General features: G+C 42.5%; 4 protein-coding genes across 9 annotated transcripts; all 4 read left to right on the top strand.

Annotated features, from left to right (window-relative positions):
- The first annotated feature begins 22807 nt into the window (after nucleotides 1-22807).
- On the top strand, nucleotides 22808-51271 carry LOC106580007 (collagen alpha-1(XIII) chain). Its single transcript, XM_045703022.1, has 30 exons — nucleotides 22808-23040; nucleotides 31938-32133; nucleotides 32743-32787; nucleotides 33007-33117; nucleotides 33890-33958; nucleotides 36151-36189; nucleotides 36293-36346; nucleotides 36480-36533; nucleotides 36721-36829; nucleotides 38551-38604; nucleotides 41252-41296; nucleotides 41422-41475; nucleotides 41611-41655; nucleotides 41846-41899; nucleotides 42020-42065; nucleotides 42179-42232; nucleotides 43023-43067; nucleotides 43288-43341; nucleotides 44744-44788; nucleotides 44900-44953; nucleotides 45107-45214; nucleotides 45324-45370; nucleotides 45702-45755; nucleotides 47909-47953; nucleotides 48281-48325; nucleotides 48791-48844; nucleotides 48967-49020; nucleotides 49108-49161; nucleotides 51041-51094; nucleotides 51199-51271. Exons 17-29 carry the CDS (start codon nucleotides 43035-43037, stop codon nucleotides 51063-51065), a joined length of 672 nt encoding a protein of 223 aa, XP_045558978.1. The 5' UTR covers nucleotides 22808-23040; nucleotides 31938-32133; nucleotides 32743-32787; nucleotides 33007-33117; nucleotides 33890-33958; nucleotides 36151-36189; nucleotides 36293-36346; nucleotides 36480-36533; nucleotides 36721-36829; nucleotides 38551-38604; nucleotides 41252-41296; nucleotides 41422-41475; nucleotides 41611-41655; nucleotides 41846-41899; nucleotides 42020-42065; nucleotides 42179-42232; nucleotides 43023-43034; the 3' UTR covers nucleotides 51066-51094; nucleotides 51199-51271.
- A 238-nt stretch (nucleotides 51272-51509) lies between these two features.
- Nucleotides 51510-55455, top strand: LOC106580003 (collectin-12). 3 transcript variants are annotated; one of them, XM_045703023.1, is made up of 16 exons: nucleotides 51510-51560; nucleotides 51876-51983; nucleotides 52199-52251; nucleotides 52374-52427; nucleotides 52762-52886; nucleotides 52978-53031; nucleotides 53177-53284; nucleotides 53403-53456; nucleotides 53587-53676; nucleotides 53837-53888; nucleotides 54005-54058; nucleotides 54248-54301; nucleotides 54437-54490; nucleotides 54611-54628; nucleotides 54769-54822; nucleotides 55258-55455. In XM_045703023.1, the coding sequence occupies exons 9-16, from the start codon at nucleotides 53621-53623 to the stop codon at nucleotides 55333-55335; spliced, it is 420 nt and encodes a 139-aa protein (XP_045558979.1). In that variant the 5' UTR covers nucleotides 51510-51560; nucleotides 51876-51983; nucleotides 52199-52251; nucleotides 52374-52427; nucleotides 52762-52886; nucleotides 52978-53031; nucleotides 53177-53284; nucleotides 53403-53456; nucleotides 53587-53620; the 3' UTR covers nucleotides 55336-55455. The 3 variants fall into 3 exon arrangements, with proteins under 3 accessions (XP_045558979.1, XP_045558981.1, XP_045558980.1); XM_045703025.1 differs by having other exon boundaries at nucleotides 53587-53640; nucleotides 55258-55434; XM_045703024.1 differs by lacking the exons at nucleotides 51510-51560; nucleotides 51876-51983; nucleotides 52199-52251; nucleotides 52374-52427 and adding an exon at nucleotides 52434-52649 and having other exon boundaries at nucleotides 55258-55434.
- Nucleotides 55456-55460: 5 nt separating this feature from the next.
- LOC123729137 (collagen alpha-1(III) chain-like) lies at nucleotides 55461-60673 on the top strand. 2 transcript variants are annotated; one of them, XM_045703020.1, is made up of 6 exons: nucleotides 55461-55692; nucleotides 57315-57428; nucleotides 59002-59108; nucleotides 59215-59295; nucleotides 59393-59575; nucleotides 59797-60673. In XM_045703020.1, exons 2-6 carry the CDS (start codon nucleotides 57392-57394, stop codon nucleotides 59953-59955), a joined length of 567 nt encoding a protein of 188 aa, XP_045558976.1. In that variant the 5' UTR covers nucleotides 55461-55692; nucleotides 57315-57391; the 3' UTR covers nucleotides 59956-60673. The 2 variants fall into 2 exon arrangements, with proteins under 2 accessions (XP_045558976.1, XP_045558977.1); XM_045703021.1 differs by lacking the exon at nucleotides 57315-57428.
- Nucleotides 60611-69157, top strand: LOC106579997 (endoplasmic reticulum mannosyl-oligosaccharide 1,2-alpha-mannosidase). 3 transcript variants are annotated; one of them, XM_045703019.1, is made up of 14 exons: nucleotides 60611-60987; nucleotides 62385-62539; nucleotides 63078-63186; nucleotides 63284-63399; nucleotides 63536-63654; nucleotides 63847-63959; nucleotides 64182-64358; nucleotides 64459-64607; nucleotides 64857-65045; nucleotides 65218-65408; nucleotides 66199-66319; nucleotides 66459-66653; nucleotides 66837-66968; nucleotides 67220-69157. In XM_045703019.1, the coding sequence occupies exons 1-14, from the start codon at nucleotides 60894-60896 to the stop codon at nucleotides 67424-67426; spliced, it is 2067 nt and encodes a 688-aa protein (XP_045558975.1). In that variant the 5' UTR covers nucleotides 60611-60893; the 3' UTR covers nucleotides 67427-69157. The 3 variants fall into 3 exon arrangements, with proteins under 3 accessions (XP_045558975.1, XP_045558974.1, XP_014015999.1); XM_045703018.1 differs by having other exon boundaries at nucleotides 64179-64358; nucleotides 67220-69156; XM_014160524.2 differs by lacking the exon at nucleotides 60611-60987 and adding an exon at nucleotides 61202-61659 and having other exon boundaries at nucleotides 64179-64358; nucleotides 67220-69155.
- The last annotated feature ends 1008 nt before the right edge of the window (nucleotides 69158-70165 follow it).

Genomic DNA, 70165 nt, shown 5'->3' with positions numbered 1-70165 from the left:
TCTGTCCCCCAAGTGTGACGACGTTTATGAAAATAATATGCCAGTTTGCATTTATTAATCTCAGAGCATTTATGCACAGCATGGCTTTGCTCTGTCAGTTATCTAACATAGGATTCAGCAGGGGATTCATTCTGGCTGACATAAATGAGAACAAATTAATGTTCAAAGTGACTAAAATAGAACATCACTGGAATTCAAAAGATCCCCGTAATACACTCAGTGGACAGTTTATTAGGTACACCCATCTGGTACCGGGTCGGACCCCCCTGTCTCCAGAACAGCCTGAATTCTTTGGCGCATGGAAATGTTGCTGAATTTGAATCAAGGGACCTAATGTGTGCCAGAAAAACATTCCCCACACCATTACACCACCAGCCTGTACTGCTGACACCAGGCAGGATGGGACCATGGACTCATGCTGCTTACGCCAAAGCCTGACTCTGCCATCAGCATGACTCAACAGGAACAGGGATTCGACAGATCAGGTAATGCTTTTCCACTCTTCAATTGTCCGGTGTTTGTGATCAACTGCCCACTGGAGCCACTGCTCCTTATTTTTAGCTGATAGGAGTGGAACACCATGTGGTCGTGAAATAACTCATCCGTGACAAACACTGACGAGTTGTGCGTTCCGAGATGGCATTCTGCACACCCTTGTTCTACTGCACCGTTATTTGCCTGTTTGTGGCCCGCCTGTTAGCTTGCACGATTCTTGCCATTCTCTTTCTGCCTCTCGTCAACGAGCTGCCCACAGGACCGCCGCTGACTGGATGTTTTTTGTTTGTCGCACCATTCTCAGTAAACCCTAGACACTGTTGTGTGTGAAAATCCCAAGAGGCCGGCCGTTTCTGAGATACTGGAACCGGCACGCCTGGCACCGACGATCATACCACGCTCAAAGTCGCTTAGGTCACTCCATTTGCTCATTCGAACGTTCAATGGAACAGTAACTGAATGCTGCGATGCTTGTCTGCCTGCTTTTATATAGCAAGCCACGGCCATGTGACTCACTATATGTAGGAGTGAACCATTTCCGTGAACTTTAGTGGACTGAGTTCTTGAAAGGATCCCCCTCTTTAACCTCTACGGATTGGTCTTGGTTACTGGGCTGTATGTGTGTGTCCTACTTTATGTGACAGACTGGTCCGAGTCAGAATCAGTGAGGAGAATAAAAAGCTGTGGGAGCCCATAGCAGACAGACAGCTGATGAACGGGCTGCAGAGCAAAGCCCTCCTTTAAACCAACTTGAACCCAGATCCTGTCATACTCGTCGTTTTGAACAGACCAAGGCACAGCTTGTATAGTGCACTTCTTCATTTATTTTAAGAGAACACTAAAACAAAATAACCAAACGACAAAACAGTTCCGTCAGGTACAATAACTAAACGGAAAATAACCACCCACGAAACCCAAAGGAAAACAGGCTGCCTAAGTATGGCTTCCAATCAGAGACAAAGACTCCTGCCTCTGATTGGAAACCATACTCGGCCAAACAGAAAAACGAAACATAGAAATAGAAAACTAGAACAAAATCCCTAGGAACCAAAAACCCCAAGACACACAAAACAACCCCCCTGCCACGCCCTGACCATTCTACTATGGCAAATGACCCTTTTCACTGGTCAGGACGTGACAGACCCAGGTAGCCTTGGAGCCCTAAACCCATCACTGCACTGCACGCCCTGTTCAGGGCTCTGCTCAGGTCCTATTAGGGCAAAGCTCAGTGCTACCCTTCATTCATTCCCCATTTGTCACAGATTGGTTGTTATTGCATGCTATTGATGACTGATGTAGTCAGCTGCAAGTCTAGTGATTTTGTGGATTTACAAGCGGTTTAGTAATGGGTCAGTTTTGGGAAATGAACAGTTTCTTGTCATAATTACTTTTCTAAGAAACCAGGCATGGTCATTTCTAAACACACAATGCCCAGAAGTGTTGGTTTACTTTCTGGGTACTTGGGTCACCCTTTCGTATTTCAATATTTTTCTTCAGGATAAGGTAAAATGGGAAAATATTTGAGGGGTCTACTTCATATAGGAAGAGAATGTTGTGAATCTGAAATAAGAATGGCCCTTTGTGCTGACAATGGGTGCAAAGTTATGGTCAAATCAGAGAGAAGAGAGTTCTACAGTATTCGGGAACATGCTCATAATAGTATGGCAGATGCCATTCCAACAAGTCATTGAAGAATTTGAAGATCTGATCATCTGCAAGGAGGTCAAAAGTTATGGGAGCCAAATTAGGACCATTTTCCCCCCGTTGGGACCTCACCCCATTACTAATCATATAAAATGTGAAGAGATACAAAATAGGTTTAATGTTAGTGTTGCATGACCATACATTTATATCACTGTCTTCCTTATAGGCTGTTTGAGTTAAATGATGCCATGTAACCCTGCAATCCCATAAGAAAGTGCCCTAGTCAGTCAGTGCACTTAATCCATCTTTGACTACATTTAAGAGCACACTTAAGGGAAAGAAACACAGCTGAGGAAACAGACTTTTATTCCCCTTTAACATAATGTCTCCCACAAGACTGAACTTCAGTTAACCGTCCATCTAAATGAAACACACACCAGTACAGGGGGAGCTAATTGTCCATTAAATGGCAGTTGCAGCCAGACTTTACACCCAAAGGCTTTCCTGAACTGTAACAGCTCAATGGACTGAGATTACTATTTGGCAGTCAACATCGAGTCCCTGTCTATGTATTTCTAACAATTTACTAGTAATTCAAGAAGAACCGGCCAGAGTATACATCCCTGGCAGCGATTCCCTGTTTTGTTTGCCAGACAGACATGACAACTGAAGCATGTTCTGTACAAGGCATTTTTCCCAATAGCTTCAATCTCTCAGTCTGTCTACACAAGAGGATTGTGGTCAAATAAACTGCTTAGGTAATAGATACTATCCCCTTCCTCCACTGATAATGCAGCCTGCTCGCTCTCTCTTGCTCTCTCCACGCTCCACACTTGGCCCTGGGCCTGCCATTGGGCCTCTCAGTCAGCACTTTGAGATCAAGCCAAACACAACTCCAATAGTGGAAGAGTGGAGACAAGATAGGGTTTGTTTGCCCTGCAGAAGCTGACATTTTTAATTAAACACATTGTTCAGCTGAGATTATTATATATAATCAATTTAGCATACATTTTTATCTAAAGCAACGTAAAGTCATGCATGCATTTTAAGCACAGGTGGCCCCAGGAATCAAAACCACTATTCTGGCATTACAAGCACAATGCTCTACCAATTGAGCTACAGTTCTCCTCCAGTTTCCCACCCTAGATGTTTCACTTTGTACAAAAGCCCACTCCACTCTGCTGTGGTTTTGTTAGTTTGTCAGGTCTTTTGTGCAGTACCTCATGGTGTAAGGATGTATTGTACGGTAGTGGTAGCACTGGCAAGGACCTCTAATCTCCTCTCTACTTTGTTCCTCTCCTCTAAATCTCATTTTCCAGCTCCTCTCTCAGCACATGGGCTCAAGATACTTTTTTCCGCTCCCAAATCAAATCAAATTTATTGGTCACATACACGTGTTTAGCAGATATTATTGCTGGTGTACCGAAATGCTTGTGCTTCTAGCTCCGACAGTGTAGTAATATCTAATAGTTTCACAACATATACCCAAAATACACATAAATCTAAGTAAGAAATGGATTAAGAATATATATACACATGTCAGAGCGGCATTGGACTAAGATACAGTGGCATAGTATAGAGTACGGTATATACATATGAGATGGGTGATGCAATATTTACAAACAATTAAAGTGACTAAGATACCGTAGAATAGTATAGAGTACAGTTTACACATATGAGATGAGTAATGCAAGATACGGAGACATTATTTAAATGGCTTGTTGTGTTTCATTTCCTTACAGTGGTCAGTGATTCCTAATCTATGTCTATACGCAGCAGCCTCTGATGTGCTGGAGATGGCTGTTTAACAGTCAGTGGTGTAGTATAGAATACATATGAAATGGGTGATGTAATATGTAAACACAATATGGCCTTCCTGTGACATCGGGTGCTATAGGTGTCCTGGAGGGCAGGTAGTTTGCCCCCGGTAATGCGTTGGGCAGACCGCACCACCCTCTGGAGAGCTTTGAGGTTGTGGGCGGTGCAGTTGCCGTACCAGCCGGTGATACAGCCAGACAGGATGCTCTCAGTTGTGCATCTGTAAAAGTTTATGAGGGTTTTAGGTGTTAAGCCACATTTCTTTAGCCTCCTGAGGTTGAAGAGGCACTGTTTTGCACTTTCTTCACCACGCTGTCTGTGTGGGTGGACCATTTCAGTTTGTCAGTGGTGTGTACGCCGAAGAACTTGAAGTGTTCCACCTTCTCCACTGCGTTCCCATCGATGTGGATAGAGGCGTGCTCCCTCTGCTGTTTCCTAAAATCCACAATCATCTCCTTTGTTTGTTGACATTGAGTGAGAGGTTATTTTCCTGGCATCACACTCCCAGAGCCCTCACCTCTTCCCTGTAGGCTGTCTCATCATTGTTGGTAATCAAGCCTACTACTGTTGTGTCGTCTGCAAACTTGATGATTTAGTTGGAGGCGTGCTTGGCCATGCAGTTATGGGTGAACAGGGAGTACAGGAGGGGGCTGAGCATGCACCCTTGTGGGGCCCCAGAGTTGAGGATCAGCGAAGAGGAGCTGTTGTTTCCTACCTTCACCACCTGGGGGTTACTCGTCAGGAAGTCCAGGACCCAGTTGCACAGGGCGGGGTTCAGACCCAGGGCCTCGAGCTTGATGATGAGCTTGGAGTGTGCTATGGTGTTAAATGCTATAGTCAAGCTATAGTCAATGAACAGCATTCTTACATAAGTATGCCTCTTGTCCAGATGGGACAGGGCAGTGTGCAGTGTGGTGGCGATTGCATCGTCGGTGGATCTACTGGGGCGTTAAGCAAATTGAAGTGGGTCTAGGGTGGCAGGTAAGGTGGAGGTGATATGATCCTTGACTACTCTCTCAAGGCACTTCATGATGACAGAGGTGAGTGCTACGGGGCGATAGTCATTTAGTTCAATTACCTTTGCTATCTTAGGTACAGGGACAATTGTGTCCATCTTGAAGCATGTGGGGACAACAGACTGGGATAGGGAGAGATTGAATATATCTGTGAACACACCAGCCAGCTGGTCTGCGCATGCTCTGAGGACACGGTTAGGGATACCATCTGGGCCAGCAGCCTTGCGAGGGTTAACACGCTTAAATGTCTTACTCACGTTGGCCACGGAGAAGGAGAGCCCACAGTCCTTGATAGCGGGCCACGTCAGTGGCACTGTATTATCCTCAAAGCGAGCGAAGAAGCTGTTCAGCCTGTCTGGAAGGAAGACATCAGTGTCTGCGACGTGGCTGGTTTTTCTTTCATAATCCGTGAATGTCTGTAAACCCTGCCACGTACGTCTTGTGTCTGAGCCATTGACCTGGGACTCAACTTTGTCCCTATACTGACATTTAGCCTGCTTGATTGCTTTGCAGAGGGAATAACTACACTGTTTGTATTCTTCCATATTCCCAGTCTTCTTGCCCTGGTTAAATGCGGTGGTTCGCGCTTTCAGTTTCTATCCACTGTTTCTGGTTGGGGTAGGTTTTAATAGTCACAGTGGGTACAACATCTCCTATGCACTTCCTGATAAACTGATTCACTGTATCGGTATATGTGTTGATATTATTTTCTAAAGCTACTCTGAACATATCCCAGTCCGCATGATCAAAAAATCTTGAAGCATGGATTCCGATTGCATTGAATAGACCTCACCACGGGTGCTTCCTGTTTGAGTTTATGCCTATAGGAGGGGAGGAGCAAAATGGAATCGTGGTCCGATTTGCCAAATGGAGGGATTTATATGCATTCTGGAAGGTAGTATAGCACCAGGATGCAAGTCATTCAGTCTACTTTGAAATGCCCTTCACCCTCTCTACAGGTCTGGCTGTGTTTCCTACTGTTTGCCTCAACATGTCATACTGAGCTGTTTAAAAAGAGATGCTGCCCTCTTTTCACCACTGTCTGGACCATTCATGCTACCTGTTTTCTCTGAGCATTGGGTTCAACAGAGAATATGGACTTCTAGATATTGTTACAAAACCCAACTAGCATGATCTACATATATCAAATAGCTTTCATTTGAACTTTCTAGTGGGAGGGACATGTTTTCAGGTAAATTGTATTTTCCTGTAATCTCAGATTCAGGATTTACTTTCATACATTCATTAGATGATTTGTACAGTATAATACTTTTCTATTACAAAAGTACATAGGCCACATCAGAATAGTTATGGAACATAACAATATAGTAATCAATGGATTAGGCTTAATACAGGCATGCAGGAATGTTCAACCATGAGCACCTTGTTTTCAGCACCTTGCACTGTTCCGTAGACTATACGCACTGGTGAGTTATGGAATGCTGAATGTGGCTCACAGCAGGCTTTTCATCACGTTATCAGAGATTAGTCATGTGTGACTGGAGTCCCCCAGGTCTGGTGGGACATAGCTATGCTGCAGGCTGGCAGTGTGAGAGACATGGGACTGAAAGATGAATATGTTCAGAAGGTTACATGGGATTGTATTCACCACACATACACACACACAAACACATGCACACACACACACACACACACACACACACACACGCTTGTTTTACTATCCTTGTGGGGACCAAACAATTGATTCTCATTCAAAATCCTATTTTACCTAACCCCTAAACCTAAACCCAACCCTTAATCTAACCTAAACCCCTAAACCTAACCCTAACCCTCTAATCCTAATTGTAACCCTGAACCTAAAATAGCCCTTCACCTTGTGGGGACCAGCGAAATGTGCCCAGGACTTCTGGTCCCCACAAGGATAGTAAAACCAAAACGCACACACACACACACACACACACACACACACACAGTCACACATGCATGCACATACACTTAGAAAACCATGCCAAAATGAAGCATGATAGAACATGAGGAGCTCACAGGCTCGGTCATCACAATGATTAGTACGCATGGAAAGTTAGTGGGGAGTGCTCCTCTTGATCTCTTCTTCCCGGGGTGCTTAGCAGGAGAAAATGTATTCTGCCATGGGTATTTCCAGGGGTACCTCCAAATCATCCATTAGGGTCCCTGTGGGAGCTGCAGGAAGGGAGGCGGGGCTGTGCTGGAGCACGCTGGACTGGGCTGGGTGGTCAGAAGGACAAAATACTGGGGGAGCCTCTGCCAGGCTTCTCCTACATAGATTATCATGGAATGGATGATGTACCAACTCCACATAACACCCAGACTGTGGTGTAAAACTGACCTGTAGGATAACTAAGATAGATACCCTGCAAACAACAATGAGTTGTTAGGACGTCACGAAATGGTTTCCTAAAGTCGTCAGGACGTTGTGTCATGGTCCCCTAAAGGTTTTGTCTAGTTCTCAGTTGGTCCCGGCGACGTCACCTAGGACGTTTTTAGGATGTTCTTGGGATGGTGTCATGGTCCCTTGGAGGTTTTTGTCACAAAAAACATTCTCCCAAAAAACAGCATAATATGTTTTACCCAGGGCACACACACACCCTAGTTTCATTACACATCACCAAGCCCCTGATTGGTGAACCACTGATCCAGTCCCAGCTCTTTGTCATTTGTCAATGCTAGGGACACCCACACACATTTCTTTTAACATAGTGTTTTCAACATACATGCACTACATGACCAAAAGTATGTGGACACCAGCTCATCGAACATCTCATTTCAAAATCATTGTCCCCCCTTTGATGCTATAACAGACTCCACTCTTCTGGGAAGGCTTTCCACTAGATGTTGAAATATTGCTGCAGGGACTTGCTTCCATTCAGCCACAAGACCATTAGTGATGTCAAGGCACTGATATTGGCCAATTAGACCTGGCTCTCAGTCGGCATTCCAATTCAACCCCACAGTGTTTGATGGAGTTGAGGTAAGGGCTCTGTGCAGGCCAGTCAAATTCTTCCACACCAATCTCGACAAACAATTTCTGTATGGACCTTGCTTTGTGCACAGGGGCATTGTCATGTTGAAACAGGAAAGGGCCTTCCGCAAACTGTTGCCTAAAAAGTCGGAAGCACAGAATCGTCTAGAATGTCATTGAATGCTGTAGTGTTAAGATTTCCCTTCCCTAGCCCAAACCATGACAAACAGCCCCGGACCATTATTCCTCCTCCACCAAAATGTACAGTTGGCACTATGCATTGGGGCAGGTAGCGTTCTCCTGGCATCCGGCAAACACAGATTAGTCCGTCAAACTGCCAGATGGTGAAGCATAATTCATCACTCCAAAGAACGCGTTTCTACTGCTCCAGAGTCCAATGGCGGCAAGCTTTACACTACTCCTGCCGACGCTTGGCATTGAGCATGGGGATCTTAGGCTTGTGTGCTGCTGCTTGGCCATGGAAACCCATTTCATGAAGCTCCCGACGAACAGCTATTGTGCTGACGTTGCTTCTAGAGTCAGTTTGGAACTCGGTAGTGAGTGTTACAACCAAGGACAGACGATTTTTACGCGCTACGCGCTTCAGCAGTCCCGTTGTGTGGGCTTGCATGGCCTACCACTTCACAGCTGAGCCGTTGTTGTTCCTAGACATTTCCACTTCACAATAACAGCACTTACCCTTGACTGGGGCAGCTCTAGCAGGGCAGAAAGTTTACAAATTGACTTGTTGGAAAGGTGGCATCCTATGACGGTGCCACGCCAAATGTCACTTCAGTAAGGCCATTCTACTGCCGATGTTTGTCTATGGAGATTGCATGGCTGTTTTCTCTATTTTATACACCTGTCAGCAACAGGTGTGGCTGAAATAGCCAAATCCAATAATTTGAAGGGGTGTCCACATACTTTTCTATATATAGTGTATTTGACACACTGAGTATGTTTATTTATACAGTGATTTTTATTTAACATTTCCTCCCCTAGGATTTGAACTCACAACTTCTTGGTTTATGGCATTCTGATCATCCTGCTACACCACTATGTCTGTATCAATGACTGATTTCACCTGTAGGCCTATTCCTACACTTTGCACTTCAAAGCAATCTCAGCTCTGTTAAAAATACTGAAGAAAAACTAATATATTTATCTTAGTGATTCAGAAGTAACATTAAAACAGAATAATTCTGGTTCAGAGGGGTGGGGTTAAATGCGGAAGACACAATTCAGTTGAATGCATTCAGTTGTGCAACTGACTAGGTATCCCTTTTCCTTCATAGGTAATGACTGCGAACGGGACATCAGAAATTCTACAGACTTTCTGGCGCAGCAGAAATATAAGCATACCCCAAATCCAGATTTTGTGAGGTCCACTCCCAGGTGGGATCATATTGAAAAGCCAGTACTAAGTGATCATGCCAAATGTAATCATATTGTAATTAATTAAAGATTTTCACTCAATTTTAGCTGAACAGCATCTCACTTACCTTAAAACCCCCGCACAATTGAATTACTTTACTTATAATGGTTTGGAACACCTGGGACCATCAAGTGACACAAACCTCCAAGGGAACATGACACAACATCCTAATAACATGTCTTGTCATGTCATGTCACGCCTACTCCTGCTCCCTCCCTCTGGTGCTCAACACCGCCAGTCCACTAACCACCGGTCCACTAACCACCAGGTCCACTAACCACCAGGTCCACTAACCACCGGTCCACTAACCACCGGTCCACTAACCACCAGGTCCACTAACCACCTGTCCACTAACCACCTGTCCACTAACCACCGGTCCACTAACCACCGGTCCACTAACCACCAGGTCCACTAACCACCTGTCCACTAACCACCAGGTCCACTAACCACCTGTCCACTAACCACCAGGTCCACTAACCACCAGGTCCACTAACTGCCGGTCCACTAACCACCGGTCCACTAACCACCAGGTCCACTAACCACCAGGTCCACTAACCACCTGTCCACTAACCACCAGGTCCACTAACCGCCGGTCCACTAACCGCCGGTCCACTAACCGCCGGTCCACTAACCACCTGTCCACTAACCACCAGGTCCACTAACCACCGGTCCACTAACCACCAGGTCCACTAACCACCTGTGCACTAACCACCGGTCATGGCAACCCACATTACGCACACCTGGTAACCATCATTGTGCACACCTGCTCCCCATCGTTATGCACACCTGGACTTCATCATCACCCTGATTGCTCTCCCTTTATTTAGCCTTCAGTAGTATCAGTCATTAAGTAATATTGTTTCTCTTATGTTCTGTATGCTGCTCATGTTTGTGCATCTGTATCGGTTCATTATTATACTCACCTTCTGCACCTGTGTCCTGACTCCCGGCGTATACGTTACAGATCATCCTAAAAACATCCTCAGGGATGTCCTCGGGACAAACCCGGTACTAGACAAAACAACCCGGGAGTCATGAAACAACATCCTAAAAACGTCCACTGGACAAACCAGGAACTATAAAAAGGTCCCCCAGAGAACATTCCCTTGGGATCATCATGCGACGACCAGAGGACTAGTAAAATTAAAGTCCTGAGAACTTCTTAAAATGTTCCAGACATGGTCCTCAGTGAGGTCCTGGGAACTTACAGGGAACTAGACAAAGGTCCCCCAGAGAACGTACCCTTGGGACCATCACACAACATTCTCAGGACTATATCAGAACGTTAGTGGGATAACATTGTGCCGAATCCCTTAAGGGAACTAATGAAAATATCGCTGAATGTCCTCAGAACATCCCCTATTTGCTGGGTAGTGTTTAAAGACATTATCTGAGCGAAAGAGACTGAGTCCCAGAACAGTATATGCCACTTTCCAGCACCATTTTGTCTGTGATCCATTACTAGTAACTTCTTGACTGCCGGAGATCCTCACTCCTCAGTGGTGATGAAGTGTCTATTTGTTCATCATAGTTCATTCAAGAATGTTACTGTCCTGTGCTGCTGCCCCAATCATCCCTGAGAAATGAATTAGCACCATTAGGGCATAATTTCTCACCCACTGTGTGCTCTGAGAGAAAAATACTCCTCTCTGTGCCTCTGCTCTGCTAAATGATCACGCTAGCTCTACTGTGGCTACATGTGGAGAAGTGCAGGCTTCAGGTGAGATGTCAATGGAGCAGAACTGAGAATGAGACCGGATGGAAACTCTGTTCAATCTGTCATGTTAGCCAGGGGAGTACTCCGTACTGTAAGAGGTGTAGAGAATGGCTGCTGCCGTGTCCTTCCTACAGAGAAGGTGAACGTGTTGCAGTACAGTACCTGTCCCAGCTGGCCGTCAACACCACTAATATATCCCTATCTGTGGTGTCCGACTCTTCACATTGGCCTGTACGCCACACTGACAATGCCCACACACCAGGCATTTGGACCAAGGTACTATTTTATATAACATACTATCGTCTTATATTGACATAATTGATCATTTTGTTTAAGTTATTTGTATTGTGTTACTTCACATACAGTCATGACCGAAATGACTGGCAACCTTGATAAAGATGAGCAAAAAAGATTGGATAAAATAATACAAATACTGAGCTACAGTTCCTTTCAGAGAGTACACATTTTGTTAGGTTATAGCCTTGCTCTAGAATTGATTCAATTGATTTTTTCCCTCACCAATCTACACACAATACCCCATATTTTTTTTACATTTAGGCTAATTCATAAAAAATTAAAACTGATATCAAATTTACGTAAGTATTCAGACCCTTTACTCACTACTTTGTTGAAGCACCTTTGGGAGTGATTACAGCCTGGAGTCTTCTTGGGTATGACGCTACAAGCTTGGCACACCTGCATTTGGGGAGTTCCCCCAATCTTCTCTGCAGATGCTTTCAAACTCTGTCAGGTTTGATGGGGAGTGTTGCTGAACAGCTATTTTCACCTCTCTCCAGAGATGTTTGATCGGGTTCAAGTCCGGGCTCTGGCTGGGCCACTCAAGAACATTCAGAGACCTGTCCCGAATCCACTCCTGCTCTTGGCTGTGTGCTTAGAGTCATTGTCCTGTTGGAAGGTGAAACCTTGCCCCAGTCAGAGTTCCTGCTCAGTGGAGCAGGTATTTTATCAAGGATCTCTCTGTACTTTGCTCTGTTCATCTTTGGCTTGACCCTGATTAGTCTCCCAGTCCCTGCCGCTGAAAAACATCCCCACAGCATGATGCTGCCACCACCATACTTCACCGTAGGGATGGTGCCAGGTTTCCTCCAGACATGATGCTTGGCTTTCAGGCCAAAGAGTTCAATCTTACCAGAGAATGTTGTTTCTCATGGTCTGAGTGTCTTTAGGTGACTTTTGGCAAACTCCAAGCGTGCTGTCGTGTGCCTTTTACTGAGGAGTGGCTTCCGTCTGGCCACTCTACCATAAAGGCTTGATTGGTGGAGTGCTGCAGAGATGGTTGTCCTTCTGGAAGGTTCTCCCAGGAACCATCGGGATCTTGGTCACCTCCCTGAGCAAGAAACCTCTCCTCCGATTACTCTAGGAAGAGTCTTGATGGTTTCAAACTTCTTCCATTTAAGAGTGATGGAGGCCGCTGTGTTCTTGGGGACCTTCAATGCTGCAGAAATGTTTTGGTACTCTTCCCCAGATCTGTGCCTCAACACAATCTTGTCTCTGAGCTCTACGGACAATTCCTTCAACCTCATGGCTTGGTTTTTGCTCCGACATGCACTGTCAACTGGGGGACCTTATATAGACAGGTGTGTGCCTTTCCAAATCATGCCCAATCAATTGAATTTACCACAGGTGGACTCTAGTGAAGTTGTAGAAACATCTCAAGGATGATCAATGCAAACAGGATGCACCTGAGCTCAATTTCGAGTCTCATAGCAAAGGGTCTGAATACTTATGTAAATAAGGTATTTCTGTTTTTTATTTTTAAGAAATTTGCAGAAACTGTTTTTGCTTTGTCATTGTGATGGTATTGTGTGTAGATTGCTGAGTATTTTTTTTAGATTTTAGATTTTTTTTAGGCTGTAACATAACAAAATGGGGAAAAATACTTTCCGAAGGTACTGTATATTGAATGCAACAAAAAAATATTTAATATAATTTTATACTAATACAATTTCTCAGAGAAAGATATTTTGTTTAACAATAAACCTTTTTTCTCTCAAAAAGATAGAAGTCAAAATTATTGGCACCCCTGTTTTTAATACTCCGGTACCCTCCCCTTGCAAGGAGGCTTTTTCTAAAATGTTTTATGAGATTGGAGAACACATTGGGAGGGATCTTAGACCATTCCTTCATACAGAATCTTTCCACATCTTTAATATCCTTTGTCTGCGCTTATGGACTGCCCTCTTCAATTAAAACCAAACGTTTTCAAAGGGGTTCAAGTCCGGAGACTGAGCTGGCCATTGCAAAATCTTTATTTTGTGCTCAATTAACCATTTCTATGTGGAATTTAATGTGTGCTTGGGGTTATTGTCTTCCTGGAAGATCCACTTGCGGCCAAAGATGACTTGTTAAACAAGATCTATTTTTTGAGCAATTGCATTAGTGTAAAATAATATCATAAAAATGCAATTAAATAGCATACACTATATCTCAGTATTTATATTATTTCTTTTCCACAATCTTTATCAAGTGAGCCAATAATTTGGACCATTACTGTATATTGTGTTCCCTCCCAGGTTTGCCAATGAGTTCAGTGTGCTGATGGATCTGCGTAGTGTTCAGCAGGAGGAGAGTAGCCTGGTCATCGTGCTCAGTCCGTACAGCCACATCCAGCTGCAGCTCTGTCTCGGCCCACACACTCTCCCCTTCGTCTCCACTCACCACAGACACTATGAGTATGTTTGTTTCAAGTCCTAGCTCATTCCTTTGTAGAGTATATCTTGTAAATGAAGCTGAGATCCTTTGCTCTGAGAGCTAAAAAATCGTAAGTCATGCAATATAAGTCAACTAATAGAAGTTTGTGAGTCCAGTAACCTCCCCTCCCCCTCAGCGGCACCATGTCTCTGCAGGTGTGTCCTCCAGCTGGCTGGCTCTTTATGTGGACTGTGAGCTGGTGGAGAGGGTGAACTGGACTTTCCCTGGACAGGGCATTACCACTGATGGTCTGCTGATGCTGGGAGACATCATTGAGGGCTTTGAGACACCATTTGAAGTAAGGGCTTATTGGATGCTCAAATGTTACTCTCACTTTTATCTACAGTGTTTACTAGTACAGTCACAGTATATCAAATCATCTAAACATTTATGTTCCTCATTATGATTTGAGAGGTGTCTGCCACTCAGTGGCAGTAGAGAGCAGTTAATATCCCATTTGACCAATTTCTAGGCTGTTGTCAGCTTGATTTACGTATTGAAGGATTTCACTTCATTTATTTTATGTTTTTCTGCAGTTGTAATACTACAGTATATGTCTACATTCTGGATTTAGCTTTAATCATGCAATTACTTTATCTTGAGCGATGTAACAAAATGAAACAGACATAGTTATAGGGAATCTTGTCATTCTCTCTGCCTGCTCATTAATCCTCGGAGGCATTACTGATTCTCCTAAAAACCAGCTCCTCTTCACTTTAATTCAATCCAGAGCCGTTGCTCTTGGTGCCAATTCATCACAGGACGGACACAGGCAGGGTCTGGTTGCCATATCATATTGGCTCTAGTCAGTTCCTATATTACTATCACTGTACTGCCCAAGTAAGTATCTGGATGATCTCAGCCTACTGTATTGCAAAGTCTCAAGGTTAGGGTCAGAACAGCTGGGCTGGTTGGAAGACATGGGAATGTCATGGTCAGGGTAGGAATTTCCATGGGTATTTACTATTTATACCTGACTGCCTCTCCAATGGCTCTGTCCTAAAGAAACCTCACATTGAGCATGAGTTAATCCAGTATTTTAGACTCTGACTGTGGTAAGTAATGAGGCTGGGTGGAAGGTTCCTTGGTTTCCATGGCACGGTGATGTAACCTAGGCAGAGAACTCTGTAAATATTGTATACGTATTTATTGTTTCTAAGGGTGCGTTTGTAAATTTGCTCTGGCTGTCTACTCCGATTTCAGAGCACTCTCGTCTGAGTGTGCCAGAGCGCAGAATAATTGATGAATTTACGAACGGCCAGAGCTCACTCTGAGCTCACTCTGGCACTCCAGATTGAATTTACGAACACACCCTAAGTGTTTTTTGTTGCACTTCTTAATTTATTATGGGGGGTTTTGACTGCTCAAGGGTTTGATTACTATATTCTGTGGTCTTGACTCTGAGTTGCATGCTCGTGATAAAAAGTCTGTCTTTTGACTTAGGTAGCTAGCTGACTATTTGGATTCAAATAATGGTGAGGCTTTTTGTTTAATCAGTTTGGAAGTACTCCACCAAGGACTGCACGCTGTGTCCAGAGGTAGCAGAGGAAGTTCAGGGACTGTTCACGGAATGCTCTTAACCACTGCCAAGACGTGGTGGCTGAGGTATTTGTGGCATCACCCAGGTGGGTGGTACATTCCTGGCAATGGTGGACCAGTACCAGAGGAGCAGTTCCAATGGAGTGAGTGACCATTCAGAGAAGCGGGTGTGGTGTGCTGTTGAAGAGCTCCGGACTTTTTCTGGACTGTTCTTGTTTCTCCTTGGCTGTCCAATCGATGCCCCCTCCGCTGAACCTACATTAAACCTCCACTGCCTTTCCCGCCCAAACTGCCTCAGCTTCATCCCAAGCCCACTGACTTTCAATCTCCATCATTTCAACATTTTATTTGTTGTTTTACTTTCTTTGAGACTCTTTGATAAGTTCCAAAAAGCATGAATTATTATTATTATTAGCTCTGTAACCCCAGTATGTCTGGTAGGCTAGGTCTACTATGTTATGTTTGTTAAAACATTTTTTTTAAAAAAAGCCATTTATTTAAGAGGACCACAATGGAAAAACGTTTTTAGACTTTTTGTGTCATCCTCAATGATTTTAAATGCGTTATCCACGTGCGGTTGTATTGTGTTTTAAATGATCAAATAAATCTATCTATAAGGTGGAATGTGAAGGTTTCCTTCCTGTGTGTCTGAGGGATCTCCTCATCTTTCAGCAACAGCGTGTTTCAGGTTTTTATCTGTCTGGCTCCTCAGGGTGCTCTGAGACAGATGGCATTTGTGATGGGTGACCCTGACGCAGCCAGAGACTACTGTAACCTCCACCTCCTTGTGTGTGACGAACCGGCCCCCAAACCTCCATGCTCCCCCAGGACACCCCACACACACCAAGTACTAACTTACTACAGCACTTTGCAGTCCTCTCTGGGATATTTTCTTTTCTGATCATATTTAATGAAAAATGAAGAAAATATGTATTAATTTGATACTGGATTAAAAACTGTTTTACATCTACTGCCTTTTTATTTTCCTCTCAAGATATTTCAGGATGTTGAGTTGTTCTCTGGTGATGACTTGAAAAACAGTACAGGGAGTTTCAGAGTTCAACAGATAAAGCTGATGCTGTCATGGTGAGTATCTATGACAAGGAGACTTTACTGTAAGTTCTGTTGTCATGTGGTTGATGTAAAGCCATGGGAGTCAGATGTAAAGCCACTGATTTGTCTGGGTTTTAATTCTTTAATCTCTTTTGAATGCATTACAGGATAATGGTTCCCTCACATGTGCTTCGTACAGAATTCCAGTGTACGAGTGGTAACAGTTATAGTAACCTACACTTATGGAACTCAATGAAAGGCAAATAAGTGACAGATGGAATGGGTGTTTAGATGTATTGCCTAAACAATCTGGAAAGTGTATCATTGATGGAAGTGAGGTTAGGGAATTCCACAGATTTCCCATTTGTCCCTATAAAGGCCTAGTTTTATTTTCCTAATGGGGAAGGCTGTGATTCATTAGAATCCTGGGAACAGGCCGGGTTCAGAGCCGGCCACTTCAGAGCAGTGTGTGTGCTGAAAACAGCACGGGCTTTGACAAACGCCCCATCAGGGAGGGATATGGGGCTGCCCTTGCCCTGGGTCTCTCACACTGCGTTGCAGATTCCAGATACATCCACAGTACTGTTACCAGCTGGCCTGAAAACTCATTACCTACCTCGCAGGCTCTACTAAAGGCTTAAAAAGGCCAAGTGCATACATCAGTATTAACTGTGTATATTACTTATTTTGAACAATTGATTAGGTGTCACGCTCGTCGTTAGAAATGGCGGACCAAAACGCAGCAGGTATGTGTATACTCATCTTCTTTATTTACGGGAAAAGAAGGGAAAAAAAACAAACAAATATACAAAAAATAAACAAACGATGAACGACAAAATGACAGTCTTGAAGGCAACACAGCAATCCAAGAACAATCTCCCACAAATACAAGACAAACACACCCAACTAATATAGGACTTCCAATCAAAGGCAACACCACACAGCTGCCTTCAATTGGAAGTCCACCTCAATTAACCAAACATAGACATACAACTAACTAGATAACACATAGAAATACATAAACATAGACCATAACTCAAAACCCGGAAATAATAAATCAAACGCCCTCCTACCTAACACACCACCCTGAACCACATAAAACAAATACCCTCTGCCACGTCCTGACCAAACTACAATAACAATTAACCCTTATACTGGCCAGGACGTGACATTAGGAGTGTTGAAGTTGCCATTTTTTGGCTTTATTGCAGGGTTCCCCAAGTTTTCGGAGCAAAAATAAATAAATCATTAAATAAAAAAACATTTCATTGTTGGACATAAAGGACTGTAAAATCGCCAGGAATTTGTCTCAAAGTGATTTTAAGTTAGGAAATATGTTCCTGCCACCGACCAGCCACTGAAGGAAAAATCGTCCCACTGCTGAATGTAATTGGGGATCTGTGCCTAATTGCAATATGGTTGTCCATGGCTGTAATAGACTTGGTGAAATTCTGTTTAAACAGTCTGTGGCTGTACTATACATAAAAAGATGTACTGCCTTCGTTGATCTGTGTTACGTACATAGGATGTTTGAGAATTGCGTTAAGGGTTTTCACTGTTTTCTTGAACAAGCCATGCTTGCTGAGAGTCCTCAAATGCCCCAGAACATCAGACCTTTAGTACAACAATGATAGTTCCACCAGTCCATACCTGTCTAGCCTGTCTTGCTGTATAGATCATCAGTCGACCACTAAATGAGGGTAAGTACTGATTTGTATCTTGAACTCAAGGTGTTGAGACTTGCAGATGGCCTTATGGGCTCCACTTCACTTGTTGAAAGGTCAAACTGAGTGTGACATAACATTTATCTTGACTGACCGTCCCGATACACTCACTCTCTCCTGTTTAGATGAGAGATATGGGCCACAGAAGGTGCCGAAGAGCCTTTGGATTGTTATACAGAAGAACTTAAACTCCGGATCAGATAAGGTCTACATCTCTTATCCATTTACCCAAAACTGCTGAGTCTTGCAGTGAAAGTGAGGGGACTGCTCATCTGACACATACTAGGTTAACCTACTAATGAACCACAATTGGGTTCTCAAATGTCATTTTTCATGAAATGTCATCTTGGATCACTGATATTAGGATCTGTACTGTTTTTTTATCAGATATTATGCATTTTACCACATTTTCCACAAAATTCTCATTACCGCAACAGTCCAGAAAAGTTACAAACAAGAAATGCCTGAGTTAAACATAACGCTGAAAATAAAAATATAAAAAATGTCATTATTATAAAATGAAATCAGACCTTTTCCCAATTAGAGCTTTTTTGACATTTCGGTAATGAGAATGCGTGGTAAAGGGGGTGTTTGAGAATAAGAACCTCATTCTGAAGGCTTATAAGCGAATAAATCAACATAACTTCTACTATTCCTCTAGATGATGCATCATGGGTGAATAAAACTTTTCTTAAAAATTGATTGGAGTTTTTGCAGCAACTTGAAAAAGTGTTACAGTAATGACACACGTGTCCACAGACACTGTGTTTGTACGTAATAAATATTATGGTTTAATGTTAACTTCAGCCAGTGTACCATTGTTATGATTTATGGACAAGCTACAGCAACATTGTGTTTTATTAAAATATGTTTGGTTTTCCTAAAGTAAAATTGTCTAAAATTACCGGACATTATTTTTGGGGGGTTAAATTTGACCAATTTGTTTTTCTCGGCCGAACCCATGCTATTCCGAAATGTCAATAATAAACCATTCAATTTTTTTTCTTTGGGTTAATGATGACGGATTGATTGATTTCAACGTTTTTAATATACGTTTTTTCAAGATGAGTGATGAGAAGAGAATCGTCCAGCCCATTGGGTATCTCACTACACCCCCAATATGCCATGTCTTGAAATGTCCAGGCAGACGGATTAAAAGTAAGTTTACATTGTAATACTTCTGACAGCCAACTTTCTAGCTCCACCCACAACTTTATTCGTTGTACCCTTAAGACTCTGCCGTTGTGCTGTAGAATTTTTGAATTTTGTCTCTTGAATAATAAATTCTATACATTAGTTCATACTGGATTAAGTGTACATTTTTGCTGACTGTAATTTTGTTAGTTATGCTCCAACTTTCCCTCCATGTTGTGCCACCATCAGTTCTTTTTAAGTTTTGGTTCCAACAGTTAATCTTTTTTCTAAGAGATTGGCAGTTGTATATGCTCTTTGCAAGGTTTTGTGTATCTTCCCTATCGTATGAACATCCTTTTCTGACTCAAATAAGATTCCCTCAAGGTTGCCCTGATCTGATGCCCTAAAGATTTAAAATCGAAATTTCTGGATACGTAACTTTTAAGTTGCATGCATTTGAAACTATCTGCATTGGTCAGTCCAAAATTACTTTAATTCATTACTTTAATCCGGGCACATTTCAGTACTGAGAATTTGGGGTGAAAAAATTCTGGTGAAAATGATAGTTGATTTTTGCAGATGCATCATGGTTTTGTAACTCAATTTGCTACAGATATGTTTAAAACTGGTTTCATGGAATCACCCAGAAACAGCAGAGGGAGCTCCCCCCCTATCCACATCGAAGGGACAGTAGTGGAGAAGGTGGAACGTTTTAAGTTCCTCTGTGTACACATCACAGACAAACTGAAATGGTCCACCCACAAAGACAGTGTGGTGAAGAAGGCGCAACACCGCCTCTTCAACCTCAGGAGGCTGAACAAATTTGGCTTGTCACCTAAAACCCTGACAAACTTTTACAGATGCACAATTGAGAGCATCCTGTCGGGTTGTATCACCGCCTGGTACAGCAACTGCACCGCCCTCAACCGCAAGGCTCTCCAGAGGGTGGTGCAGTCTGCACAACACATCACCGGGGGCAAACTACCTGACCTCCAGGACACCTACAGCACCCGATGTCGCAGGAAGGCCAAGAAGATCATCAAGGACATTAACCACCCAAGCCACTGCCTGTTCACCCCGTTACCATCCAGAAGGCGAGGTCAGTACAGGTGCATCAAAGCTGGGACTGAGAGACTGAAAAACAGCTTCTATCTCAAGGCCATCAGACTGCTAAACAGCAATCACTAACTCAGAGAGGCTGCTGCCTACATAGAGACTCACTAGTCACTTGAAACAATGCCACTTTAATAATGTTTACATATCTTACATTACTCATCTCATATGTATATACTTTATCTTATACCATCTATTGCATCTTGCATATGACGCTCGGCCATCGCTCATTCATTGCACCTGTACATAGCCCATCTGTAAATAGCCCATCCAACTACCGCATCCCCATACTGTATTTATTTATTTTGCTCCTTTGCACCCCAGTGTCTCTACTTGCACATTCATCTTTTGCACATCTATCACTCCAGTGTTTAATTGCTATATTGTAATTACCTCGCCACTATGGCCTATTGTATTGCCTTACCTCCCTTATCTTACCTCATTTGCACACACTGTATATATATATATATTTTTTTTCTACTGTATTACTGATTGTATGTTTGTTTATTCCATGTGTAACTCTGTGTTGTTGTGTGTGTCGAACTGCTTTGCTTTAACTTGGCCAGGTCGCAGTTGCAAATGAGAACTTGTTCTCAACTAGCCTACCTGGTCAAATAAAGGTGAAATAAAAATACAAAAAAATAAAAAATAAAAATGTATATGTACATATTCTTATTCCATCCCTTTAGATTTGTGTGTATTAGGTAGTTGTTGGGGATTAGTTTTTGGGGATAACTTGTTAGATATTGCTGTACTGTCGGAACTAGAAGCACAAGCATTTTGCAACACTCGCATTAACATCTGCTAACCATGTGTATGTGACCAATACAATTTGATTTGATTCGATTTTTAGGGAATTACTTTACAAAGGGCAATAGGATAAAAAGTGAGCTTGCAGGTCAGGGGTAATTTCCTGCAAGTCAAGGAAAATCTAGGATCAGCCCTAGAACTGTTTGCCAGTTGCCAACTACTTCACTCAAAGCACAACCTCGTGCCAACCTTATGTGGTGTTTCATTACATTCTATCCCAAGCGGCAGGTTCAAAATAACATGTATTAACTGTTCTGCCACTTATTGGCTGCAACCTAGATTTCAATTGGAGTAGGGCAAATTATTATACAGTGTCCCTCATGCGTGCATCCACCTTTGGTAGCTTATAAGTGACATCATTGAAATGGCAAAGGGGAGGAACAAGAAATAAACAGTCATGGCTCATGGTTGCCATGACAAGTAATTTTGGCACTTGCTTGTGGTAGTTTTGCTCTGTGTTTCTGTACCACACAGCTCTCTTTGTTCTCGTCCACATTGGCAGTCCTTGTCTATCATCTGCGACTTTGACCTCAGACCATATTCACTGGGCTATAATTAAGCAATAAGGCCTGAGGGGGTGTGGTATATGGCCAATAAATCATGGCTAAGGGCTGTTCTTATCCCCGATGCAACGTGGAGTGCCTGGATACAGCCCTTAGCTGTGGTATATTGGCCACATACCAAAAACCCTGCAGTGCCTTAATGCTATTATAAATTGGTTACCAATGTAAGTAGAGCAGTAAAAAATTTACATTTTGTCATACCCGTGGTATACGGTCTGATATACCACGGCTGTCAGCCAATCAGCATTCAGGACTTGAACCACCCAGTTTATAATTTAGTTCAACCCACTACAGCCAAATACAAACAGTATATGAGAAGGTGCTGAAAAAAGTGTTGCTTTATTACTAGCCCATTGTCTCCCATCACTATTCACGCCCTTGCTAAAGTCTCCATAATGGAAGCCACATGTCTAATACAGTTCTGTGGTCTGGCCTCAATGTTGGATGTGTAGAGAGTAGCTTATTCCACGGACAGAGGATCTGGAAGCAGTTATCTAGCCTCTGTAGATTATGTGATGGGACTGATGCTAAGTGCTTTTCCTCTTAAGTTTCCAGTCTAATGAAAATGGGGAAAACCTCAAGGGATTTTTCCCACTCTCAAGTAAAGCATATTCTGTAGTGGCTTCCCCTTGGTTGATGCTGTTGCCATGGTTTCTCATTAATCCCCATAATCCCTCCTGTTTTAATGACCTTGTGGTCACTGCTGATTTGATTCTGAATGTTTTAGGTCTCCAGCGTAATCCTTTTATTTAAATCAAATTAGCCTCTGTCAGATCATTAGCCGATCACAGCTACGTTTTCTACTAAGTTTCATATGACATCTCTGTCTCTGTGGCCTCACTGTGCCATTTCAACGGCTCTGAAGTCCCTTTGCTATTAGTAATTGGACTCCAGTTACAGTATGTGTGTGATCCTTTCTATTTTCCCATCAAGTTCTCTCATTCACCCCTTGGTATATTAAATCGTACAAAGGGTTTCATTACAAACATTAGCACATTCATATCACGTAGTACTTGGATGTCCTAAGATCCACCTGTGCCCTGGGCAGCTGTGATAGAGTGATAAAGTGAGTGGGACCTCAGCCCAGCGTGTGTCTGTGTGTTCCTGCTCACAAGGAGAGCGCTGGGAGAGAGCACAGCGTACTCTGCCTGGGAGGACTCCTGTGGACTAGGAGTGGTGTAGAAGGAGTGGTTGCTCTTCTCTTGTACTGTAGCCATGCAGTTTTTTATCTGGATACTGGGCTGCTTAATGCTGGATTCTTTCCTGCTTGGACTATGCGTGGAGGGTCGATGGAGAGCATCTCACATGGTAGGGAACCCAAAGGAAATTGACTGTGGATACTTTAGGGAGAATTCACTAACTATAGTTCATAGTAGTGATGATCAGGTTGTAGATGTGAATGTCAAATACATTTGCTGCTGTGCTGACTACAGTGACACTATTGTACTCAGAACTGCTTAGATATCCCAGATGTGACATTCACTGTTGTGATTGTGTTGATTAAGTGCAGTGTATTTTCATCATGGTTATTAGGACATGTTTTGCTTCCCCTATGTCTCACAGACATTGAGATGCTTTTGCCTTGTCAACATTTTCTTTGCTGTTGTTTAGTTGGCCGTTGGGGTATTGTACTTTAGCCTGAAGATAGAGACTCCACTAAACAGAGACTCCACTAAACAGAGACACACCTAAACAGAGACTCAACTAAACAGAGACTCCACTAAACAGAGACTCCACTAAACAGAGACTCCACTAAACAGAGACACACCTAAACAGAGACTCCACTAAACAGAGACTCCAATAAACAGAGACTCCTCTAAACAGAGACTCCACTAAACAGACTCCACTAAACAGACTCCACTAAACAGAGACTCCACTAAACAGAGACTCCACTAAACAGATACTCCACTAAACAGATACTCCACTAAACAGAGACTCCACTAAACAGAGACTCCACTAAACACAGACTCCACTAAACACAGACTCCACTAAACAGAGACTCCACTAAACAGATTCATATGACGCAATTGTTTCTTTGCCAGCACACGTGGGTACGTCATTGTCAAAAAAAAGGTTTTCTTATGGCCATGTAGAAAATCTGAAATTCTGCCATCTTTTGTGATCTATCCTAAAGTAGACTGTGACTCCAACGCAAGATGTGGTATGGAAATTATACTTACAGAACAAAGGAAAATGTCAAATATATTATAACTAATACACATTATTCTAGGGGCCTGTGAAATATTTTGAACCGACTGTTGTACTTCATCTCTGTATTACATCATGACTCATCCCCCTTTTTACTCTTCTACAAATATCCAATTTCCCCCTCTAGTAATACACTTCCTCATAACATCTCTGATTATTATATATAGCTCGGGATGATGGAGTGTACTTGCCCAGCTGCATTTTCAGACACATGGCCGGGGAAGAGCATCCTCATACCTGTGTCTAAGCCTTTGAGAAATGGTCCTCCTCATCATTTATTGTTAGGTCAGCCCATACAGATTTATCCCCTGCCTTTTCTTCAGTAATCTCTCACATGATGCGCAACCACACTAGAGTCTCTGGCTGAAATGGTCTTTGTTGACATGTATCTTCCAGTCTGACCAGTAGAGATAACCTTGTTAGCTAAATGTCTTCCCTCTAATGAAAAGATTTCCTGGCTGCAGAATGCACCGGTCCCTATTCAAACCTCCCTGTTACATGATACAGGCACAATGCACTCGTCTCATCAGTCAAGCACTGTTCAGAATGGATGCAAATATTACAGCTCGTTTATCCCCCTAAAGTCGATGTCCGTGCCCCCGCGGAAATCAAGTTAGCATAATAAACAAAATCCCGACAAAAATCTGTCAGTTTAAGCTAGAGATATATTTTTGTTGTTGCATTGGATGTGTCTCAATCCACCGCATCCCCCGATGTCGCAGTGCTGCGTCTGCGATGAAAGGTGACAGAGCTAGAGCGGTGTTTGGCAGACCATGAGACATCACGAAATTCAGTCTTCTCACAAAATTGTCTGTGGCATCCGAACGGTTTGGCCTAAAAATCTATTATGACCCCTCTATGAAAAGATGAGCATTTTGGGTTTAAAGTTGGTACAGCCGATCTGCCAACTTCTGTCTGTAGCGTCCGAACAGTTTGGGCTAATATGACCCCTAATATGACCCCTCTGAGACTCAGGAACATGTACATGTCGTTTTGCTCTAGGACATCCACAGGCCTCACAAGACTCGTCTGAAGGTCCCCCAGTACCAGTTGAACAAATGAATGAACTATACTATCCAGGCTGTATCACAACCGGCCGTGATTGGGAGTCCCATAGGGCGGGGCTCAATTTGCCCAGCGTTGTCCAGGTTTGGCCAGTGTAGGCCGTCATTGTAAATAAGAATTTGTTCTTAACTGACTTGCCTAGTTAAATTTAAAAAACATTGTTTTTACTAAATATATACACTGCGTGCACAATTATTAGGCAAGTGAGTATTCTGATCTTATCATTGTTTCTATTCACATTTTCAAACTCCAAACCATATAAACTTGAATGCTTATTGGATTTAATCATTTTCAGGTGATATGTATTTGTGTAATGAGGGAGGGTGTGGCGAAAGTGAATAACACCTTATATCAAGGTGTGCATAATTATTAGGCAGCCTCATTACCTCAGGTAAAATTGGCCAAAAAAGAAATTTAACTGACACTGAAAAGCCAGAAATGTAAAATGCCTTTCAGACGGATGCGACACTCTTTAAATAGCTATACTATTGAGGTGTGACCACCGGACATTCAAACATTTTGTTGCGAATAGTCAACTGGGGCGCAAAAAACGCATGGGGAAGAAAAGGCGCAAATTAACTGCAAAAGACTTGAGAAGAATTAAACGTCAAACTACCAGGAACCCATTATCCTCCAGTGCCACCGTATTCCAGAACTGCAACCTACCTGGAGTGTTCAGAAGTACAAGGTGTCAAGTGCTCAGAGACATGGCCAAGGTCAAGAAGACTGAAACAAGACCACCACTGAATAAGATTCACAAGTTGAAGCGTCAAGATTGGGTAAAGAAATACCTGAAGACAGATTTTTCAAAGGATTTATGGACAGATTAAATGAAAGTGACTGTTGATGGACCAAATGGATGGGCCCGTGGCTGGATCAGTAATGGACACAGGGCACCACTTTGAGTCAGGTGCCAGCAAGGTGAAGGAGGGGTACTGGTATGGGCTGCTATCATTGAGGAGGAGGTAGTTGGACCTTTTCGGGTTGAAGATGGACTGAAACTCAACTCCCAAACCTACTGCCAGTTTCTGGAAGATTCTTTCGTCAAACAGTGGTACAGGAAGAAGTCCTCAGCATTCTAGAAGGCCATGATCTTTATGCAGGACAATGCTCCATCACATGCATCCAAGTACTCCACTGCTTGGCTAGCCAGCAAGGGCCTCAAAGATGCCTGAGTAATGACCTGGCCCCCTTCCTCACCTGACTTAAATCCTATTGAGAACTTGTGTGCCCTTCTCAAACGTGAGATTTACAGTGATGGAAGACAATACACCTTTTTGAAACAACATTTGGGAGGCTGTGGTTGCTGCTACAGCAAAAATCTATCGTGAACAGATCAAGAAACTGACAGACTCCATGGATGGAAGGCTCATGGCAGTTATTGAAAATAAGGGTGGCTATATTGGTCACTGAATATTTTTGAAAGGCCAAAAATTTTATATAATTGTCATTTTGTGTTACTTATCTGTTACACTTACTCTAAAAATTGAGAATAAACAAGTGAGTTGAGAGAAATTATTTTTGTAATTTAGTTGCCTAATAATTCTGCACACTAATAGTTGCCTAATAATTGTGCACACTTATATATTTCCCTGAGAAAGACAAAACTCACTTTTTCTTTGTTAAACATTCAGGTTTGAGGTTCAATAACATTTTCGATTGACTGAGAGCATTGTGTTTGTTCAACAATAAAATTAATCCAGAGGAATACAATTTGCCTAATAATTGTGCACGCAGTGTATATATATGGAGACTGTTTAATGCCCACCCCAAAATAGTTATTATATCTCTCAGATATAGGACAGACACTTCAGAATAAGCTTCCCTTTGATTTGTTTTTGGGGACTATTTGTTGTTCCATGTAGTGAATTTGTTATTCAATGCACTTGTATGGGCTTATAGCAGTAAACCAAAATACAATTTTTCATTAAATATGTCTTTTAGATTTTTGAGGGATACTTCAATGGGTCTTACATTTCAAAAACAAATTGCAAAATGATCCTTGGTATGACCTTCTTAAAATAATTCCATATAGCTTAGTAGAACACCCTCCCTCTCCAGGCTTAGACAGGCCTTAGACTGTAACGGGTTATACACATATAGCTGAAGTCGGAAGTTTACATACACTTAGGTTGGAGTCATTAAAACTCGTTTTTCAACCACTCCACAAATGTCTTGTTAACAAACTATAGTTTTGGCAAGTCGGTTAGGACATCTACTTTGTGCATGACACAAGTAATTTTTCCAACAATTGTTTACAGACAGATTATTTCACTTATAATTCACTGTATCACAATTCCAGTGGGTCAGAAGTTTACACACACTAAGTTGGCTGTGCCTTTAAACAGCTTGGAAAATTCCAGAAAATGTTGTCATGCTTTAGAAGCTTCTAATAGGCTAATTGACATCATTTGAGTCAACTGGAGGTGTACCTGTGGCTGTATTTCAAGGCCTACCTTCAAACTCAGTGCCTCTTTGCTTGACATCATGGGAAAATCAAAAGAAATCAGCCAAGACCTCAGAAAAAGAATTGTAGACCTCCACAAGTCTGGTTCATCCTTGGGAGCAATTTCCAAACGCCTGAAGGTACCACGTTCATCTGTACAAACAATAGTACGCAAGTATAAACACAATGGGACCACACAGCCATCATACTGCTCAGGAAATAGACACGTTCTGTCTCCTAGAGATGAATGTACCTTGGTGCGAATAGTGCAAATCAATCCCAGAACAACAGCAAAGGACCTTGTGAAGATGCTGGAGGAAACAGGTACAAAAGTATCTATATCCACAGTAAACGAGTCCTATATCAACATAACCTGAAAGGCCGCTCAGCAAGGAAGAAGCCACTGTTCCAAAACTCCCATAAAAAAGCCAGACTACGGTTTGCAGCTGCATATGGGGACAAAGATTGTACTTTTTGGAAAAATGTCCTCTGGTCTGATGAAACAAAAATAGAACTGTTTGGCCATAATGACCATCATTATGTTTGGAGGAAAAAGGGGGAGGCTTGCAAGCCAAAGAACACCATCCCAACCGTGAAGCACGGGGGTGGCAGCATCATGTTGTGGGGGTGCTTTGCTGCAGGAGGGACTGGTGCACTTCACAAAATAAATGGCATCATGAGGATGGCAAAATGGCTTAAGGGCAACAAAGTCAAGGTATTGGAGTGGCCATCACACAGCCCTGACCTCAATCCTACAGAACATTTGTGGGCAGAACTGAAAAAGCGTGCAAGGAGGCCTACAAACCTGACTCAGTTACACCAGCTCTGTCATGAGGAATGGGCCAAAATTCACCCAACTTATTGTGGGAAGTTTGTGGAAGGCTACCCAAAACGTTTGACCCAAGTTAAACAATTTAAAGGCAATGCTATCAAATACTAATTGAGTGTATGTAAACTTCTGTCCCACTGGGAATGTGATGAATGAAATAAAAGCTGAACTAAATCATTCTCTCTACTATTATTCTGACGTTTCACATTCTTAAAATAAAGTGGTGATCCTAACTGACCTAAGACAGGACATTTTTACTAGGATTAAATGCCAGAAATTGTGAAAAACTGAGTTTAAATGTATTTGGCTAAATTGTATGTAAACTTCCGACTTCAACTGTATACATGGTTTAGGTTTAGACATTACACAAAGGATATCTCACCAGGGTTTTGTGTTTGTTTGCACTAAAAGCGAATTATCCTTTATATTCTTCTAATGCTTTGTGTGTCTATCAGGCAAGACGTGGTTAGAAATAGATGCATGGTTTATTACTTCATAATCAATTTGAGTTTGTACTGTATGTCCTGTATTATGCCGAGATGAATACGACAGACTCATTATTGATCCACTGCAGAGATCAAAGAGTCTGGAGTACTGTGTTCCTTGGCCACATGCACATCTTCAGTTCACACTTTTGAGCAGAGTTCCAGCTCAAACCCCCAGACCCAGACCCCGGATCAATTGTTCCCACAAACCACTGACTCACTCCCTCATTGCACTAGTCTGTTCTGTTCTGCTGCAGCCACTGGCAGTTGGCCAAGTATGGTGCCTCTCTATTACAGGTGCTAACAGTGTAATTTCCCTTAGTGTTTCCCTTCGACATCAAACCTCCTATAGTAGGTTTGTGCATAACTCCCTTGCTCTCCCTTGTACTATCATTCTGTTACTGCTCTGCCTTTTCCTCTAATCCAGTGCTTCCATTCCGGGGCTCAGCCCGGGGATGAGAGGCAGAGCTATAGGGAGGTTAAGGAGCTTAGTTGGACAAATAGTTTCAGGCCCAGGGAGATAAAGTATCCGCTCATCTGAGAGAGGTCGCTGAGATAGAGAGAGCACATTAATACTATCTTATCACAGATAAAGGCCCATTGTCTGCTCTAGTAGAGGCCCGTGTGAGGTAGACTGAAGCTCTGCCACTCACCTGGACACAGCTGTCTCTCTAATGTCATCCCAGCTTCTCTTTGAAGTTGATGGTCATCAGGCCCAGACTTGTTAACCCATTTTTAAACTTATGTAAGTGACGCTGAGCATTGTCTATAGTCAAAAACGAATAGTACCGTTTCTATGTTAATAAGCACCTACACTGAGTATACAAACATTAAGAACACCTACTTTTCCATGACATAGACTGACCAGGTCAATCCAGGTGAAAGCTATGAGCCCGTATTGATGTCACTTGTTAAATCCACTTCAGTCAGTGTAGATGAAGGGGAGGAGAAAGGTTAAAGAAGGATTTTTAAGCCTTAAGACAATTCAGACATGAATTGTGTACAGTTGAAGTCGGACGTTTACATACACCTTAGCCAAATACATTTAAACACAGTTTTTCACAATTCCTGACATTTAATCCTAGTAAAAATTCCCTGTCTGAGGTCAGTTAGGATCACCACTTTATTTTAAGAATGTGAAATGTCAGAATAATAGTAGAGAGAATGATTTATTTCAGCTTTTATTTCTTTCGTCACAATCCCAGTGGGTCAGAAGTTTACATACGCTCAATTAGTATTTGGTAGCATTGCCTTTAAATTGTTTAACTTGGGTCAAATGTTTCAAGTTGCCTTTACCAAGCTTCCCACAATAAGTTGGATGAATTTTGGCCCATTCCTCATGACAGAGCTGGTGTAAATGAGTCAGGTTTGTAGGCCTCCTTGCTCACACACACCTTTTCAGTTCTGCCCACAAATGTTCTATAGGATTGAGGTCAGGGATTTGTGATGGCCACTCCAATATCTTGACTTTGTTGTCCTTAAGCCATTTTGCCACAACTTTGGAAGTATGTTTGAGGTCATTGTCCATTTGGAAGACCCATTTGCGACCAAGCTTTAACTTCCTGACTGATGTCTTGAGATGTTGTTTCAATATATCCATATCATTTTCTTACCTCATGATGCCATCTATTTTGTGAAGTGCACCAGTCCCTCCTGCAGCAAAGCACCCCCATAACATGATGCTGCCACCCCCGTGCTTCACGGTTGGGATGGTGTTCTTCGGCTTGCAAGCCTCCCCCTTTTTCCTCCAAACATAACGATGGTCATTATGGCCGAACCGTTCTATTTTTGTTTCATCAGACCAGAGGACATTTCTCCAAAAAGTACGATCTTTGTCCCCATGTGCAGTTGCAAAATGTAGTCTGGCTTTTTTATGGGAGTTTTGGAGCAGTGGCTTCTTCCTTGCTGAGCGGCCCTTCAGGTTATGTCGATTTTAGGTCTCGTTTTACTGTGGATATAGATATTTTTGTACCCGTTTCCCCCAGCATCATGACAAGGTCCTTTGCTGTTGTTCTGGGATTGATTTGCAATTTCGCAGCAAAGTATGTTCATCTCTAGGAGACAGAAGGCATCTCCTTCCTGAGCGGTATGACGGCTGCATGGTCCCATGGTGTTTATACCTGCGTACTATTGTTTGTACAGATGAACGTGGTACCTTCAGGCGTTTGGAAATTGCTCCCAAGGATGAACCAGACTTGTGGAGGTCTACAATTCTTTTTCTGAGGTCTTGGCTGATTTCTTTTGATTTTCCCATGATGTCAAGCAAAGAGACACTGTTTGAAGGCAGGCCTTGAAATACATCTGTAGGTACACCTGCAATTGACTCAAAGGATGTCAATTAGCCTATCAGAAGCTTCTAAAGCCATGGCATCATTTTCTGGAATTTTCCAAGCTGTGTTAAATGCACCGTCAACTTAGTGTATGTAGACTTCTGACCCACTGGAATTGTGATACAGTGAATTTTAAGTGAAATAATCTGTCTGTAAACAATTGTTGGAAAAATTACTTGTGTCATGCACAAAGTAGATGTCCTAACCGACTTGCCAAAACTATAGTTTGTTAACAAGACAGTTGTGGAGTGGTTGAAAAACGAGTTTTAATGACTCCAACCTAAGTGTATGTAAACTTCCGACTTCAACTATATGTGTGCCATTCAGAGAGCAAATGGGCAAGACAAAAACATGTAAGTGCCTTTGAGCTGGGTATGGTAGTGCCAGGCGCACCAGTTTGTGTCAAGAATGTCAACTCTGCTGGTTTTTTCAATGCTCAACAGTTTCCCGTTTGTATCAAGAATGGTCCACCCAAAGGACATCCAGCCAACTTGACACAACTGTGGAAAGCGTTGGAGTCAACATGGGCCAGCGTCCCTGTGGAATGCTTTCAACACCTTGTGGAGTCCATGCCCCAACAAATTCAGGCTGTTCTGAGGGGAAAAGGCGGGGGTGCAACTAATATTAGGAAGGTGTTCCTAATGTTTGATATACATGTAATTGGGGAAATGTTGATCTATTTAATGCTGTCTCAGTCATTTGTTGTTGTTCATTTGATGGAACTGTTTGATGGAGATGTATCTGTTGTGGGTGAGTGACCATTCTTGGTACTTTGTACCAGGGGGATCTGGTTATGTGGCTGCAACCATTAACCACAGTTATCTCTCTCTCTCTCTTCATAGGATCCCTCCCTCCAAGAAGGCAACTCTCCTATCTCCGAGAGCTCAGCCACCCTACAACAAGGGAATGGGCTTGTGGTAGTTCATGATGCGAATCCCTCTATCCTTACCTTTCACCACACTGGTATAGGCGGCCATGACAGCAAGTACTCCTTTACAGTCACAGCCTTGGATGAGAACATCACCACATAGAATCAAAGTCAGTGATTTCACACAAGCAAAGTTATGTTTACTGAACATCTGATTTTATGGAGACAGGAAGCAGAAGAAACTGACATTTGAGTGGGGATCTTAGAATATGGAACAGTCATCTATTTCTTCCTCATGAGAAGTACTGTATGTCTTCAGGGGTTTATTCAGCTAGGGTTTTCTTGTAAGACACTGATATCTTTGTCTCTATCGGAAAAGGAAAACATCAGTGGTTTGTAACTGCCTCTAATTTTAATTAAAAAATCTCCCACTGCAGCTCATGTAATGCCAAAAAAAACAACTCGTTTTAATCTTTACATTTTTTTATTGCTACAAGTACAGGTTATGGAAATACTGTACAAATGCTGTGGTTGAATCTACCCATAGGACATGGACATAGACTGATTCATGCACTCTACAAAATGACAGGAGAGGAAATAAGCATTTCAAAAAGATGTGGCATTAATATGGTACTGCAGACCAAAATGTACACTTTGCCACTCTGTTGCATCATCCTCTAGTTCTATTGCCAAACCGTGACCTTTTCAGGTTGTTCCAGTATTATTATAACTTCCTGTAAATATCTGTCCCTACGTTTACCACATTGTCGTTCCTGCAGGTATGTGCAGGCAGAAAAGGTCCTCTTGGGTTTAAAGGAGACAAGGTAAGGGAATAGATCTCTGGTGAAATAATTGTTTGGAAAAAAGTTTGAGTAATGATGAATAAGGATGATGAATGATGAGTAAAACCCAAATGACTTATGGATTTTATGGTATGTATGTGAACGTGTTTTTAAAGTCTGCGTTGTGACTTGCAGTTGGTTGAGCATCGTCACTCATTGTCATAGACTGCTCTGTTATCTGTGATTCTCTGGGGTTCTCAGGGTGTCAGAGGGCAGGAGGTCAGGAGAGGTGATACAGGCTTCCCAGGTCCTCCAGGACTCCCCACCCTCTACCTTTGGAGGAACTCCCAGGAGGACAGGACTTCCTTCAGGGTAAGATTCTTTCTGTCTTTCCAGTGTCCACTGTCCACCCATCTCACAGCATCCTGCCTGGGAGTGTTATGAAACTTAATGTAACATGCAGTTTTTGGCGCATGTGCTGTCAAAGAATAGCTTGATCTCCCAGTTCACCAGGACATGTTGTTGGATGTGCGTCACAGCAGAGCAGCAGCCCTGGCCCTGACACCGACCCAGCCATGGCAGTGTTCTCACCAGACTCCCCAATCCGGCTATTTCGGACTGGAAATGTCAGCCTGCCTTAATACCACAGTCCTCAACTCCACCCAGGTTGCTGTAATTGAAGGCAGTTGTATATATCTTATCTTATGATGATTAAAGTTGATTGCTGCAATTGTGTAAGTGCGTCGACGTGGCAGATAAGTTACTGGAAGTATATTTTAGGGATCAACAGGAAAAATAATTTGTGACACAAAAAAATTAAGTATCTTATATGGATTTCATACACGCCTGTATCTAATTTTGAAACGGATCCGTTGTATTCACACGGTACTTTCTCGAGTCGTGTTTATTTCCCACATCTTAATGCTGGAATGTTTCCCCAACCTCATCGTGAAAGAAATACATTGCAATATGATTAGATAGGCAAATGTGAATGAGACTAAAGCATGTCCCAGCTCTGTCAGCAACACTGATGTAGCTAGCTACAGTAATGAGGCTTGATGTGTCAGCGGATGGTGCATTGTAACCGCCAGTATGACGCCACTGTTTATCCCCTGTGCTTTGGTTTCCCCCTCTCTCTCTCCAGTGACTACAGGCCCAGAGCTGTGTGAATTTTCCACAGCTGTTGCAGGCAGCTGGGAGCACACTGGGGCCGGTGAGAGATTTCGATTTTACTTTGAGCAAACAGTTTATTTGTTTATTTGGATACCCATTAGCTTTTGCAGAAGCAGCAGCTACTCTTCCTGGGGTCCACAAAAAATCACAAAACTTGACAAGTAACTAAGCACTGATACACACATTTAAAATACAACAATATACAAACAATAAAAATACATAAAAATTGTGTGTCAGTATGTCTGTGTGTGTGTCCTCACAGTCCCCTCTGTTCCATGAGATGTTGTTTATTCTGTTTTTTTTTATGTAATTTTGCTGTTTGCTTGAGTTATTGGAGATGGAAGGGAGTTCCATGCGATCATGCCTCTGAATCAGTGGAGGCTGCTGAGGGGAGGATGGCTCATAATAATGGCTGGAACGAAGCCAATGGAATGGCATGTACTTGGTACCATTCCACTTATTCTGCTCCGGCCATTACCACAAGCCTGTCCGCCCCAATTAAGTTGCCACCAAACTCCTGGCTCTGTAAAATACTGTGTGTTGCTGTGAATTTGTTTTGGACTTGGGGACTGTGAAGAGACCCCTGGTGGCATGTCTTGTGGGGTATGTATGGATGTCTGAGCTGAATGTTATTTAATTATGCAGATAATCCTGAATTTTATCACAGTAATAGATCTCATAAAAACTAGAAGAGAAGCAACTAGTCTCTTGTCAACTGTCAACCAGAAAAGACTGGCATCTATGTTGTTGATGTTAGTTCTGAATGTGCAGTGAGGGCAAGGCGTGCTGCTCTATTTTGAGCCAGCTCCCTGAACAACTAGTTGATTTTTGTGTAAATTCTTTATAACAGACATACAGAGGTAGCACTCCCAGTGGCCGGGGACTTTAATGCAGGAAAATGTAAATCCATTTTACCTTATTTATAGCAGCATGTTACATGTGCAACCAGAGGGAAAAACCTCTGGAACATCTTTACTCCACGCACAGATCCGCGTACAAAGCTCTCCCTCGCCCTCCATTTGGCAAATCTGACCATAGCTCTATCCTCCTGATTCCTGCTTACAAGCTAAAACTCAAGCAGGAAGTACCAGTGACTCGCTCAATACGAAGTGGTCAGATGACACAGATGCTAAGCTACAGGACTGTTTTGCTAGCACAGACTAGAATATGTTCCGAGATTCTTCCGATGCCATTAAGGAGTACACCACATCAGTCCCTGGCTTCATCAGTAAATACATCGATGACGTCGTCCCCACAGTGACCGTACGTACATACCGCAACCAGAAGCCATGGATTACAGGTAACATCCGCACATTGCCGCTTTCAAGGAGCGGGACTCTAACCCGGACGCTTATAAGAAATCCCCCTATGCCCTCCGATGAACCATCAAACAGGCAAAGCATCAATACAGGACTAAGATTGAATCCTACTACACCGGCTCCGACGATACTGGAGCACCAAGTCTAGGTTCAAAAGGTTTCTTCACAGCTTCTATCCCCAAGCCATAACGCTCCTGAACAGCTAACCAAATGGCTTCCCTGGCTATTTACATTAAGCCCCCTCAACCTACATGTACATATTACCTCAATTACCTCGACTAACCTGTGCCCCCGCACATTGACTCTCTACCGGTACTCCCTGTACTGTATATAGCCTCGTTACTGTTATTTTATTGTTGCTCTTCAATTATTTGTTATTTTTAGGTTTTCTTCTATTTTTTTAATTTGTATATTTATTGTTTACTTCAGTTTATTTAGAAAATACTTTCTTAACACTTATTTTTTCTTAAAACCGCATTGTTATTTAAGGGCTTGTAAGTAAGCATTTCACTGTAAGGTCTACTACATCTGTTGTATTTGACCACGTGACAAATAACATTTCATTAGATTTGGTTAAAGATATATAAAATAGGGACGGCAATACAGTCTACCACCATTCTCAACACTTGTGTGTTTCCCTCTCAGCAGTATTGGTGAAGTTGCTGACTTGTATTCCATATACTGTAACAGTGTAGTAGTTGAGCCTGTATGAGCCCAAATCTACTGTACCTAGGACCTCTTATAACATCTAAACAGCATTAGTGTCTTATTAATGTTTCATACAGCAGCATGTGCATTACAGTGTTGTTTTAACAATCTGTTGTTAGTGTTATTGTCTTAATGCCGATATCATTCACATGATGTAATCTCTCTGTCCCATATCATTCCAATGACCTCTGCTTGTTTTTTCCAGCGATCATCCTTCTATCATTTGCTGCGGGCAGGCAGGCCTGTAAGTATCACAGCTCAGCTATGTGCAATGTACTACAGTGAGTCAGAGATGCTGTGTGTGTCTGAGTGTGTTACTGATTGACCTCTTCCTGTTAAATCCTCAGACAGAACAGGGTCCTACTGGACTGATAGGGGAAACTGGCAAACCTGGCCTACCAGTGAGTGGTATATCCATTTACAGTACACTAATAACTAATGAACTATGGTCATATGCCCTTGCATGGACCTATTCATGCAAAGCCTTTGATGTACTGTAAGTGTAAATTACTGATAGATGCTGTGTTTGTGCAGGGAATTCCTGGAGATCCTGGCCACAGAGGAATGGCAGGACACAGGGGAGACATGGTAATATTAACAATGCAATTAGCAACTTGTTATACAGATGTTCTTCTAGTTGAAGATCTAGTTCTAATTGTAGTTGTGTTTTCAAGACTCAGTATTCTCTACTGTCTGAAATCTGCTAGACTTTGTGGCCTTGTTCTAAAAGAAGTTAAATACATGAATCAAGCCTGGTGTTATTTCTATGTGCCAGGGTTACCCTGGGCCGAAGGGCGTTCAAGGCCGAAGCAGGAACCTGGGGGACAAATGGCGGGCGTGGCCTGGATGGACGGCCAGGGCCACCGGGATTCCCTGGCCTTCAGGTAACACAAAAAACATTCAGATGGCATGTACAGTGCCATGTACACTTTTTGCACACATTTTGTTACGTTAAAGCCTTATTCTAAAAAATAATAAATGTCACTGTTTTCTCAGCAATCTCCTCACAATACCTCATAATGACAAAGCGAAAACAGCTTTTTAGATTTCTTTGCAAATATATTAAGAGTAAAAACAGATACCTTATTTACATAAGTATTCAGACCCTTTGCTATGAGACTCAAACTTGAGCTCAGGTGCATGCTGTTTCCATTGATCATCCTTGAGATGTTTCTACAACTTCATGAGTCCACCTGTGTAAAATTGAATTGATTGGACATGATTTGGAAAGGCACACACCTGTCTTTATAAGGTCCCACAGTTGACAGTGCATGTCAGAACAAAAACCAAGCCATGAGGTCGAAGGAATTGTCCGTAGAGCTCTGAGACAGGATTGTGTCAAAGCACAGATCTGGGGAAGGGTAGCAAAATATTTCTGCAGCATTGAAGATCCCCAAGAACACAATGCCCTCCATCATTCTTAACAGGATGAAGTTTGGAAGCACCAAGACTCTTCCTAGAGCTGGCCGCCCGGCCAAACAGAGCAATCGGGGGAAAAGGGCCTTGGTCAGGGCTCTATATTTCCTCTGTGGAGATGGGAGAACCCTCCAGAAGGACAACCATCTCTGCAGCACTCCACCAATCAGGCCTTTATGGTAGAGTGGCCAGACGGAAGCCACTCCTCAGAAAAAGGCACATGACAGCCCGCTTGGAGTTTGTCAAATGGCACCTAAAGACTCTCAGACCATGAGAAACAACATGCTCTTGTCTGATAAAACCAAGATTTAACTCTTTGGCCTGAATGCCAAGCGTCACGTCTGGAGGAAACCTGGCATCATCCCTACGGTGAAGCATGGTGGTGGCAGCATCATCCTATGGAAATGTTTTTTAGTGGCAGGAACTGGGAGACTAGTCAGGATCGAGGCAACGATGAACAGAGTAAAGTATAGAGAGATCCTTGATGAAAACCTACCCCAGAGCGCTCAGGACTTCAGACCGGGGTGAAGGTTCACCTTCCAACAGGACAACGACCCTAAGCACACAGCCAATACAATGCAGGAGTGGCTTCGGGACAAGTCTGAATTTCTTTGAGTGGCCCAGCCAGAGCCCGGACTTGAACCCGATCTAACATCTATGGAGAGACCTGAAATTAGCTGTGCAGCAACACTCCCCATCCAACCTGACAGAGCTTGAGAGGATCTGCATAGAGGAATAGGAGAAACTCCCTAAATACAGGTGTGCCACGCTTGTAGCGTCAATCCCAAGAAGATTCAAGGCTATATTCGCTGCCAAAGGTGCTTCAACAAAGTATTGAGCAAAGAGTCTGAATACTTAGGCAAATGTTATATTTAATACATTTTTTATGCAAACATTTCTAAAAACGTATTTTTGCTTTGTCATTATGGGATATTGTGTGTAGATTGATGAGGGGGAAAAAACAATACATTTTTTAAAATAAGGCTGTAATGTAACAAAATGTGGAAAAGGTCAAGGGGTCTGAATACTTTCCGAATGCACTGTATGTTACAAATTTACCACCAGTAAAACATTTGAACTGAGTAAAATCAAAGGCATTACTGTGTTGACAACTCATACGACAAGATTTGATTCGATTGAAAGAAGAGAAAAAAGTATTTTGCTGTAATGGTGGTGGTTTCTATTTCAGGGTCCTAGAGGCTATAAGGGAGAGAATTCTCCTCCAGGGGGGATAGGAGATGAGGTGAGAACACCAGTTGAATGTACACTACATGTCTGGAAGTTCTACTTAGTAGCAAAAGGTCAAATGAGTACAGGGAAGTGGCTGTCAAACAAGAACACTTATCCAAAAATGTGCCTACTGTCAGATCTCATATGTCATAGAGTATACCCAGTCAGTGGAAACAACCAGTATGACTTTAGTGTCAGGAGTTTTTCCTGACCAGATGACCTGGAAAACCATCAGGCCCTAGTAATAAGCCGTCATCTAGAGTCTATAACATTTTGTTAGCTACTGTATTCTATTCCCCTATGATGATAATGACCAATTCCACGCAAACGCTGCCTGCTTTCCAAACAGCAGGTTAGGGTTTATCGTCATGAGTCTTGTTCTGTAATTGTTCATCTCCCCCTACCTCTCCGTGCCTCCCCTGCCGACCCCTCATCCCACAGTTTGGGAACCGCTAGTTTATAGTAACATCACTGGCATCTCCTGTGTCTCTCCTCACTGAACTACAGGGTTTTACTAGTGAAACAGGTCCATGGGGAGACAGAGGAAAGACTGGAGAGAAGGTCCCTTTTAAATATCCAGTATCCAAGTTTGTTAAACTCAAAGTGGAAGTAGGCTTACGTTGTGCTGCACATGCACATACAAGTGTTATTGCACTGCCCTCTAGTGGATGGATGCTTTGCTCACCATCACAGTGTATAGCCTGTTAGGAGCATGCTTGTATTTTGTGCTTTAACTTTCAAAGGCATACTTAGAATAATTGTCTAAATCATACTGATTATATTGATTCACTTTTCATGATCATCTGTAGCCTATGTGTAGTACTGTAGTTTTCCCTAAGTGTAGACATACAGTTGTGGCCAAAAGTTTTGAGAATGACACAAATATTCATTTTCACAAAGTTTGCTGCTTCAGTGTCTTTAGATATTTTTGTCAGATGTTACTATGCAATACTGAAATATAATTACAAGCATTTCATAACTGTCAAAGGCTTTTATTGACAATTACATGAAGTTGATGCAAAGAGTCAATGTTTGCAGTGTTGACCCTTCTTTTTCAAGACCTCTGCAATCCGCCCTGGCATGCTGTCAATTAACTTCTGGGCCACATCCTGACTGATGGCAGTTCATTCTTGCATAATCAATGCTTAGAGTTTGGCAGAATTTGTGGGTTTTTGTTTGTTCAGCTGCCTCTTGAGGATTGACCACAAGTTCTCAATGGGATTAAGGTCTGGGGAGTTTCCTGTCCATGGACCAAAAATATAAATGTTTTGTTCCCCGTGCTCCTTAGTTATCACTTTTGCCTTATGGCAAGGTGCTCCATCATGCTGGAAAAGGCATTGTTTATCACCAAACTGTTCCTGGATGGTTGGGAAGTTGCTCTCGGAGGATGTGTTGGTACCATTCTTTATTCATGGCTCTGTTCTTAGGCAAAATTGTGAGTGAGCCCACTCCCTTGGCTGAGAAGCAACCCCACACATGAATGGTCTCAGGATGCTTTACTGTTGGCATGACACAGGACTGATGGTAGCGCTCACCTTGTCTTCTCCTGACAAGCTTTTTCCGGATGCCCCAAACAATCGGAAAGGGGATATATCAGAGAAAATGACTTGACCCCAGTCCTCAGCAGTCCAATCCCTGTACCTTTTGCAGAATATCAGTCTGTCCTTGATGTTTTTCCTGGAGAGAAGTGGCCTCTTTGCTGCCCTTCTTGACACCAGGCCATCCTCCAAAAGTCTTCGCCTCACTACCTGCCTGCTGCCATTCCTGAGCAAGCTCTTTACTGGTGGTGTCCCGATCCAGCAGCTGAATCAACTTTAGGAGTGAAAATGAAAGACACAGAGCCTGTGTCTTTCATAACACCCCCACACCATCATACCTCCTCCTCCATGCTTCACGGTGGGAACATCACATGCGGAGATCATCTGTTCACCTACTCTGCATCTCTAAAAGACACGGCGGTTGGAACCAAAATTCTAAAATTTGGACTCGTCAGACCAAAGGAAAGATTTACCCTGGTCTAATGTCCGTTGCTCATGTTTCTTGGCCCAAGCAAGTCTTTTCTTCTTATTGGTGTCCTTTAGTAGTGGTTTTCTTTGCAGCAATTCGACCACAAAGGCCTGATTCACGCAGTCTCCTCTGAACAGTTGATGTTGAGACGTGTCTGTTACTTGAACTCTGTGAAGCATTTATTTGGGCTGCAATCTTATGTGCAGTTAACTCTAATAAATGTATCCTCTGCAGCAGAGGTAACTCTGGCTCTTCCTTTCCTGTAGCAGTCCTCATGAGAGCCAGTTTCATCATAGCGCTTGATGGTTTTTGTGACTGCATTTGAAGAAAAGTTCTTGAAATATTCCGTATTGACTGACCTTCATGTCTTACAGACCTTCAAGTCTGTCATTTCTCTTTGCTTATTTGAGATGTTCTTGCCATAGTATGGACTTGGTCTTTTACCAAATAGGGCAATCTTCTGTATACCACCCCTACCTTATCACAATACAACTGATTGGTTCAAATGCATTAAGAAGGAAATAATTTCAACTAATTAACTTTTAACAAGGCACACCTTTTAATTGAAATGCATTCCAGGTAACTACCTCATGAAGCTGGTTGGGAGAATGCCAAGAGTGTATTTCAAGAGTATTTCTTGCTATGTTTTCCAGGGTACTAAAGGGGAGCAGGGGGAACTGGGTTCTGTTGGCCTAATTGTGAGTAGGACACTTCCATCCTCTGGCTCTCAAGTGCTGACAAGTGCTGCTGTATTGACTGTGCTGTTGGCAATAAAGATGGTGTGGATAATTAAGCTTTTGGATGATAACTGTTTTAATTTCAGGGGCCGGTTGGTAAAAGAGGAACCCAAGGGTTTTCAGTGTCACCTAGGCCCCAGGTAAGACTTTGCATAACAATCCATAATCCTTACAGGACATAGCTGTGTTACAATCTATGCAGACACACTCTTTGATGGTGTAGTCTTCTAGATCGTCCTCTCCATGACTCTCTTCTCATTAACAATGTATTTCAGGGCGATTCTGGGTATGATGGTGCTCAAGGTCCACTCGGGCCAATGGTGAGTGTAGGGGTGCCATGCAAGCACTGACTGTTCACTATCTCATCTACCTACCTTACCTCCGCAGTCAGCACACACTTGATTTGGCAAATATGTGCAGACGTACTACTTCCAGAGGAAGACAATGGATGATGGTTGTTGTTTTTTAATTGTTTGCATATTCACACATGTACTGTATGTGCCCGAACAGGGGGCCCCAGGTGTGACTGGCATGATAGGAGCACAGGGGTCAAACGGCTCAAGGGTCAGTATTTTGTTATTACCAATGCACAGTGGACAGTGCATTATATTGAATTTTATTAGACAAGAGCTGAATAACATCCTGTATAAGGGTTTGACTGTTTCTCTGCTGTGTTCCTCACAGAGAGAAGCAGGGCCAGCTGGACCACTTGGCTGTAAAGGGGGCCCCGGTATGTGTCTGTTTTATTTTTGTCATTGATTCTTCCTTTTTTCTTTTAGACATTTCATTAAAGTGAATTAACCATGCCAACCGGTCATTCTTCACGTATTGTTCTTCTCATAGGGTCCCATAGGATTGTCAGGAAAGAGAGGCTCTCCTGGTCTTCGAGGAATCCAAGTAGGACAGGCCAGCTAACTTGCACAGCAAATACACAGGCTCTGTGTCTTTCATTTTCACTTAGTCATTATGAGTTTCGATTTACTGAGTCAAGTAAATAGGTGAAATTATGTTATTATAGATAGTCATTTTCAGTTGATACAATAATAGCACTGGTGGAAATCTCAATGTTCTCGCCAGCTCCATCAGACATTGGAGGTTTCTTGTTGTGTTTTCCTGGTATTTTCTTAGTAATTGTCCAGTTAAGTCTGGGGCTGCCTGTTTAGTATTTGGCATGGTCTAGTCCCAATGACTGTTCCTGCACACCCACCGCTGGCTCCTGGCAAGCAGAGTAAGACAGGGGTGTAGAGGTGAAAATCCATTTTAAATATCCATCTCCTGGCTAGTCTCAGTCTAGCGAAACATTAGCCATATCCAGTTGGCCTCATGAAAAAACAGAACCATGTGATTCAGGTCCTGGGACAGGCTTTATAATCATATATTTTTTTTTGTCATATTTTATTTAACCTTTATTTAACTAGGCAAGTCAGTTAAGAACAAATTCTTATTTACAATGACGGCCTACCAAAAATCCTCCTGCGGGGACGGGATTAATAATAAAAATATAGGAGAAAATTGTTCAGTATTGCAATCATGCGATCATGTTGTATGATTTAGATGTACTGTATTATCTATTTATAACAGGCTCTGACATACACAATGTGTATGCATACAATTGCATACATCATAAGTCAACTTTTTTGTTTGTTGCTGAAACAGTATTGAATGTTGTCATGTATTTTGTTCTCAGGGACATCCGGTGATGGATGGTCTTCCGGGTCAAAAAGGTGACAGGGTATGTTCAGCTACGTTAGTTTAATTCAATGAATCTCTTGTCAAAAGTCACATAGGCCCAGCCATAAATCAACCGCTACCTCTATTCCCTTACACACTTGTTGATGGCACCTGGTAGGGAGTTGGTTTAGTCTGTCTCAAATTTGTCATATTGTGTGTGGTAAATTAAATTGATTAACTTCAAATTCTATTTGATTATATATATTTCTATTTCTCTAAAGGGTGAAGTGGGGCCCACAGGCATGAAGGGATTGCCAGGTCTTGAAGGGCCCATGGTGAGTCCTTTGTGGATGAGCTACATGTTACTCTAGATTTTCATTTGGAGACATGTGGCTGAAAAAAAATTGGATAAAAGACACACAATAGACATTCTGCATGGCATAATCAACTTGCCAATGTCGACTATCATAGATGTATAAGATAGGATTCCCCAGTGTCTCCTTGGAAATTGTAGTAGCAGTGGGAAGTGGGTGGGTGGGTGGGTGGGGGCACACGCCTCGGGGGTCCATGAGCATGCCCCCCCGGGAGATGTTTTTTGTTTTTTGTATTCTTCCAGACTTGTTATTTATTTTCTTTTTTGGGGGGTTGGGGGCCCCCTAATGCTCGTATGAGCTATAAAACATATTTTATATTTTTCTCTCTGCCTCATGGCAAAATGTGTAAAATAGCAGGAAATTTGCTTTAAAACAGCAACATTTTCTCTCAGCCTCATGGCAAATTGTCTAGAATAGCATGAGATTAGCTATGAAACTGGACTATGAAACATTATATATTTTGGGGGGGGCCTTGCACAGACCCTGTGAGGGGTCCTCGCGAAACTGCGCAAAGCCACTGGTTGATACTTGACTAGGGGAGGGTTGAGTGTTGAAGAGGAGAGGTGAGACTAGTGCAGGGTTGAGACTTGACTAGGTGAGGGTGAGGTCTGAGGAGGAGAAATGGCGAAGTTCCTAATATGTCTTCCGTAAAGTGACTGACACTGTCTTGAGGACGGTGCGCTGTGTTTTGTGTGCAGACAGGTTTGGCTGCCACAGTGGCACAAAGAGCTACATTAACTTTAGAATGGTGTTGTGCCTGGATAGATGATCGATTTACTAAGGAAAAGCGAATGCACATAACAAACTTTATTGAAAACAGATTCTAAGAGTTGTTTTGAAACTGGGTCATCAGAATAAAAAGGTTTATTCGCCAGCTTCGTTGTTTGACTTATGGCCACACGCCAGCAATAAAGAGTTCTTGACGGAGTTCTTGAAAATCACAAATCTCCATGTTGCTTGCATCTGAAGGCCTCCTCTGGCTTTCATAAAGAAACATGTGAGTTGACTTCTCACCCATTTTGCAACTCTGCCAGCTGGTGTTTCACTCACTCCGGGTGTTAGTTCAAGCTCCATAACAACAGAAATGTAAAACCTCTTTTGGAAATGCCAATCTATTTTACAGGGGTTTCCCTACTGGAATGTGGTCATGCCTATATTTACTCTAAACATATTATATAGTAAAAGGGTCATAATTATATCTCAGTAAAAATGATGGGCCTGCCATCAGATGTAGCTAGATACACCGGGATACATTGTTATGAATCTAAAGCACCTGTGTGACCTTATGAGGGAAACAAATCCACATTTCACTATCTCTCTCTACCACCTCTCCTCTCTCTGTCTATATCTGTCTGTCTTTTAGGGGACTGCTGGAATTCCAGGTCTGAAGGGGGCTCCAGGTGGCACAGTAAGATGTATAGATTTATCATCTTGTTTATTAAACAGAAGTGGCATCATTAGAGAGGAGTGATGTTTTATTTTATGATTCCTATCTGATCAGATCTGACTTTTCCTGTAGGGCTTCAGAGGACTAGATGGAGACAAAGGAGATGCTGGACCCAAAAGAGACAAGGTAAGGACTTGATTATGGGTTTGGGAAGCAGTAGTAAATTAATCGGGACGATCACAAAGGTCATATTCATGAAGCTCTTGTAACATGTTTTTCTGAAAACAAGAATTTGCATATCATATGGTGTTTTGATACCGTTAGTGTTTCTTTCCTCAGAGTTCTGTTGCTGCGTCAGGGATCCAAGGCCATCAGGGTGAGAGGGGTCAGAGTGGCCTCTCAGGGCTTCCTGGTCTCAGAGGTCAAGCTGGTGCCCAAGGCATCCAGGTAAACATCAGGATCACACCTGCAATTCACAGCCTTTATTAACATAATAACACTCTGCCTATCCTCCTCCTGTACCTCATTTGCTGTTACATACTGATGCACGGAGAAGACGGAGAGGTCGGCCTCCAGGGAGTGGTTGGAAAGGAAGGGTCAAAGGTCAGGAGAGTTTATTGCAATCTAGTGGAGTGATTAGACTTAGAATGGCTTTTCCTGGAGGGAACTTCCTTTCCCGAGAGCTCTAACTAGTGCTGTTAGAGCTCTCCTCTGTTCTAGTCTAAATGCACCTGCATTAAATTAGCCAATATTGTATGATCAGCTTCCCAAAGATTGTATTTAGTCTCATAGAGTTTGAATACAGTACAATACTGACTGAGATTTTGATGCAAAACCAAGCTATATCATGCCATGTTCATATACATTTGCATCACGTCATATCTTACAGACTGAAAGTCTTGATTTTGAATGTCTCTCTTTGTTTGCTCCTAAGGACCACAGGGAAGCTCCAGGCCGCAATGGGAAGTCGGGACCTAAAGGACCCAGGGTAACTGTCTCCTGTGTCATCTAATACAGGGCTTTTCAAACTTTTCTTGTCAAAGCCAAATCGGCGACCCAGGGACCCCCATCATATGTTAGAAAAAATGTTAAATCACGTGTTCTCTTATAATAAGGTGAATGATAATGGTAAGTAGAAGTAATCAACATTTTAAAATGAATAGTTTTGACAGTTTCATTATTTTGACCTCCCCACAGTCCGTTGACATAGTCTATTCGCTAGAAAGATATCTTGGTGGTGAGAAGATTTTGCCGTTTTTAAGCTAATTTCCAGCAGTCTACACCGTTTGGTATGGAGCTGAGAGACAATTTAGCCGTTTTAAAGCTAATTTCTTGCAATTGTATGCATTTTACTATGGCTAATGCTGTGTTCCTCTGTTCAGACTTTATATAAAAACCAATGGCCATGTGCCTTGAATGCCTGGTTTTAGGAGAAAAAAATTAAACTAATAAAATATATAGTTCACTATCTTTTCTGCATGCTTTCTAGCCCTTTACACTCCTACCCATATATGGGTTGAAAATTGCAGATTTGGGCACTGAGAAGCACCTAAATTAGAACGCAGTAGCTGTACAGAAGTATGCTATAAATGATGTCAGACGTCACTCTCTGTGCATCACATTGCTGTATGGGTTTTGACTGACAGCTGTTCTGAACTTGAGCACCTCACGCAACAAGTAGTTGCCTCCATCCCTCCCTTCTAACAGGGCAACTTTTGCACGTTTTTTGTTGTCCGAGTTAGGAAAATGCTGTAAATTAAAAGGACTAGATATATTTAGAAAGATGCGACGTTGAGAATTATTATAAATACCACTTTGATGTTATACAAGCAAGCCAAAACCCTGTTAGTCCAAATGTGCATTTCACATTTCCATATCATAAAACTTATGTAGTACAGTGTCAACGTTTATGATCACTATGTTTGATGTACAGTTACAAGATGACATGGCTTCATACCCTGAGTTGTTCAGAACAGAAAGTGTTTCTGTGTTTCTCTATTGTGTAGAAAATGAGCTGTGGACATTGCATCTGAATGCACTCATGACTCCATTCTATGATCACCAAAATTACTATCTGTTTCTCTGAACTGCCCTGTGAAAGTCTTACACTGTAAGATCATATTTTATAACTTTGCTAGTCATTTTGGCAATAGAACAACCTTTCAAATGATGCCCACCTGTCAAAGAATATGATTTATAATGAAACGTTTTTGGATTGCGTAAACAACAACAGTAATTGTGTGATGGCAGGGCTGTGTTCCAAACAAAACAACTACAAGTGTGTTCGCTCTAGTTCCTCAACGCCACAGCTAGGAGAGCTCTAAAAACACCTAGTTGAAGACTCTTCTTTGAGTCATCAAAGTACATTGAAATGACTTACACACTTTGGAGAGGTGTGGCCCCTTGGAGACACCAGTTAGTCCTCTCACTCAAACCCTTGTAATATGTTTGTCTTATGTTGCACCTACCCCACATTTTCAAGGAAGAATCTTAGCATGTTACTGAATGTATCCAGTGTATTTTCCGATTATGTTGTCAACAAATGTGGCGAAAAGTAAATGTAAAATCTAAAACACAGTGTAACGTTTGAATTCAGTCTTGTCAGGTGAACAGTTGTGTCCTCACCTTTGGTCTAATAATTTCCCCATAAACTCCAAACTGTTCACTTTCAATTACTACCATGCTTATTCTTTTCATATTTACTCTCTAAGAAACACTGAAGTTGACACTGAAACAGTTTTTCCATCCCGAAAATTGCCACTTCGGTTGGTAGAGTCAGATGAACAGGAGAACAGCTACCATGCTAACTGTTCTTGTAAACTTAGTCATTGCGCTAACACTAGTTAGCATTGGCTTGTGAAACTACCTCTAACTTCCTTAATTCTGGACACAGAGACATAAAAAGTGTATCCATGATGGTATTCTGTTACAGCTAGTGATATTCAGAAAATAAAAATGTTTTACATAAAAACATCCCCCCAAATATATATATTTTAAGAACAATTTATAATAATTCGCAGACCCCCGTTTGAAAACCCCTGATCTAATAGAACATCTTTGTAGATAAAAGACTATGCCCTCTTCTGAAGGAGGTTGTTGGGGGATTCATCACATTTTCCCTCTGATGTCTTCTCTTTCCAGGGCCGTAGTGAACAGCCTGGTCTTTTTGGTATACCTGGAATCCCGGTAAGGGAAGAGTACTCAATCTCATATGAATATTACCTGACAGACATTGGGACTGAGGGAGCAGAAGGAAAGCCTGGTACACAGGTTCCCATTTTATACATTTGAATATTTTAATTTCACTTATTATGATTTTCAACTGACTCCTTAATTGTCTAGTGGACATTTCCAATATAGTTCATTGAACAGGTACAAGCTCAGCTAGTTCAACCAACCATTATTGATAAATAGCCTAAAAACTCAAATAAATGTGAGTAAAAGTTACATTCTGTGTATACAAATGAATGTATGACATGATAAAAGAGAATATGTGTAATGTGTGATTGACAGGGTGCTCCTGGCTCTGCTGGCATTCCTGCATCTAAAGGAGACAGAGTGAGTCATATTCCTGTAACCAATCAGCTCTAAACAAGAAGAGGTCAACAGTAAAAAGGATAAAAACACAAAAGGCTCAATCATCACTAAACTCTCATAAACCTGAGCAATAAAGAGAGGAAGTGTGAGTTGTTGATTGGTTAGAAAAGATATCAGATGATCCTAGACACAGATGTAATCACCCGCCTGTGGGCCTGTGGTGGCCAGTGCTGTTACAGCTCTCTTTATAGGAGCACGTAAATGTCAGACAAGGGGGTTCGTAGGCTGAGTCAGTCAGTGTCCTTGTAAGACACATTCAGCATTGCACAACCAAGGATGAGCTGGGGTCATCAACACTGCTTTGTAAAGTATTGATACGTGATGCTACTAGGGCACATTGCATTAGGGTGTTGATATGTTGCTACAGGGATGTATATTCAACAGTCAATGTGTCTTTAACCTTCCTTGTCTCTGTCATAAATCCAGGGATTCTCAGGCCTGGGCGGAGAGCCAGGACAAGCAGGTCCCCCAGGCACTCCAGTATGTCCAACAAAAAATATCACTCACCTACAGGATCATTGTTGAATCTGCACATTCTGTCACCACCCTCAACTCCTACTCATCCTTACCTTCTGTTTGTATCTATTTTGTGATTTTAACAGGGTCCTGCAGGAAAGCCTGGACAAGACGGCAGTTCTGGGCCACCTGGTGATAAGGTTAGTACTGTAGGCCAAAAGCCTCTGACACAAAAATAAATATTACCAACATTTCTCAACGTAAATGAGTCTCTCTCTGTTCTTTAGGGCTTCACAGGGAAAGTTGGCATGGAGGGTCCCCAAGGGCCAGTGGGCATGTATGTAAGTGTTACAGTGGGGCAAAAAAGTATTTAGTCAGCCACCAATTGTGCAAGTTCTCCCACTTAAAAAGATGAGAGGCCTGTAATTTTCATCATAGGTACACTTCAACTATGACAGACAGAATGAGAAAAAAAAATCCCGAAAATCACATTGTAGGATTTTTTATGAATTTATTTGCAAATTATGGTGGAAAATAAGTATTTGGTCAATAACAAAAGTTTATCTCAATACTTTGTTATATACCCTTTGTTGGCAATGACACAGGTCAAACGTTTTCTGTAAGTCTTCACAAGGTTTTCACACACTGTTGCTGGTATTTTGGCCCATTCCTCCATGCAGATCTCCTCTAGAGCAGTGATGTTTTGGGGCTGTCGTTGGGCAACACGGACTTTCAACTCCCTCCAAAGATTTTCTATGGGGTTGAGATCTGGAGACTGGCTAGGCCACTCCAGGACCTTGAAATGCTTCTTACGAAGCCACTCCTTCGTTGCCCGGGCGGTGTGTTTGGGATCATTGTCATGCTGAAAGACCCAGCCACGTTTCATCCTCAATGCCCTTGCTGATGGAAGGAGGTTTTCACTCAAAATCTCACGATACATGGCCCCATTCATTCTTTCCTTTACACGGATCAGTCGTCCTGGTCCCTTTGCAGAAAAATAGCCCCAAAGCATGATATTTCCACCCCCATGCTTCACAGTAGGTATGGTGTTCTTTGGATGCAACTCAGCATTCTTTGTCCTCCAAACACGACGAGTTGAGTTTTTACCAAAAAGTTCTATTTTGGTTTCATCTGACCATATGACATTCTCCCAATCCTCTACTGGATCATCCAAATGCTCTCTAGCAAACTTCAGACGGGCCTGGACATGTACTGGCTCAAGCAGGGGGACACATCTGGCACTGCAGGATTTGAGTCCCTGGCGGCGTAGTGTGTTACTGATGGTAGGCTTTGTTACTTTGGTCCCAGCTCTCTGCAGGTCATTCACTAGGTCCCCCCGTGTGGTTCTGGGATTTTTGCTCACCGTTCTTGTGATCATTTTGACCCCACGGGGTGAGATCTTGCATGGAGCCCCAGATCAAGGGAGATTATCAGTGGTCTTGTATGTCTTCCATTTCCTAATAATTGCTCCCACAGTTGATTTCTTCAAACCAAGCTGCTTACCTATTGCAGATTCAGTCTTCCCAGCCTGGTGCAGGTCTACAATTTTGTTTCTGGTGTCCTTTGACAGCTCTTTGGTCTTGGCCATAGTGGAGTTTGGAGTGTGACTGTTTGAGGTTGTGGACAGGTGTCTTTTATACTGATAACAAGTTCAAACAGGTGCCATTAATACAGGTAACGAGTGGAGGACAGAGGAGCCTCTTAAAGAAGAAGTTACAGGTCTGTGAGAGCCAGAAATCTTGCTTTTTTGTAGGTGACCAAATACTTATTTTCCACCATCATTTGCAAATAAATTCATTAAAAATCCTACAATGTGATTTTCTGGATTTTTTTTCTTCTAATTTTGTCTGTCATAGTTGACGTGTACCTGTGATGAAAATTACAGGCCTCTCTCATCTTTTTAAGTGGGAGAACTTGCACAATTGGTGGCTGACTAAATACTTTTTTGGCCCACTGTACCTGTCCACCCCCAAAAGGTGTTCTAGTGGGATTACCAGCCTACGTTTCATTTATCTTAATGTGTTTAGAAAAGTATTTTTATAATACCGCTGTGAGATCATGCTCTGTAAGTGTTACTGTAATCTTTTATTTTTCAAAACAATGTGTAAAAGATGTTTGAATCAATTAATATAATCTCAGTGTAGTGGTACCTACCTACTACTGCCAACAACCAACTTTGGGTGGACCGATTGTAATTGTGGAAACCCATTCCTTGTACAGGGCTACTCAGGAGCAGTGGGTTTAACTGGGAGACCTGGTCGTTTTGGAGAGAGGGTAAGAACCCCTACAGTTCTACAGAATGTTAGCATTGGTATGTTAGTAATAATGGCTGTTCGTTTGCATGAATGCCACCTGTCTGTCTGTCTGTCTACCCCAAGCGAGAACCTGGTGTGAGAGGCCCCGCTGGTATCCCTGGGAAGAGTGGACCACCGGTAAGTACACTGTACTGACATTCACATTGTGGAGAGAATAGTCTAAACTGATACTGGTGTAAATTGATACATAGGGGATGATTTTGAGCTGTCTTACAGGGATTGAAGGCACCTCATAGGGAGAGAGGGCCAAATTGACCTCGGGTGAGGAAACGTTAGTCCTTCAAAGCTCTTCACTCATTTGATGTTTCAGACATACTGGCTGAGTTGTTCTTCTGTGTACACAACCTGTGATTGTGATTTCTCTAGTTTGTCTTCCTTAGGGCCGTCAAGGAGAGACTGGACACAATGGCATACAGGGATCACCCGTGAGTAGCACTTTTAAATCATGTCATTGTCTTCGGCAGGTAGCCTGGCTGTTAGAGCATTGGCCCAGTAACTGAAAAGTCACTGGTTGGAAATACCTGAGCTGATAAGGTGAAAAATCTTCTGATTTGCCCTTGAGCAAGGCACTTAACCCTAATTTGCTCCAGGGGCGCCATACTATTATGGCTGACCCTGTAAAACAACACATTTCACTGCACAGATCCAGTGTACGTGCTCATGGATGGCACCTTGACAACTGACGATTTGGTAATTTGAAGTGTTTACTACAGAAGTTGATTGGGTGTAACTGGTTTTAGGGTCCTCTAGGCCTCCCAGGGCTAGAGGGCAGGACAGGAAAGCCAGGCCCTTCAGGAAGCCAGGGGCTTGTGGGGGCACAGGGGTCAGCTGGGCACATCGGATTACCAGTGAGTGGGTACTTTTCAACATTCTCCTTGTTTCATCCCAATGAAAAATGTATAATTGACAGGCCTTTCTGTATAGCATTCTTGTACCAAGTTGAAACATTTTTTTTTTTCAATGTTGATTATATATTTTTTAATGAACATCACAGACATGAAACGGTATTATCAATGTACAGTCACTTTTACGTCTGGTAATGTATTTTATTTACTGTATCCAGGGCACTCCTGGGATGGATGGTGTGATGGGGCAGGTTGGAGAAAAGGAGAACAGGTGAGTGCAATGTCAGCCCTAGCTCATGTCTTTTTTTTGTTTTTCAACGATAGATTGGAAGGAATATAGCATGAATCATGACAGTCACTATTGCATTGAGTGATACACTGTTGTCTGTTTAGGGAGCAGCAGGGCCTGTTGGGGACAGTGGGATATCTGGACTGGACAGACAGCAGGTGGGCAGCAGTGGATCTGGGTGTCTGTTCTTAGATGTACCATCCACCTTCAATATGACTGGTATTGTATGATATGCCACTTTCCAAGGTGGTAAGTGTGGCATATCTTGCAATTGTACTATTATGGCTGACATTGATGACCATGTTTTATATTATCCTGCCCCCCATGGTCCCCCAGGAACAGTTGGTGAGGAGGGGCTGTCTGGGGAAAAGGGGGAACAGGTCAATAACTGGGTTTCATCCCTTTTACACTAGTTCAGTTAAAATGTGTTAATAAAATCTCTTCCTACTCTGTCCCCACCTCTCTGACTCAATCTCTGTTGCTGTGAGGCAGGGTGCTCCAGGTCTCTTTGGAAAGCCAGGGCCCAAGGGACTCCAGGGAGAGCCAGGGCCACAGGGCTCCCAGGGGCTGCAGGGGGAGCCTGGGCCAAGGGGGAGCCTGGGCCAAGGGGCAAAGAGGTCAGCTGTCTACCAAGCTCATCTACACGCACAGGCTGCCATGATCAGGTTGGAATGTGGTTTCATGGTGTTCTGTGATTGTCTGTTGCAGGGAGAGATGGGAGGTTTCGGCAACAGAGGAGACCCTAGTCCTAAATGACTTAAGGTAATGGAATGAACAGAATCTACATGTATGCTTAATGTGCGGTCCCATATGTACTGCCTGGTAAGATTTTCTGAAGCCTTCAAAATCATTTAATCGCTCTTCAAATCCCATAGAATATCTTTAAGTTGTTGTTTTTTCTCTACAGGGGGCAATAGGACCTTGTGGATTCCCTGGGTTGGAGGGGCCCTCAGGAGCTCTTGGGGACAATGGGAAAAGAGGAGTGAAAGGAGGGAAGGGCCATGTAGGACTACGAGTGAGTGACTAATAAAGTGTATTTTATCCTAATAATTACTGATTTACTGATATATTGTAGATGATCTATGTGATATGTAGATTTGGAACTACAGCAGTGTTTGGTTTCTGTTTGTCAGGGCCAGGTGGGGTTGATGGGTGAAGCTGGACCGTTGGGTTTGTCTGGATTGGAAGTAGGTTTGAAGTAGACTGGGTTGCTTTAAAGACAAAACCCCATATTGGTTTGGAAAACTGTTATTACTCAGTACTCGCAATGTCTGTAATGGCTTTGTAGAATACTCTGTCAACCTGTTCTTGTTACAGGGTGTTCCAGGTCCTTTTGGATTGGCTGGCGCTTATGGACCACAAGGGCAGAAGGTATGATGTAGTAATGATGGAAGACAAGGGCCTTACGTAAGTTATTTTTAGTAACCATATAATTTGATTCGTTTTGGAAATGCTGTGCTCTCTTTTCAATGCCAGGTGGTTAGCTGTACGACTCAATCACTGTGTCCCCAAAACTCAGGAAATAACTACCCTTGTTTCTATATATGTCTTTCTCTGTTTCTCTAAGAACACCTGGCATAGAAGGAGATAAGGGTGAAATGGGTGAACCAGGAGTAGAGGTAAATATGAAGCAGCAACAGGGTGACCATATGATTCAAGAAGTACAGCACTTTGAACCATATGTTCCTAGAAGCTCATTCTATGTGAGACTAATGTCTTTCCCCTGAACTTGCAGGGAGAGAAAGGGGAGATGGGACGGACAGGCCCTCCTGGAGCTCAGGGGCTGAAGGTACTCTCATTTATCCCAAGAAGCGTTTTACAAATGACTCAGATGTACTGTGCATGAATTGATCTATTTAGAGTCACTACAGATACATTTTGCCTCCATCATTCCCATGTTCATATCCCTATACATTTCCTGTATTCAATGATGGACACAGCTCCATGATGTATTGAGTCAGTTGAGTGTCTGTTTCAGGGGACACAAGGCCCTTTGGGAGAGCCAGGGAGCGATGGCCTAAAAGGAGAACAGGTGAGATGTACTATCTGTCTGTCTATTTGGTCTTACTCTGAAAGCTTGACTCAGTGTTTTCTGTTAAGTATGCAACATTAATCGTGGCATTGCTATTGAGTTGTATTGACTGTGATTTGTCTTCTGTCTTTGTAGGGAGACATTGGTCCTCATGGGGGGTGGGTGACCCCACGTCTAACTAGACTTCCTGTAAGTTGTCCTTTTTCAGTGATATGCTATTCCTATTTGCTTTACTTTTCTTAAAATAAAGTAGGATTTTTATACAGAGAATAATTAAATTCTAACGTGATTCCTTTTCTCTTTCTATAGGGTTTCTTTGGAGAAACGGTATATTACTCTAAATACAAATATCCGCATGTGTTACGTTTTCTTTATGCATACCTTTATGTGTTCTGTACGTGTATTATGTGGAGATTGGTGGATTGACTAAGGGCACTGACTAAATGGGCTATTTACCTAAATATCAGGGTCTAAAAGGATTTGCCGGAAAATCAGGTCATGTTGGAGTGAGAGGCCTGCCTGTGAGTATGACCTTCCTCACGTCACACCACAGTACCAGCTGCATTACATCTCTTTAATGAAATAAAAATGATTCCTGACCCAATCTACATTTTAGTAATTTAGTAGACATGCGTATCCAGAGCGACTAACAGTTAGTGCATTCATCTTAAGATAGCTAGGTGGGATAACCACATATCACAGTCATAGTAAGGTTCAGAGAGGGGCAGGGACTCTGCAGGGACTCTGCTGTCCTAGCATCAGGGTAAGCTGGTTCCACCATTGGGGTGCCAGGATAGAGAAGAACATTGACTGGGCTAACCGGGAGCTGACCTCTTGTGGCAGAATGGAGTGCTCGGGTTGGGATGTAGGGTTTGAGCATAGCCTGAAGGTAGGAAGCATCCCGGGGCAGTGAGTTTAACTTATATATTGTGCTTGTTTTTCCTTTTTTATATCAGGGCCTTCCTGGACCTCCTGGCCCCCCTGGAACCTCTCTGAACCTTACTCTGGCACAGCTCAAGGCAAGTTGTTGGTAATCTGTCAAAGCAAATCCAAATACTTCATTTCAGTTTGGAACTCAAATGCATTTTTGCCCTATTCAGCCATGACTATTTATCTTACAACAACTCCTTGTCGTCGTCGTCCCCCCCCGCCCCTGACCAGGACCTCATTGTAGCACTACCTCCTGATCCAGACTCTGCTGGACTCATTGCACCAGGACCTCCTGATCCAGACTCTGCTGGACTCATTGCACCAGGACCTCCTGATACAGACTCTGCTGGACTCATTGCACCAGGACCTGGGCTTGTTCATAGATCTGCCAGATGGCACCAAAGAACACCCGGCTACCACCTGCTTGGAGCTGTGGCTGTCCCAGCCCAACTTCACTAATGGTATGGGCTTCTTCCACAGGAAGCAATGTTCCCTCTCAGCTGCATGCTGTGCGGGGGCTCGCAGTACCCCGAGACTGCCGCGCAGCTCCCCCAGGACTTCTGCGAGAAGAAATATCAGCCCAGGGAGAGAGGCAGGAGATTGAACTTCACTCAACTTTCTAGAGTTTTTCCCCTTAGCTAACACTATCAACGTTTCCCTTTACTGTGGGAATTGTGATCAAATCAATGCAATATTAGCCACTTTCAATGCAACATACCGATAAAGAAAACTAACCATACAAGAGATTTTGTTGTAGGCACAACACAGTGGAGTAGAATTCTATCGCGCACGAATCAGCCCGTACTCTACACAGACTCGTGCAGCATTAACAGTCAGAGCTGCAGTAGGCCTATACACAAATTGACCATTGCCATATATGGATATGTGCCATTTACTTTGAACTGGACTGTGTTTACAGCTCTGGTCGTGAGTAGATGAGCTTGTTTTGAGATCAAAGCAAGAGTTGCATGTAACCACATGTCCACATTTTTTTCATATCCTTTGCTAGTTAGTAAAGTATTAGTCCCAGTTATAGATCATTTGTAGTCAGTAATAGGGGAGTGATTGCTTCCTACAAGAGCACAAAACAGGTACATTTAAAAGCAAGTCAGGTAAAGATATTTTCTTTTGTCTTAAAGGGGCAGTGTTGTATTTTGAGACAGGCTTGAATAAGCAAAAGTAGCCAATAGACAGAGGGTAGCATAATTTGTCTGATTCTCTGTAGTAATGGTATGGGAATAATAATGCATTTTATTTTGTAAAGTGGTTTCTTACATCAAACAACACAACAACAAGTTCAGTCACTTCCGTGTCTGAAGGATAAGTGGATAAACAGGTTAATGTCAAGCCCTGCATGTTTTTTCAAAAGTCTCATGGAATGTAGGCCTACTGTACATTGAACACCACACATTGGTTGCTACTGTAGCCTGAATGATAGAACGGCTACAGTTGAAGTCGGAAGTTTACATACACCTTAGCCAAATACATTTAAACACAGTTTTTCACAATTCCTGACATTTAATCCTAGTAAAAAAATACCTGTCTTAGGTGGGTTAGGATCACCACTTTATTTTAAGAATGTGAAATGTCATAACAATATTAGAGAAAATGATTTATTTCAGCTTTTATTTCTTTCATCACATTGCCAGTGGGTCAGAAGTTTACATACACTCAAGTAGTATTTGGTAGCATTGCCTTTAAATTGTTTAACTTGGGTCAAACATTTCAGGTAGCCTTCCACAAGCTCCCCACAATAAGTTGGGGGAATTTTGTCCCATTCCTCCTGACAGAGCTGGTGTAACTGAGTCAGGTTTGTAGGCCTCCTTACTCACACACGCTTTTTCAGTTCTGCCCACAAATGTTCTGTAAGATTGAGGTCAGGGCTTTGTGATGGCCACTCCAATACCTTGACTTTGTTGTCCTTAAGCCATGTTGCCACAACTTTGGAAGTATGCTTGGGGTCATTGTCCATTTGGAAGACCCATTTGCGACCAAGCTTTAACTTCCTGACTGATGTCTTGAGATGTTGCTTCAATATATCCACATAATTATCTTTCCTCATGATGCCATCTATTTTGTGAAGTGCACCAGTCCCTCCTGCAGCCAAGCACCCCACAACATGATGCTGCCACCCCCTGTAACGGTCTTCGTCGTCCTCGGATGAAGGGGAAGAGAAATCAGACCAAAATGCAGCGTGGTAAGTGTTCGTCATTTTAATGTACAGCTGAACACTAAACCAACAAGCAAAACAAAAGAACAACCGAACAGTTCCGTCAGGTGCAAAACACTAAACAGAAAATATCTACCCACAAAACCCAAAGGAAAAACAGGCTGCCTAAGTATGACTCCCAATCAGCGACAACGATGTACAAGCTGTCCCTGATTGAGAGTCATACCAGGCCAAAACAAAGAAATACAAAAACATTGGGATGGTGTTCTTCGGCTTGCAAGCCTCCCCCTTTTCCCTCCTAACATATCGATGGTCATTATGGCCAAACAGTTCTATTTTTGTTTCATCAGACCAGAGGGCATTCCTCCAAAAAGTACAATCTTTGTCCCCATGTGCAGCTGCAAACCATAGTCTGGCTTTTTAATGGCGGTTTTGGAGCAGTGGATACTTCCTTGCAGAGCGGCCTTTCAGGTTATGTCGATATAGGACTCGTTTTTCTGTGGATATAGATACTTTTGTACCAGTTTCCTCCAGCATCTTCACAAGGTCCTTTGCTGTTGTTCTGGGATTGATTTGCACTTCTCACCAAAGTACGTTCATCTCTAGGAGACAGAACACGTCTCCTTCCTAAGCAGTATGACGGCTGCATGGTCCCATGGTGTTTATACTTGCGTACTATTGTTTGTACAGATGAACGTGGTACCTTCAGGCGTTTGTAAATTGCTCCCAAGGATGAACCAGACTTGTGGAGGGCTACAATTTTTTGGGGGCTGATTTATTTCGATTTTACCATGATGTCAAGCAAAGAGGCACTGTGTTTGAAGGTAGGCCTTGAAATACATCCACAGATACACCTCCAATTGACTCAAATGATGTCAATTAGCCTATCAGGAGCTTCCAAAGCCATTACATAATTTTCTGGAATTTTCCAAGCTATTTAAAGGCACAGTCAACTTTGTTTGTTAACCTCTGACCCACTGGAATTGTGATACAGTGATTTATAAGTGAAATAATCTGTCTGTCAACAATTGTTGGAAAAATTACTTGTGTCATGCACAAAGTTGATGTCCTAACCGACTTGCCAAAACTATAGTTTGTTAACAATACATTTGTGGAGTAGTTTAAAAACGAGTTTTAATGACTCCAACATAAGTGTATGTAAACTTCTGACTTCAACTGTATGTCCATGTTAAAATGTTATGGAATGCATTTTATCCATAGTTTTTAATGGTAGGCCTACATTATGATCAAATAGCCACAGTAGCCAACTTGGCCACTGTTCAAACTGTAACTTAAAGCGGCTACAGCCTCAGTGTTCACAGTGAATGCGCCCTGGAAGTTGATTTTCACAACGTTCAAGTTTGCGTGTGCTCAGCAGACCTGAAATTTGCTTGGTGACAAAAAATGAGAGGAAACATTGACAGGAACTACATTGATTTCATTATTTTCATCACAATGTGACACCTTCTCCATTATATACTAACAGCATTTTAAATGTACAATATGTTTATTACATTTGTGTAGGAGCAGTTGTACTCTACTGCAGCAGAGAGATTGAACCCGGCTCAGTTTTTGACATAAACGTTGTTCCATGTTCCAGGGATGTATTACATTGATCCTAACCAGGGCAGCCCAGCTGATGCCATTCTGGTCTACTGTGACTTCACTGCAGCACCAAAGACTTGTCTGTCTCCACTCCATCCTCAGGTACTTCCACACACACCTCTGGCTCTGGGACCCTCTGAACTATAGATCTTATATCATGTGGTAATAACATTATGCTATGTGTGTTTGAAATTCATTCAAACTTCAGGTGCCAATGACGGCATGGCTGAAGGATTCTGGGACAAATAGCTCATTTCATTGGTTGAGTTCAATGGAAAAAGGCTTTCAAGTGAGGCTCAAATCCAACCTTTATTCTGTCTTGCTCTCATGTCCTTAGTTTGATTTTATGCTTTGAAACCACATCTTCCTTCCATTCCCTCTCCCAGTTTGAGTATCCAGGACCGGATGTAGTGCAGATGAGGTTCCTTAGGTTAAACAGCAGGCTCACCAGTCAGAACATTATCTACTCCTGCCAGCCTGGGAACAAACAGAGACCAGGGGAAAGAGAGGTGAAGTTCCTGGCAGACACACAAAGACAAAGTTACCTGGGGACATTACGAGATTGTGTGGTATGTTTTCAGACTATAATGACTACCATGTACTCTATTAGATGATGATGATGATGATGATGGTGATGATCAATCAATCAAATTGTATTGGTCACAAACACATTTAGCAGATGTTATTGCGGGTGTAGCAAAATGATGAAGAGGAGGCGGAGGGGGCTGTTGAGGGATGGTGAAGAGAGTCACTTCAGTGCTTGTAATGTACTTTGTTTCCTTCTTGGCAGTCCTCTGAGGAGCTGGATTCCGGAGAACGTCGTGATTCAGGGTTCCAGTTTGAGAGCGAGGACCTCAATCTACTTCCCCTGAGAGATCTGGCAGTGTTTGGAAGCAGTGACCTCACACAGGAGTTTGGATTCACTGTCGGGCCTGTGTGCTTCAGCTAAAGGAAGAGAGACACTCTCTCTAAGGACTGGCAAGAGCAGAGACAACAATGAGACAACCACCAGACAACCTCCAGCTAGCGGGGAAATGACTCAGAGAAACTGGAAAGAGACAGAGAAAGGCATCAGCACCTCTCCACTTCTCATGACAGAATTGTTTATTGACAAAGTAGAAGTACGAACCAACAGGACAAAGTGTGCTTTCTCTCTCCAAAGGTTAACCAGTTAACAAACATGAACTGGTTGGTCTGTGGCCAGGGATATTCTTGGGAGAAAGTATCTTTGTATTTTGTGTACACTGATTTCATTTGTGATATTGAAACATGCTTATTTATGTAATTGGTTTAAATGACGGCAGTTTCCTTAAATGTTTAAGTTGCTATAATTCAGTTTTTTACAAACATTCCCATACTTAATTCAGGTATGTTCTTGACCAAGAGCACTGTGGTTTACACAACCTTCACTGCTGCAACTTAACAATATGTTCCAAATCTGTGCTCACTCTACCCTTACATCCCAAGTTAGAAACTAAGAAACATATTGATCCCTTGGTCAAAAAGTAGGAAGACTAATATAATGATTATTAGGAGCTATGACATTTTATTTGGTGATAACATTTTGTGCATTCTTGCAGCACCTGAGAGATGCAGTAGCCTAACTACCATTTGTGATGTCTGTTGATACAGAGGAACAATGCGGTACTATAAAACATGTTCTCAAAGTTGATGTATATTTTCTGTAGCTTCTTTGTGTCTCCTGTGTTTTTACCTCACTGCACCTTATTATGATGTCCCAGCTAGAGGCTTATCTTTGTCCCTCCTCAATTTACCACATGATTTTACACCCTGACCTGGCTTTATTCTACCATGAACCCCAACCTGAGAAGCTTTCACAAAGGGAAAAATGACTCCCCAGTTCTGTGAAAAACAGTTCTGATTCTAATGGAAATACTCCAGGAGGGACTTTATGTGGTGGCTGCTCTTGATAATGTGCTTACAATTGATACTGGATTGCATGCAGTAGGCTTTGAACATGGTATGGAACTTCAATGACAGAGACAAATGTATCTTTAAAGTTTTGCTCAGTTTCATCTTTGCTTAAAGATGTGTGTTTGTAAATTGTGTGACTTACTTAATTTATTTGCTGGCCATTTTTCTTCAATTGTTTTAAGTATCCATGCATTGAGATATATATATATATATATCATTCATATTCTCTTATGTTTTGTAATATACACACGAGATACCAGTAATTGTTTGGGGTTCAACTGAAATATATGAATAAATTAAAGTATTGTACTAATTTATTCATAATTCATTGGTAGTGCCCCTCCACAAAAAGCACCCAAACAAGTGGAAAATATAAGCCATTTTATTTTAATTAAAACGTAAAGCAATTAAAAAGCGATGTGATTTGACTACATTAGATTAATGAAAATGAACTACCGATGAAGCTATGATGTTTCATGGAAATAATCGGGCGAAGTGTTGACATGAGAGAAAGGCGTTGTGATTTGACTACATTAGATTAATGAAAATGAACTACAGATGAAGCGATGATGTTTCATGGAAATAATCGGGCGAAGTGTTGACATGAGAGATCGTCCTCAGACATTGTTGCTTCTGCTCTGTTCGCTCAGATGTCTTTTTCCTGACACTGAGCATAGACATTTCTGCTGCTGTTGAGTAGAGGATCATTCTCTTCAAGGTATGCAATCATTTTAAACAAACACTTGCGTTTATCCTGTAAGACATGCTCCTCGTTTATAGTAAATTGACTGTACTCGTGTAACCGCTTGTTTTTAGGCTGTAGGCCTTGTAATGCCTCGGTCTCTAGTCGCTCTGTGAATCGGCCAAGCCTCGCTCAAGATCCAGGACATTGGAATTGGGAGTTCCGAAGAACACAAGAGACGATACATTGTAGTTTAAAATGTAAAGGAAATGTATTTCTAAATTCAACGTCTGTAGTTTTAGCCTACGTTTTATTGGCAGCAGCAGATGATTATGTAGGTTGGCGCAGATGTTTTACATCGTTATTAACAGCTGTTGCGCCAGGACTCATGCGTAGCCTCCAGGCTTCCTCGTCAGATGGCATACACTATTATACAACTAAAGTCATGTATTTCCTTTCGAAACAAATTTTTACCTGTTTAGGAAAAAAAATGTAAGAAATCTTTTCAATAGTGAGGACAAGTGGCTGACAGGCTGCAATAAGTGACAGCAGCAAAATGTAAACGAAACTAGTGCTTTGTTTTCAGATTGTTTTATTTCTCTATTAAAACGGTGATCCATGTATGTATGTATGTATGTATGTATGTATCCTCAATATTAAAAGTAGCTTAATCTGTTTTGATCGAATAAAGTACATCTCTCTACAGTTGAGTTTGTATCAGAGAAGGTAATATTGCTTCTGCTGTAATTTCTAATTGGCAGCCCACTTTCCCCACTGTGCCTATGACTTCACCGAGGGGTGGGCTGGAGACATGCACCCACCATCAAGGAAGGACTTTGTGTCTTTAACCCTCACTGGACAAGGAAGTGGCAACTATAATAACAGTAAGCAGTGGAGAAGACAGTCCTGCTGGAGGGTGAGTGGTGGCTGAAGGAAGTCAACCAACTTATCTCACACACTGATCCGATGACTTATGTACTATTTACAGCTTATTTATATGCTGTAAGACATATCGCACTGAATGTTTTATACCTCAAATGTAGCATGCCAATTTAATGGTTTACTGACTTGAATGAGAAAATGTCTCAAGACATAATTGTGATCAGAACCATAATATCATGTGATAGATACTCAGAAAGGATATGACTGTAGCTGAGACCTGTCACTGTTAGTCAGTAGAGGTATGACACCATGGTTGTTGTTTATCCGAAGAATACGACACTGCAGTGCTTCTGTATAGTAGCAGTATGTTTCTATAGTGGCGCAGTTGATCAGACGTGTGACACTGTGTGTGACGTTCAGTGATTCTTCTGTATTTCTTGTTGATCGTGGGCTTGTCTCTCCTGGCGGACAAGCCATCGCAGTCAATCATAACTGAGTTTTTGTCTAATTCACTCTGTGCTTACGGCTTTGTCATTTTCTCTCTCACCCAAATTGCACCGATATATACACAGAAATGGAAACGGTTATCCAGATTGCAGCGCAACCTAATCCTCTTCACCGTGGCTCTCATGTTACTTTGTGGGATTGCTACTTACCCCAGTGTCACAGAACATTTCCGAGGTAAGGTCAGCAGAAAAATGGAATTGTTATAATGTATGGTGGTGACTGTTCCTGAGGCACCAGAGACTGAGCATTCTCCCCTCTGCTTCCTCCCCAGGCCTTACTGTTGTCGCGAAGGAGGAAGGGGACCATGCTCTGAAACCTGTCGTCCATGAGGTCCAACCTGCGTTGGACAAGCTGAACCGACCGTTAGTACCAGAGTCACCTTCAGAGGTTGGTACATTCCACTCCTCTGCTTTACTACTAAAGCCAACCTTTGACTCTGACAAAATATGTGAATTGACACATCCAGTAAGCTGGGTTTCTGAAGTAAAGCTCTTCCCTCCCTTTACCATGTCTCTTCCTTCAGAAGCAGAAGAGGGCAGCCCACAAGCGGGGGCCACCCGGCCTGCAGAACCGACTGCAAAAGAAAGGGAACGTGTCAGATACCCAGGTGGAGAAAGAGGAGGGAGAGAAGCCACTTGTTAAGTAAGACTGGTCTCTAATCAGTGGATAGAACTGATGGACTGATTGATAACAACATACTGATGCACCTTTATTGCATGGGTTAGAGAAGTGGATTGCGATGCGTAATCTGAATAAAATATACAACTCGATTCCAAGCAAATGTAAACATGTTTTCTGGTCTTCTCATCTTGACTGACCCCTATGTGTATTTAGCTGGCATGTGGCCATGATTGACCAAGCCACTGAAAGAGGAACTGCCAAGGAAGCAGCGAACAAGGTGGATGTCCCAGAGGTTGAGCAAGAGGGCCATTCACACAAGGAGCCAGGTCTTTGCCATGTTTCTGCCTCTACTGTCTCTCTCTGTCTTTCTCTGCTCAAACCTTCCATAGCCCCCTTCATGACCATGAACAACAGCTGAGTTCATTAACCACACGTTGAGTTTGATGTGTGCATGGCCTGAAAGAGACTTAAATAGAAGTAATGAATTCATAATTCTGGAACGGACTTGGATGGTAGCCTGTTATCTTGGCGTGCGTGTGTTTCAGAAGTCGATAGGCTTGAGGCAGTACGTGATGCTTTCAGACATGCGTGGAAGGGCTACAAAGAGTTTGCCTGGGGGAAAGATGAGCTGAGGCCTATGTCTAAGTCCTATGGAGAGTGGTTTGGCCTAGGCTTGACCCTAATTGATGCACTGGACACAATGTGGATCCTCAACCTCAAAAAAGGTACCTACAGTACATTCATGATCCAGCTTTTCTATATACCTTCTGTATCAGAGTTTTCATGGACTTAGACCACTAAAGTTGCTTGCCCTCTTTTGGACAGAGTTTGAGGAGGCTAAGACCTGGGTGTCCACAGAGCTGTCCTTTAATAAAAACGTGGACGTGAACCTGTTTGAGAGCACCATCCGTATCCTGGGCGGCTTGCTGAGCACTTACCATCTGACTGGAGACACTCTGTTCCTGGACAAGGCTGTGAGTCACGTACAGGGAGACTTATAGAGAGCTGGCCCTTACTGTTTTTGCTGCTGGGCCTCTGGCACTTCCTCCTCCAGTCCCTCTGCCTCTCAAAGACCCTTTCATGGACTGCTGCTAATGCTGCTACTGGTCATATGAATTAATTCCTGAAATTAAGAAAATAATCTGTGGGAGAAGGGGTTCTGGTTAAGAAAACCAGTATTGATGGGCCATTCTGTTTTTTTATTTTTTATTATGACCTTGCAGAAAGATTTAGGAACGAGGTTAATGCCTGCCTTCAACACCCCGTCCAAGATCCCCTACTCAGATGTGAACATTGGGAAGGGTACGGCCCACCCCCCTCGATGGACGTCGGACAGCACTGTTGCGGAGGTCACCAGCATCCAGCTGGAATTTAGGGAGCTGAGTCGCCTCACTCAGGACACACGCTACCAGGTAAACCCAGCCACAGCACAGTATCAGGATCTGTTGGTAATATTCATACCTATGCTCAAAAGCAATGTTCCAATGGCAGGACTCGATTTGACGTCAGGCTTGATTTATACAGCACACTATCAATCATCTCTGACGACATTTAACTGACTTTCTCCATCCCCTTCTTATATAGGCTGCAGTGGATGAGGTCATGCAGAAAGTCCACAAGCTGGAGGGGAAGCAGGATGGCCTCGTCCCCATGTTCATCAACACCAACAGCGGCCAGTTCACCCATTTGGGGATGTTCACGCTGGGTGCACGGGCAGACAGCTACTACGAATACCTCCTCAAACAGTGGATCCAGGGAGGCAAGAAGGAGACGGCGTGAGTCAAACTCTTTTTTTTCTAAACACTTTCCGGTCTACTTTTCTCAAGGCTGTATATGAGGTTTAGGCTGACGCTAATTCTCTGAGTCAGGTCTAACCACTCAGGTCCTACTGATCTTGTCTAGGCTCCCTGCTAAGTACTGGGGCCAGGCAGCAGAGTTGTCCCTGCTCTAGCTTGCTGTCATGTTTTGACAGTCCCATAGCTTGATCTCCTCAGAGCTGTCCCTCCCCTGATGTAACTGAGATGACTTAAACAGCCCAATTCTCTCTGTTACCTGCAGTGCTGGACAAGCTGTGTGGATGCGGAGGAACAGCTGTATGTCGTATCAGGCTGTGCATAAGACTAAAATATTCATGACTCTGTCTGGTGATATTTGCTGAACTTCATGCACAACTAGGTCTTCAGAGCTGCTTTATAAACCATGTATCCTCAGTTGGAACAGCTCTCTCAGACCCAGCACAGCTTGAGGACAGATTTAGTTATTGTACTATGTTTTTAAAGTAGTTCTTAGTTTTTTCTTGGCTCAGTGCTGTATCAGTTGGTGTTGTGGATTCTAACTGATACGAACAAAGTAACAACAGAAACAACAGAAACCATTAAGCTGACTATGCTTCTCAGTATTTGTGTAGTTATAGACCATATTCCTTTCAGTCAAAGCAGTGTTGTGTTATACAGAGCAGTACAAATAAATGGATGTGCTTGGCTGTAAAGCTGTGGCTGTATTGGCTGTTCCTCGGGTTGTGCTCCAGAGTGCTTGGCTGTAAAGCTGTGGCTGTGTGTTCCTCAGGTTGCTGGAGGATTACCTGCAGGCCCTGGAGGGAGTGAAGAAGAACCTGCTGAAGAAGTCCTCTCCGAACAGGCTGACCTTCGTAGGGGAGCTTGCCCATGGCAGGTTTAGCCCCAAAATGGTTAGGATACTGACTATGCACACCAGATGAGTGTGTGTTGAAAAAGCTGATGTTTTCTCTAGAATGTGTAACATGGACGTGGTAGTTCTCCACTGCCCCCCCCCCCCTCCACTGACCAACCCCCCCCCCCCTATGTCAGGACCACCTGGTGTGTTTCCTCCCTGGGACCCTGGCTCTAGGGGCCCACCACGGCCTGCCAGCGGACCACATGGAGCTGGCCAAGCAGCTGATGGAGACCTGCTACCAGATGTATGCCCAGATGGAGACTGGCCTGAGCCCTGAGATTGTCCACTTTAACATGCACGAGGGCAGCATTGGCGATGTAGACGTGAAGGTAGGGGTGTGCTCTGAACAACACTCACAGCAGAGATATGGTTGTGATCAATACCCAACTGAAGTGCTATTTGGTCCCTAACTATTTATTTCACTGTTGTGAAGTGTATGTTTTTTTGTTGTTGATGCAATATGATTGTTTCTCGTGTGTGTGTGTGTGTGTGTGTGTGTGTCATTTCTTCAGCTTGCAGACAGACACAACCTCCTGCGCCCTGAGACGGTGGAGAGCTTGTTCTATCTGTACAGGTTCACTAAGGACAGGAAGTACAGGGACTGGGGCTGGGAGATCCTCCAGAACTTCAACAAGTATACCAAGGTGAGCGAGCACAGTCACTAACCAGCCTAGACTACTGTAAATACTGTAAGTAAATGAACCCGCCTGGTCCCAGATCTGTTTGGCATGACAATAGGAGTCATCTGGAACCAGGCTACTGAGAAATGCATTATTAAAGTGAGTGATGAATCCATATGTGTTAATTGAGTTAGTATTCCTCAGACGTTCCGCGTCCTTCTTATAATAACGTGTGATAACAACATGTGATAACATAATAACATGTGTCTCACCAGGTTTCTACTGGTGGCTACACGTCCATCAACAACGTCCGGGACCCAGAGTATCCCAGCCCCCGGGACAAGATGGAGAGTTTCTTCCTGGGGGAGACTCTCAAATACTTCTACCTGCTGTTCTCAGATGATCCGGAGCTGCTCAGTCTGGACAAGTATGTGTTCAACACAGAGGCTCACCCCCTGCCCATCTGGCCCACCGCACAGTGAGAGATACACAGGGCAAGTCAACATGAAGCACACATACAGTAATACATCACAGCTCAGGGCTTGGCTAACACCAATATATCTTGTTATTCCTTATTGTATATCTCAGTGACTCAAATTTGGGTTGGTTTACCCTCTCCTAAATTGAAAACTCTGGAAAAATTGCTATTTTTAAAAGCCGGAATTCATTGTTTGTTTAAAGGCGGGGGGTAGCAGCAGTGTTGGGGTGAGATTGAAGCATAGTAGCTTTGATATATATTTTATCTTTGTCTGTTCTCGCCACGTTGCTGCTGAGGGGGCCTGTCTATCCTCAGATCATGACAGTTGTTTACTCTGAAGGAAGAGTGGAAAACATGAGGCAGCCAAGCTATGTCCTTGGCCTCATCATGGTTATTTTGTACACCAACACTAGAGAAAGATATGAGCGTGACTGGACTCCAAGCTGTGCCTAAATTGGAGGCAGCAGCAGCCTGAGAGAAAGTGCTAGTTTGACAGAATACAGCACTGAGTGACAAGTGACACCCCCTATCATGGACTTCCCACATGAATAAATGCTATAGTATACTATGGTATAGATCACTGTAGTGTATACTGTAGTATTTACAGTTAACTATATTATAAATACTGCAGTAAAGGAAAACAGTAGTATACTGTAGTATTTATTATAGTGTTTTTGTTTTATTATCTTTGACACTGGAGAATCACTAATGAAGCACATTTTCCATAACCTGTAGGTAGGAAGGTAGGACTGGGGTCTGAATGGAGAGTTCAGAGCTTCTGCTCTTTTTAAATAAACTGTAGGGAACACAATCTATGATCTATACTTATACTTGGCATGTAGGTTTCTTAGTTATGGGTGGTGCAAATTGGGATATGGGGGAGGGGAATGGGCAGGGTATATGCTAATTAAATACTGTAGTATTTACTATAGTTATAAAACTGTAGTGTTTTTGTGGACATTACTGTAGTATTTACTAGAACATTCTATAGTAAGTACTACACATAATTGAGGGATACTACAGTGTATAGTATACTACAGTTTACTAAGGAATTCTATAGTACGTACTGTAGTATTCATAAAAAAATAAAATAAAAAAGATGTATGTGGGTTTACAGTAAATGACCAAGTATTGTGATAAAACATTATGCGTCCCTGGATCCTCTCACTCTCCGGTCTCTTGATCGCATTCTTAAGAAATGGTTTTATACAGATTTTGAAAAGAGAATCAGTCATATCAGGCATAGAATAGTCTGATTTTAATTGCATACTGTGAACCTTTTTGTGTATGGGGACTGCAAGCACTTATTGTTTAATTTCCTTGTGTTTTGAATTTGACTGACTCAGCTGCTATTATATTTAATGAATGTTACATTTTTCTTATTTGTCATGCTTTCCTTTGTTGTGGGGTCAAACTAGTGTAAGTTGGAGTGGACATTTGGGTAGTTTTAGTTATACAAATGTTTGTGAGATTTAAGCTGAATTTTAATTCATTTGTAGTGTATTGTGGTATACTACAGTGCCTTCAGAAAGTATTCATACCGCTTGACTTATTCCACAATTTGTTGTTGCAGTCTGAATTCAAAATTGATTCAATAAATGTATTCTCTCACCAATCTACATACAATACCTCATAATGACAAAGTGAAAACCATGTTTTTAGCAAATGTATAAAGAAATGTAATACATAAGTATTCACACCCCTGTCAATACATGTTAGAATCACCTTTGGCAGTGATTACAGCTGTGAGTCTTTCTGGTTAGGTCTCTAAGAGCTTTGCACACCTGGGTTGTACAATATTTGCACATTATTCTTTTCAAAATTCTTCAAGCTCTGTCAAGTTGGTTGTTGAACATTGCTAGACATCCATTTTCAAGTCTTGCCATAGACTTTCAAACTGATTTAAGTCAAAACTGTAACCTGGCCACTCAGGAACATTCAATGTAATCTTGCTAAGCAACTCCAGTGTGTATTTAGCTACACTCGCAATAACATCTGCTAAACACATGTATGTGACCAATAAAATTGGATTTGATTTATTTGGCCTTGTTTTAGGTTATTGTCCTGCTTAAAGGTGAATTTGTCTCCCAGTGTCTGTTGGAAAGCACACTGAACCAGGTTTTCCACTAGGATTTTGCCTGTGTTAGCTCAATTCCGTTTCTTTTTATCATTAACTCCCTAGTTCTTGCCGATGACAAGCATACCCATAACATGATGCATCCACCACCATGCTTGAAAATATGAAGTGTATCTTTGTATTGACTGGGTTTTTTGGTACACCATTTATAGTGTAATCACTTCACCATGCTCAAAGGGATATTCAATGTCTGCTTTTTTTAGTTTTACCCATCTATCAATAGGTGCCCTTCTTTGCGCAGCATTGGAAAACCTGTAGTCTTTGTGGTTGAATCTGTTTGAAATTCACTTTTCGACTGAGGGACATTACAGATAATTGCATGTGTGGGGTACAGAGATGAGGTAATCATGTTAAACAATTATTGCACACAAAGTGAGTCCATGCAACTTATGTGACTTGTTAAGCACATTTTTACTCCTGAACTTATTCAGGCTTGCCATAACAAAGGGGTTGAATACTTGACTCGACATTTTAAACTCAGGCTGTAAAACAACAAAATGTGGAAAAAGTCGGAGTGTGAATACTTTCTGAAGGCGCTGTATATCTGGATAGGCTGTAACTCCCATACTTCACTATCATTCCTGTAAATATCTATTGGGAATGTAA

Source organism: Salmo salar, chromosome ssa20 (genome assembly GCF_905237065.1).
Source record: "Salmo salar chromosome ssa20, Ssal_v3.1, whole genome shotgun sequence".
Taxonomy (NCBI): Eukaryota; Metazoa; Chordata; class Actinopteri; order Salmoniformes; family Salmonidae; genus Salmo; species Salmo salar.
Note: the sequence above shows the minus strand (reverse complement) of the source record. Positions and strands in the feature narration are given on the sequence as shown.

Bases quoted from the DNA above. Each gene is read 5' to 3' on its own strand.
- LOC106580007 (XM_045703022.1), top strand. From the start codon at position 43,035: ATGGATGGTCTTCCGGGTCAAAAAGGTGACAGG. The intron at 43,342-44,743 runs GTGAGTCCTTTG...TCTGTCTTTTAG, and splicing joins CAGGTCTTGAAGGGCCCATG to GGGACTGCTGGAATTCCAGG. The intron at 48,326-48,790 runs GTGAGTCATATT...TCATAAATCCAG, and splicing joins CTGCATCTAAAGGAGACAGA to GGATTCTCAGGCCTGGGCGG.
- LOC106580003 (XM_045703023.1), top strand. From the start codon at position 53,621: ATGGACCACAAGGGCAGAAGGTATGATGTAGTAATGATGGAAGACAAG. The intron at 53,889-54,004 runs GTAAATATGAAG...CTGAACTTGCAG, and splicing joins TGGGTGAACCAGGAGTAGAG to GGAGAGAAAGGGGAGATGGG. The intron at 54,302-54,436 runs GTGAGATGTACT...CTGTCTTTGTAG, and splicing joins ATGGCCTAAAAGGAGAACAG to GGAGACATTGGTCCTCATGG.
- LOC123729137 (XM_045703020.1), top strand. From the start codon at position 57,392: ATGAAGGGGAAGAGAAATCAGACCAAAATGCAGCGTG. The intron at 59,109-59,214 runs GTACTTCCACAC...TTCAAACTTCAG, and splicing joins TGTCTCCACTCCATCCTCAG to GTGCCAATGACGGCATGGCT. The intron at 59,576-59,796 runs GTATGTTTTCAG...CCTTCTTGGCAG, and splicing joins GGACATTACGAGATTGTGTG to TCCTCTGAGGAGCTGGATTC.
- LOC106579997 (XM_045703018.1), top strand. From the start codon at position 60,894: ATGGAAATACTCCAGGAGGGACTTTATGTGGTGGCTGCTCTTGATAAT. The intron at 60,988-62,384 runs GTATGGAACTTC...TCTAATTGGCAG, and splicing joins TGCAGTAGGCTTTGAACATG to CCCACTTTCCCCACTGTGCC. The intron at 63,187-63,283 runs GTAAGGTCAGCA...CTTCCTCCCCAG, and splicing joins TGTCACAGAACATTTCCGAG to GCCTTACTGTTGTCGCGAAG.